Source organism: Schistocerca gregaria, chromosome X (assembly GCF_023897955.1).
Source record: "Schistocerca gregaria isolate iqSchGreg1 chromosome X, iqSchGreg1.2, whole genome shotgun sequence".
Lineage (NCBI taxonomy): Eukaryota > Metazoa > Arthropoda > Insecta > Orthoptera > Acrididae > Schistocerca > Schistocerca gregaria.
This window is the reverse complement of record NC_064931.1, coordinates 301533241-301605329: the sequence shown is the minus strand read 5'-3', so window position 1 is coordinate 301605329 and position 72089 is coordinate 301533241.

Here is a 72089-nt window from a genome sequence, read left to right as displayed (position 1 = left end):
CGCAGTTGACCTAGCTGACCTAGCGCTCCACGCTAGCACATCCAGTGTACACCTCTTCATCTCTGCATAACTGCTGCATCCTGCATCCATTCGGATCTGATTATTACTGTTAAGACTTGGTCGGTCTCTCCAATATTGCCTTCATTACCAAACTGACGATTACTTAATTCCTCCGAATATGTGCTGTTAACCAGTCCTTTCTTTTAGATACGTTTGCCATAATTTTTTTTTCTCAATCAGTTTGAGTCAGTATCTCTCCATTAATGATATGATGTACATACCTAACGTTCAGCATCGCTCTTAAACACCACATTTCTAAAGAATCAATTGTCGTCTTAACAGAACTATTCATCCGCTGCGTTTCACTTTCATGCAAGGCTACACTCCAAACAAATAAATTCACAAAATGCGTCCCAAAATTTACATTTATATTCGATGTCAACAAATTTAGTTCTTCAGAAACACTTTTCATGCTATGGTCAGTCTGCGTTTTATATCCTCTCTACTTATGCCTTGTCAGCTTCTGCCTTCCTTTCAAGTTCTTGAAATCTTACAACTGCAGTTTGCTTTTTGCGCAAGGTGTAGATAAAATTGTAACCCTGCGTTCAAAGAGTGTGTTTCAGTCAAGATTTCAAAAGCTTTCTCTAAATCTACAAATGCTATAAACATAAGCTTTCCTTTCTTCTATCTACTAAGGTAAGTGTTACGATCAGTATTTCTACAAGTGTTCAGTCATTTAACAGGAATCTAACATGTTGCTTATGTTAGGTTGTATAGCATCTCCCCCCCCCCCCCCCCCCAACACCCTACACATATTCCTTCGAACATCCAGTCGTCTCTTTTCTGCTTAGCTCTGGCGTCCCATCTGAGCTCTTGATATTCGTAAAGTTGGTACATATTGCCCCATTTGTTTTTTTAATTTAATTTCGGGAACTATATTTTACAAAATAGGCATGAAGCGCATGCCTACTACAATAGTACAAGTTTATATGCCAACTAGCTCTGCAGATGATGAAGAAATTGATTAAATGTATGATGAGATAAAAGAAATTATTCAGCTGACTGGAATTCGAGAGTAGAAAAACGGAGATAAGGAAACAAAGTAGGTGAATATGGATTGGGGGTGAGAAATGAAAGCGGAAGCCGTCTGTGTTGTATACATGGAAGAATCCTGGAGATACTAGAAGGTATCAGATAGATTATATAATGGCAAGACAGAGATTTAGGAGCCAGATTTTATATTGTAAGACATTTTCAGGGGCAGATGTGGACTCTGACCACAGTCTATTGGTTATGAACTGTAGATTAAAACTGAAGAAACTGCAATAAGGTGGGAATTTAGGAAGATGGGACCTGGATAAACTAACTAAACTAGAGGTTGTACAGAGTTTCAGGGAGAGCATAAGCGAACAATTGACAGTAATGGGGGAAAAATACAGTAGAAGAAGAATGGGCAGCTCTTAGGGATGAAGTAGTGAAGGCAACAGAAGATCAAGTAGGTAAAAAGATGAGTACTAGTAGAAATTGTTGTGTAACAGAAGAAATATTGAATTTAACTGATGAAAGGAGAAAATACAAGAAGGCAGTAAATGAAGCAGGCAAAAAGATAAACGTCTAAAAATGGGATCGACAGGAATTGCAAAACGGCTAAGCTGGAATGACTAGAGGACCAATGTACGGATGTAGAGGCTTATCTCATTAGGGGCAAGATAGATACTGCCTACAGGAAAATTAAAGAGACCTTTGGAGAAAAGAGAGCCACTTGTATGAATATCAAGAGCTCAGACGGAAACCCAGTTCTAAGCAACGAAGGGAAACCGGAAATGGAAGAGGATGTTGATGAAAATGAAGATGAAATGGGAGATACGATACTGCGTGAAGAGTTTGACAGAGCGCTGAAAGACCTGAGTAGAAACAAGGCACCGGGAGCAGACAGCATTCCATTAGAATTACTGACGGCCTTAGTAGAGCCAGTCCTGCCAAAACACTACCATCTGGTGAGCAAGAAGTATGAGACAGTCGAAATACCCTCAGACTTAAAGAAGAACATAATAACTCAAATTCCAAGGAAAGCAGGTGTTGACAGATATGAATATTACAGAACTATCAGTTTAATAAATCACCGACCTCGGGGAAGATCAGTTTGGATTCCGTAGAAATGTTGGAACACGTGAGGCAATACTGACATTACGACTTATCTTAGAAGAAAGGTTAAGGAAAGGCAAACCTACATTTCTAGCATTTGTAGACTTAGAGCAAGCTTTTAACAATGTTGACTGCAATACTCTCTTTCAAATTCTAAAGGTGGTAGGGGTAAAATACAGGGAGCGAAAGGCTATTTACAATTTGTACAAAAACCAGATGGCAGTTATAAGAACCGAGAGGCATGAAAGGGAAACAGTGGTTGGGAAGGGAGTGAGACAGGGTTGTAGCCTCTCCCCTATGTTATTCAATCTGTATATTGAGCAAGCAGTAAAGGAATCAAAAGAAGCAATAGGAGTTGGTATTAAAATCCATGGAGCAGAAATAAAAACTTTCAGGTTCGCGATGACATTGTAATTATGTCAGAGACGGCAAACAACTTGGAAGAGCAGTTGAACGGAATGGATAGTGTCTTGAAAGGAGGATTTAAGATGAACATCAACAAAAGCAAAACGAAGATAATGGAATGTAGTCGAATTAAGTCGGGTGATGCTGAGAGAACTAGATTATGAAATGAGACACTTAAAGTAGTAAAGGAGTTTTGCTATTTGGGGAGCAAAATACCTGATAATGGTCGAAGTAGAGAGGATATAAAATGTAGACTGGCAATGGTTAGGAAAGCGTTTCTGAAGAAGAGAAATTTGTTAACATCTAGTATAGATTTAAGTGTCAGGAAGTCGTTTCTGGAAGTATTTGTATGGAGTGTAGCCATGTATGGAAATGAAACATGGACGATAAGTAGTTTGGACAAGAAGAGAATAGAAGCTTTAGAAATATGGTGCTACAGAAGAATGCTGAAGATTAGATGGGTAGACCAGATAACTAATGAGGAGGTACTGAACAGAATTGGGGAGAAGAGGGGTTTGTGGCACAACTTGACAAGAAGAAGGAACCGGTTGGTGGGACATGTTCTGAGGCATCAGGGGATCACAAATTTATCATTGGAGGGCAGCGTGGAGGGTAAAAATCGTAGAGGGTGACCAAGAGACGAATACACTAAGCAGATTCAGAAGGAAGTTGGTTGCAGTAAGTACTGGAAGACGATGAAGCTTGCACACGATAGAGTAGCATGGAGAGTTGCAGAAAACCAGTCTCAGGAATGAAGACCACAACAACAACAACATCTTATAAGTGCAAAATAGCAAATTCAATTCTGGATTCTCAGTCAACATCATATTTTACACATCTCTATTACCAATGCCCTACTTACGTGCTGCATATTTATATTTTCTCTGTTGTCAGTTTTATTCAGTATCTCGTGTATTATGCAAGGATGCTACTGTAACTTTTCCCATTTACATCCTCTGCTACCTTCAGGACTACTCCTTTCAAAGATATCCATTGGTATTATAGAGAATTCCTTCATCTTCTTCAGTCAGTCATTACGTAGAGGTCCATTTAACATTATTGAAAACGTCTGGGTCTCAAATTATTCAAGTTCCGTCTACTTAATTTGTTACCTTTGCTATGTCTTTAGCTGTAAACTGCGGTTCATAGTGATTAAATTTTCATAATGCCACATCTGCACCCGGAAATGTCTTATAACTTAAAAGCTGATTCCAAAAAACTCTGTTCCAAATATGTATCCTTCTTTCATGATTCTTAAACAAGGTGTTGAAAATGATTAAATTATGGTCTACGCAAAATTCTATCAGGTGCCTTCATCTTTCAATCCAACGATTTGTCTACGATTTTTCTACGACCTTCTCTTTCTATTCTTGCTACCGAATACTAGTCTGTCATCGTATTTTACATTTTGGTCTCTCTTAATTACGTGAGTAATATCTTTTCTGTTCTCATAGATTCTTTCACTCTGGTCCTCATTTGTGGTATAGGTAGGCATGTAAACTTGCATCACTCTTGTGTGGGTGTTAACTTTATATCTATCTCTGTTATGATAATGTTAATGGCAGATGAGAGATGGAGCTGACTATTGTAATACTACTTAATTCATTTTTTCAATATATAACGCTCACAGAGTTGCCAAAATACGTGATACTACTCTACCAGGTGCTGAGGATTACATTTCAGACATTTTCAGTTAAAAATAACTTCCTATTTCATAAAGGGTAACATACTATCTTTATTGTAAACTGCGTTTAGGTACTGCAATTCTCAATGCTAAAGCCTGTTATGAGAGAGGCAACAAGTTTTTGTTCTGAGGTGACCGGTTTTCTAATTGTTGTCATCTACTTTGCGAGATAGGGAAAAATCATGAATGGTAATCTTCAAATCTGTCTATGATGAAATAATAAAGCACAAAAAACCAAATACGTGAAAGACTATATAGTAAAGAAAAAAAGTGCTATGTCTTCACCCAACATCGTCTTTGTATCTTATAGGTGCACGGTACAGTTAATCAAATGTACTACAGTTTTCAGAGGGTCCTGTCCCACATCTCAGCGGGTGTCCATCACTGGCTACCACTAGAATCTGCAGCTTCCAGGTGGGAGCGTTAATCTTCCAAGCCAGTGCGGCACCACGGAAAGCACTTACCGCTGCCGTTGTCGTGCACTGCTCTGTCACGCTATAGTGGTAACTGGCCTTATGACCTAGTTCCCATTTGGGCTACTGCTGGGAAAAACAGCACGGCAGCGCCGTGGTTCACATAGAAAGTCCTCAGCAGCTCAGCACTGCAACCTCTTCGTTTGAGTTTGCCCATGTCGAACAGCGGCTGCTGACGTGCACCTCGCTGCAGGTCCTTGTCCCCACTCTCAGAAAGCGCTGACCTTGACATCAGGTACAAAACTCCAAACCACACTAACTTCTGCTGAAGTGCTGGAGCAAGCGTGGGGGCAGCTGCGAAATACATGTCATCCTACTGCAAGGAAACTGTTTGGTGAAAAGATTTGGATCTTGGGTATCTTACATCTTGATGTCTTTGTTCGGTAAAACACTGAATTTCTTTACGTTATACTTCGTTGTTACTCCCTATATCACGATTAAGTAAACCACTATACAAAATTTTACTGAATGTGCAGAGGTAAAAGCACATTGCGCATACTTCAGGCACCCCGTAGTTAATTTTAGGTAAAGCATAATTGCTTATGGAATTTAGCCAATATACCAAAAGAAATTTTTTTGGTTGAGTGCAGAACGAAAGCTATCACCGTTCTCGATATGCTGAGTGACATCTCGGCGAACGGTCCACCCGATGGCCAAGCAAAGATTGCTTGCGATGCAACCGATACACCGACCCCCTCATTGTAGATCATGTGATAGTATCAGCCCCAAATTACGTAAATGGTTACGACAACACGACTAGCCACGTTGGCACACTAAAGCAGACTGATGTTGCAGTTGTTATACCAAATCTTATAACAATATGAAATGTCTCTGAGACGTTGTAAACCAAACGACAATAATCGCGTGTATTACAAACAATTTGTTGGAAGAATTCAAATAAATATCAGCCTGGGTCTAGAAGACTCATTCACAAAAAGTATGTCAAAGCTATTTAAGGGTACCATAAATTATTATATACTGTAGGATTACATAAGGTCCTGTCATACAACAAATATTATTCGCGGATTTATGTTAATTTTAGTAAAGGAACTGGGTAACTTAGACCCATCCGCAATAGGAAAGTTAGGTACCGAGACTTGGAATATTAAAAGCTGTTATGAGAATAATAATAAGTTTCTGTTATGGAGCAGTCGGTTTTCTAATTGAGATAGTGAACAGTGATGAACGATAACCATCAAATCTGTCAATGCTGTAAGTAGAAAACGTAAATAATGGAGTGTATCTTGAAAGAAAACAAAAACTTGGTATGTATTTTCCAACTTTGTCTTTCTTTCGTGTAGTTTCGCAGTACAGTTAATCAAAAGCACCCGTGCTTTCCAGTGGGTCCTGCCCTATACTGCATGGCAGTCCGTCGTTGGCTACTACCGTTTGCCCCCACCATATGGGAATACCATATCCGCGAGTTGTGTCACCATGGAAAATGCTCGATGCAAAGCGCCGCCCTGCAATGGGAATGAGGCTTAGTGCATAAAGGCTAAATTATAACGTCTCCAGGCAACAAGATCATTATAGTACTCTGCCCGCATGTCTAACGTCTGAATAACCAAATTTGAAGCCTCAAATACTGCGAGACGTGGAGGACGAAAGTCATTGAGACCCTGGAAGGTACATATAGGGATGCGACACCTTGCCGACTTCAGTGTAGTGATGAGCTGCGCTAGCTTTATCAGTTGAGGATCAATGATGCGAGCAGCCTGATCGAAGTGGTCCACCAGCTTCTCCGTGGGATTTAAATCTGGCGAGGCTGGTTACAGGGGAGTACGGTAAACACATCCTGCTGCTCTTCGAAGCATGCACGTATGCTACGGGCTGTGTGGCACGTTGCACTTTCTTGCTGCTAGATATTATCGTGCCAAGGAAAACTTAAATGATTGTAGGGGTGTACATGGTCCACAAGGACAGATAAATACTTGTACTGTCTCATAGTGCCTTCAAGAATGACAAGATCATCCAGGCCATGGCACGAAAGCATTCCTCATGGCGAAACATGCCCTTCTTCTTTGCTTGCAGATGTTTCACGCCGTACACACTTCCCGGCCATCTGTCCAATGAAGCATGAAACGTGACTCATCTGAAAAGGCCACCTGTCGTCACTCAGTGGACGTCCAGTTGCGGTATTGGCGTGGAAATTCCAGCCTTCGTCGTCACCGACGAAGAGCAGTCAGTGTGAGTGCATGAACACGACGCATACTGCGGAAGCCCATACGTAGGATTTTTCTCAGAACGGTCGTCGAGGAGACACCCCTTTGGTGCATCTGGACGGCGGCGACACGTTTTATAGGTTATATGCTCCACTTCTAGTGCTGCCACCTGCCGTCTGTGAGTGGTTATCGCACGTTGATGTCGAACGTAGGCGATGGTCATATTAATATGACAGGAAAGTGTAGGTTACAGAGAAAGTATTGTCTTCCCCCTCTCGTAGTTAACATCCATTTTGTACTGGAATACAGTTTAAGATCCAGTGACACAAATCGTCTAATGCTGTGAAGAGTGGTATAAATTGGGATGTTTGCTTGAAGTTGGTTTTGCTGTGATCGAACACTGTAACTGATAACATGTCTCTCAGTTCGACTATACGGAAAATGTCTTAATAGGCAGATTACGAAACTGTACGGAAATATCAACAGGAAACTCACATTGCGTCGAGGAAAACAATCTGAAGTTCCTTAACTTGTCCTGGGAAATGTATTTAAATCCGATTTTCAACGAATGGCGAAAGAGAGGCAGTTTTTCACGAAATGAGCGTAGACCAAAATGAAAAACAATCTATTTAGGAAATGAGAAGGAAAAGTTGAATACAACTTGGAAGTTGATGATGGAAATGAAGGATACCGAGAGTCAACTCACAGAATCTTTTTTTGTGTCTTTTTTGTTGAAACAACGTTCAAAACGCGTGGTTATCAATGCAAGCATATCGTTGAAGTTGCATTAGATAACATCTATGCATCATGATTCAGATATGATTACTTACGTATCAACACTGGAGAGAAGGCTATTCCAGCTGTGCCTATAATAACTCATCAGGTTTTTTTTAAGAATAAGAAGAAGAAGATGCTGTTCATCAAGCATGCACTTCAGCATCTCATTAGACCCGCTTCAGAAATTGAAACACCTATGCAGAAATGGGACAGACCAAGATGAAGAAGCTGAGAGCAATGTTTTTATGAAAGAAGCGGGTGGAGCAGATGAGGAAGATGAAGAGAATGATGACATTCACGACTGCAAGATGATCTTCAACAAACTACCAGCACGTTTCGACACGAAAAATTTTGTGCAGCGATCAGTTTCTTGTTGGCTTTGAATACGTTGGGCAATAATTCACGCAATACAAAAATACAATTTTTGTTGAGGGGAAGCTTAGAGAAACATCGTTTATAGCCTGAAGTTGTGGGCAAATAAAGTGAATATCGATATTAAAAATGTAGCATCGAATCGCAACAAATGAATCAAAACATCGACATTCATTTATATTGCATTTAGACAAGATAAAATCGAAGAGAGACAATCACTGCACCGAGATGATGTACCACGTGTCGTGTGTATCATGAAAAAAAAGATGTGATACTACGGTATTTGAGAAAATAATTTGCCCATGGTGTCATTCACGATGGGGATGCAGTAATCAGCAGTTAAGAGGCAGAGCGTAAACTAACTTTGTCATTCTTTATTCGGTTTCCGAGCGAGTTACTGTGTTAGCGCAGATGGCAATTAATTTTCTCATCCTGCAGAATAAACACAGTATCCAAGCAAGCTCCACTTCTTGAATCACTTAGTTGTTGAGTGAAATCAGACATTACCCATTATCTAGTTGTTCTAGATCGATTTTAAGAAAAATGTAGTGCTAATAGTCGATACATTCCTGCAGCCAGAGCTAAGCAATGCTAGAAGCGGTGTCAAGAGCGATGTCACTGGACATTGTAAGACTGGAAATAAATGATCTGGAATGGTGTAAGCTACCTGCCGCCAGCGAAGTACAGAGATGGGTTTGGTGCTACGATGCCGAGCTGTTTTTCATGACTAGGGCTTGGTCTCGTTAGTACACTTAAGGAGACGTTAAATGCAGAAGGACAAGACGACATTTTACGAATACTGGGAGTAACGTAGCCTAGAGTAACACTTCAGTAACAATGAATTTTCGTTAGCAACAGGATAATGCACCATGTCATTAAGCAGAATCTTTGAAACAATGGTCTGTGGAGAATAATATTCCTTAAATGAACTGATTTATCTCAAGTATCTACCTGAACCCAATAGAAAACCTCTGGGATGACTTAGAACGCCATCTTCGTTGCAGACGGAACATGTACTACAATTTCCCCACAGACATTCAGATGTTTCACTAAAACTCCTCCTAGCTGATATCAAGCCATCAGATATGTAAAGAGTGCTTTTATTTCGATGTAATTTTCATAATGTTAACTTCTATTTAGTAGGACAATTTACTGTAACATGAACCAATCAAAAGCGATAGACAATAATATCTACTGAAGAGAGAAACTTCAATTATTGCCAAAAAGTGTACGATGTCTGGTGAAAGTACTTGAGTTAAGACGTTCTAAAATCGGTTGGCCATAACTATTATTATTATTGTTATTAACGCAGAACGTCTCTGCTTCTCTAGAAGCTTGCTGTCAGGAGAGAATCTGAGTGCGATAAGATGTAGTAAATCTGTAAGGGAGAGTTTCAACCCGCATTTTCTTGTCTGTGAGAAGAAAAATAAGTCGTAGCTTGCTTAGGGTGATCTGTTTCCTCAGGCTTGGTCTTTGTGGGAATGTTACGTTTTTTACCGAAGGTTATTGCCCAGTATCTGATTCAGGACGTGAAATAGGAATTTCCTATTGATTCAAAAGGGAGGCGTCTACAAAAGGTGGAAAACTCGCTAGGAAGCTTTAAGTCAACGAATTACCGCTGGAAAATCAACACAAACTTTACAGACACTGTACATGTAAGTACAATATACAATGCTTCTATTATTCGTGTATAATATATTTTGCTATCAAGTTGATGTAACACATGAAAGCAGAGATCCCATGATACAGAATCTGCAGAGTCTGTGGAGCTCAGCGCGAACTTTAATACTGTGAATGTTGGAAAAAGGAGGAGGTGGAGGAGATTATTGTTTAACGTCCCGTCGACAACGAGGTCATTAGAGACGGAGCGCAAGCTCGGGTGAGGGAAGGATGGGGAAGGAAATCGGCCGTGTCCTTTCAAAGGAACCATCCCGGCATTTGCCTGAAGCGATTTAGGGAAATCACGGAAAACCTAAATCAGGATGGCCGGAGACGGGATTGAACAGTCGTCCTCCCGAATGCGAGTCCAATGTGCTAACCACTACGCCACCTCGCTCGGTGTTGGAAAAAGGGTGGCTGCATCTGATACTGAGCGCAAAACACGTCATCACTATATTTGGAGCAAAGTGCTAGTTCATCTGAAGGACTACAAGATACAGTCACTAGCCAAAACATTATGACCACCGACCTGCTATCGACATAGACCCGTCCAGGCGACAGCACCATCATTTGGTGAGGAGTTACTGCTAGTCAGACACACGCACGGTGCATGTAGTATCAGGGACTGTGCAGTCCGTGTGCAAAATGAGGAAACCGCTCGATCTATGTGAGTTCGACCGAAGGCAACTGCACAAGTCGCCGGGTGTTCGAGAAGTGCTGTGGTGAGTGTCTTCAAGTCTTCAACAGGTGGCGAAACCACGTCCAGATGTCGTGGGCTTAAGTGGTCACGCCTCATTATAGATGTTGGACGACGTAGGCTGGACAGACTGGTAGAACAGGACAGGCGGCGAACTGTGGTGGAACTATTTCTGAGCAAAGTATAAGGGTGTCTGAACACACAGTGAAGCGAACACTCCTAAAGATGGGCCTCTGTAGTCAAAGACCTGTGCATGTGCCAATGTTAACACCACGACATCGGCAACTACGACTGGAATGGGTACGTGACTGTCGTCACTGGACGTTGGCGCAGTGACAGAGCGTTGCATGGTCTGATGAATCATGATACCTTCTTCATCATGGCGATGGGAGGGCACGAATCCGTCGTCTTCCAGTGGAGCAGCTCCTCGACGCCTGTAATGCAAGACGGAGACAATCTGGCGGCGGTTCCATTACGTTCTGGAGAACACTAACGTTGGCATCCATGGGTGCAGTGGAGTTCGGGCAAGTCACCATGACCGCGAAGAGTTGCAGACCACGTACACCCTTTGTTGGCGATCAAGTTCCCCCGACAGCAGTGACATTATTCAACAAGATAATGCGCCATTTCACATGGCCAGGAGTGTGATGGATTGATTCAGGAAAGACAGTTGCGAGTTCCTATTCATGTGCTGTCCAGCTAACTAGCCAGATCTGAAGCCAATGGAGAACATCTGGAATGTGATCGAACGTAGTGTCAGAACTCACAGCATCACACCCCGAAATTTATGAGAATTAGGTGACTTGTGTGTGGAGATGTAGTGCCAACTACCTACCATGGCCTTATTGCTTCCATGCCACGAAGTGTTGTCACTGTTATCCGTGCCAAAAGTGGATATACCGGCTATTAGGTGTGTGGTCACAATGTTATGGCTGATCAGTATATCTACTCTCAACATATCGGCCATCAGCCTCACCGAACTGAAACTCCTCTACAGTGGTAATGTGTGTATAATATATTGTGGAAGAGAGAATAACACAGCCACAGACGATTTTGAATATACTAATACGTAATCGGTTTTGTATATAAAAATGTAAGTTTCCACTCCGAAAGTATGATGCACTGGAGGAATAAGTGTGACGTTATTATTAGTGGCTGGAAGCAAACTCTTGTGATTCCTTGTTTTAATTCCACACGTGATTAGATATCACATATAAATTCATTGGTGATATGAAAGCTTTTACGGAAATGAAGTCGCGGCGAATAATACTCACTATTTCGCTGATCAAGAGGAAGTGGTTATTTCTAACAATAGAAAATACAGTATTTATGTCCTCGTTGCGAATGTCAGCACTTAATGTGGTATACATCCTCACTTAGAATGGAAATACACCTGCATTCAACTCCTGAACCATCACTGTCGTGCAGTTCTACGTATGACTCGCAGGACTTAAGGTTAGTTAATCTTAAATACAATACGTACGAACCAGGACTTGTGTCTTTCACTGATTAGTTATTAACTAGTAAACAGCCTCTAGACCAACTCAGTGAGGTTAGATTTCATTATACTGGTAAAGAAGATCAAACTGTGTGCTTCCATTGTCGCTGATGCTTGGCTAGAACAGGACGATCCTTGGGGTGAACATGCCCCAAGTGTTTGAATGATTGTTGTGAAAAGTAAAGATTTTGTAGAGTCTACATGCCACATTAAAGACACGTTGATTACAAAATGATTCAAATGGCTCTGAGCACTATGGGACTTAACTTCTGAGGTCATCAGTCCACTAGAACTTAGAACTACTTAAACGTAACTAACCTAAGGACATCACACACATCCATACCCGAGCAGAATTCAAACCTGCAACCGTAGCGGTCGCGCGGTTCCACAGTGTAGCGTCTAGAACCGCTCGTCCCGTCAATTACAGTGAGGGTTGCAGCTAATATTGAACTTCCTGCAGTTCTTCAGAAAGGTTAACAATTGTTAACCGTACTTATAGGACGCAGTGAGTTGTACCTGTGTATTTTACTGTAAAGACTACTGTTTACTAACTTACTCTTAGGTTCCTGCGTGAGATTTAGTTCATTATCCTTGTGCCAGGTGGCTTTCTCTTGTAGTATAGACCAGAGGTAGAGTAGCATCAGATTAGATTGCACTCAGTGACTTTTCGTTTTAGTGTCACATTACTTGTGATATGTACAAAAAAATTGATTAAAAATCAATAGTGACTGCGCCTGTTGTGTGCGGATACATAGGGGATTGAACAGTTTCGTAAACAGCTAGAAGCTACGTTGGCCACCATTGACAAGCTTTATGCTGCTGTCCTGGGTTCAGGTGGCATTGGGGCACATGAAACGAATGCTTTGGCGCCTCTGGAGCCTACTAAACGACTGGAATCCCTGATGCCGCTGCTCTTTCTGATCGCACGACCTGCTGGACGAAAATGGCCTGACTCTGACTGGTGAACAGTGGTGGGTTCAAGAATCTCTGAGGTCACGAATGGAAGTAGGTGTCGGCCGCAGGGATTTCCCATTACGCCTCACAAACAGGTTTGTGGTATTGCCCACTGCTGAAAGTGCATGTACGGTGTGCATGGTCTCTTGGAATTGTAGCCGATCTTCCAGGTCAATCTGGACAGTAACAGAGAGTAGGATTGCTTCTTATCGGAAGCGCCAAGGTTAGGTGGCTGATGGAGACCCTAAGGGAAATAGTTGGTAAGTTGGGAAAAAAGGCCAGTGATCATTGTTTGCTTGCAGTGGATTCTCGTCCGAGATGTGGAGGAGGCACAGTCATCAGTGGTTGAACGTACCGGGTACATCTGATTGGTAATTAAGTTCATGGGGGCAGAAATGATGTTTGCCGCGTGTGTGCAGAGGCAATCCATCGGTCCTTCGGGTGGTTGGCTGATTCGGTGAAGACAGCTAATTTTGCCGGCAAGGGAAAGCAGATCTTCCAGTTTGCTGCATAGTTCCCAGATCCTGTCATTGCCCACTGGTTTGAAAGTGGAAAGTCTAACCCAGAGACTCAGACAATTTAGTGACCCCGCTATCGAGTGGAGAAATGTTTGCTCTTCACAATAGATCAGACGTACACTACACGCAGAAGGCGGATATCAGGATAGCGAAGTACTTGCGGCATGGACATGTCAATTTTATAGGAGAGAGAAACTGTTCCGCTGGCCTGGTAAGACAAGTTCTGAGCTTAGACGGAGTTGCTTCCGTCACAGCAGAGTGGAGATAAAAATATTGATACAGTATTACTTAACTGCAGGAGCATGTGTGGAAAGATGCGGAAATTATTCTCGCTTATAAATGGTAACAATGCTCGCATAGTTGTGGGGACGGAAAGCTGACTGAAAGCAGATGTCAATAGCAATAAAATTCTAAACTTTGACTAGAATGAATATCACAAAGACCAGCTGAACGCTGGTGGTGGAGGTGTGTTTGTAATAATAAAAGATACGATAAAATCTAGTACGATTACTACGGATTAAGAATACGAAATAATTTAACTGAAAGTAAGTGATAAAGGTGGATCTGACTTGGCTGTCGGCTACTTTTATAGACAGCTTGCCTCAGCAGCAGTAGTGGTGGAACATCTGACGAGAAACTTCAAGAACTTCTTGTAAATTCCCTGGTCATGCAACAGCTTTAGGTAAAGATCTCAAATTACCATATACAAACTGGGAAACTCAAGTGATTAGGGCGGATAGTAGGGAGCAAGACTCGTGTAAAATTATACCAAGTGCCTTATCCGAAAATCGCCTTCAGCAGTAGATCAGTGAATCGACTCGTAACAATAACTTCTTAGATCTGAGGTGACGAACAGATCCGAAATTTTCGACTCAGATAGCGTAAAACATAAAAACCGTGATCATAAGTCCGCTACTGTGTGACTGAGTACGGCTATGAATAGGAATAAAACGAAAATTGAAAGATCTATCAGATTACTTGACAGAGCAGTACGATAATTTCATGTCCACGACAGACAATGTTGAGTATAAATGGGAAAAGTTCAAGAGGATCGTGCAGACAAGTGTGTGCCGAGGCAAACTGTGAGAGATGGAAAAGAAAGACGGCGGTTCGTCAACCGTTACGGAAAGCTACAACAAAAGCAAAGGGAACTTCACTGCAAATTTAAACGTATCCAGAGCCTCAAAGACTAGGGCTAGGCGTTAAGCAGTCAACGAATGCGAAAGCAAATTCTGTCTATCTACTTGACAGAAAATCCTAAGAAATTTTGGTACCACGTTAAACCAGTAAACGAGTAGAAGGCATCTACCTAGACGTGCTGTAACCGTAATCACATCGAAGCACAGGATGACATAAAATGCTTAAATACTAAACATCTTTTCTCTAAAACTGAGGCAGATAGTCCTGTAGTTCTTCCTTTGAAATAATCGCTCGAATGACAAAATAACAGATATCCAGATAAGTGACTAAGGGACAGAAATGCAGCTGAATGTGCTCAAGAGGGCAGAGGTACTCAATCTGAAGGGATACCACTTCGTTTCTACATAAATTATGCGAAATATATTACACCTCTTCTAACACCAGTATACCGCAGGTCTCTAGAGCCAGTTTTCCCAAACTATGTTTCGCGGAACACTGCTGCTCAGCGCGAAGTGAATAAAGACCCCGCGAGAACCTAATAAGAACATGGTGGTTTTTCCAGTTTTCTAATGGTATTAATTATTTTTGAAAATGTAGTTATGACTTCTATGTTATTAGTTATTGTTTAAAAGTGAAGTAGTCACTGAAGATACAAAAAGGTTTCTCGTTTAAAGTACCAAGTTTATCTAAGTCTTCCATCAAAGGAAATGTTAGGAAATATCTGGTCTAGAGGAGTAAGGCTTTCATAGTGATTGGAAAAAGTCTATGTTATTTCTGTTTTCAAGGAGGATCGTCGAACAGACGCACAAAACTATAGGCATGTATCCTTGACGTCAGTGTGTTCTACAATTTTGGAACACAATAATGAAATTTCTAGAGACCGAGACATAAGGTCGCTCTATTCGTCCACGAGATCCACAATCCGGTAGTTACACAAGGCTGTTCTTTACAGTTTCGTATGGCCGACTAATGAACAAAATACGAGATAACAGAATATCAGAGCAACTATGTGACTGGATGGAAGAGTTCCTTAGAAGCAGAACACAACATCTCGTCTTGATCGGGGATAAATCTGCATACGTAGAAGTAACTTCTGGCATACCAAAATGAAGTGTTATAGAAACGTTACTTTTCTCAATATTTATAAAGGTTCGAGCAGAAAACAGTGGATTATCCGTAACGCTTTTCACGAATGATGGTCTTTCACGCAGAGATTTCACGACGCTGGAAAACTGTAATGAAATGCAGGAGTACCTGCACAGAGGATCAAGTCTTGGTGCAGAGAGTGGCAACTGACCGTCAACATAAAAAATTAAAAGTATTACGCATGCATAGAAAGACGCTTTACTATATGATTAATGACTGCTGAGCAAACAACGGAAGTAGTTACTTTCACAAAATGTCTAGGAGTATGCGTACGGAGCGACTTGAAGCGAATCGACCACTCACAATTATTCGCGGGTAAGGGAGATGCCACACAGACTCATTGGAAGAAACCACAGGAAATGCAGTTCACAAACAGAGAAACTAGCTTATAAAATACACGTTCGATCTATGCTTGAATACTGCTCGTCAATTTGGGACTCGTATCAGACAGGATTGATAGAGGAAATACAATAGTTCCAAAGAAAAGCAGCACGTTTCGTTACAAGTTAATTCAGTCACCGAGAAAGCATCACGGGGGTGATCCACCATCTCCAGTGCAGAAGGTACAAGAAAGGCGTTTTCTGTCGCGTTATGGTCTACTGTTAAAGTTCTGAGGGCGTACGTTCTTTGAAGAACAGTCAAATATTTTGGTTCCTTTAATGTATGTCTCGCGGAAACACCATGATAAGATCAAAGAGACTCGAGCCGACACGGAGGCTCAGCAGTAATCGTTCTTCCCGCGAACCCTTCGCTACTGGAACATAAGGGGACAGTGATACTGTTACAAAAAGTGCCCTCCACCACACACCGAAAGGTGGCTTGAGGTGTATAGATGTAGATGTAGACGTAGATGTAGATGCAGTATTCGTAACAATAACATGAAGTCAAATTCTAAATCTCAGAATTTCTGATTTATTACCAATTCACTGCAAGAATTTTTAGTTCATCTCAGCTCTTCTAAATCATCGAATTCCAATTCTGGTAGTATTTTATGCGAAGATATGCAGGCTATTTCTCCGTATGGTGTACTGTTCCTCATTTAATGGACTACTATCACTGAGTGCTGGATAGAAATGGAAAAAAAAGTTTTTCTTCAAAATTAACAGACAAATCGTACTGACCTAGAGAACTGAAAGTATTAAACCACGTCCATGGGCGATCAGCATGCACTACAACTACTGTAATTGAGTGTGTTTGTGAAACACGAGAATGCTAACGCGATAGAGTATGAAATGTGGAAACTGTGAACTACTGTGTGAAAGAATAAAAAATTCTAATATCTCTGTTTACTTGGCAAAAGTCCGCATGACCTCTTGAAAATCAGTGACCTACCAATACTGTCCCACAACGGAAGAATATGTATCGCTTCACTCGGCGAAGTGGAATAAAAGCTCCAGCCAGTTATTATCAAAACATGATTAGCACTAGAGAAATAAACACCTGTACAGCAGCTCGTAATTGTACTCGTGGGGAGAGCCGTAGCGTTGTTCTGCTCGTCTGTCCCTGCAGCAGCGTTTAGATCAATATCCATTGCGCAATGCTTCTCGCTAATGGGAAATTAATGGCGCTAAAAATTAGTTTATCGGGTCGTTTTACGGCTGCGCCTTTGTACAGCGGCCTCTCAGTGAGTATTTAAAAAAATGAAGCCTTTTATGCGTTATCGTTTTATTTAACAGCAATATTTTTTCATTGCATTTTGGTAGTCCTCCCATGTAAGGGACCATCTTAATTTTTTTTTGACAAAATGTTTTTGGGGAAACGAAATACTGGCATTTAACGCTTTAATCTTTTGTATAGTTGAAAGCGTGCTACGAATGAGACCATATAACATTTCATGGCGTGAAGATCGACGTGTAGTCTGTAAACTGAGAATAATACTGAAACTTAGCCTATAAATGAAAAATGGGTTGTACTATACATACGTATATACAAAGAAAATGATATCTACTGTAGTATTAAAAAGCTGTGAAGGAGTACAGATATTTAGTTGATTTTGATATTCACATCTTAAACTGTCTAGACACTAAACAATTTCTTTGTGTTCATAGATCAGTAATTCGAGTAGAAATTTACAGATGGCATTAAATTAACTATTTATTTATTTGGTACACCCATAGCAAAAAGCTACTTGAGGCCGTCGAAAAAGCCAGGAAACAAATGTACATAATTTACATTTACAAATGATCTAATAAGTTACTGTCACTCGTAAAGATTCATTCACTAATTCATTTACAATCTATGGAAAACCTGTAAATAGATACATTCTAAGGCGTGTGAGTGTGTCTGTGTTCCGTTTTCAGATTGTGATGAGCACACGGTGCAGACTAGCATTTGCTACGTGTCATCATTTGGATGCAGGTCAATAACGTTACAAATGGTTGAAAAGGCTTTGAGCACTACGTGACTTAAACATTTGAGTTCATCAGTCCCCTATAACTTAGAACTACTTAAACCTAACTAACCTAAGGTCATCACACACATTGGAGTCCCCCCTCCGGCATGTGTGTGTGTGTGTGTGTGTGTGTGTGTGTGTGTGTGTGTGTGTGTGTGTTGTCCTTAGCTTTAAGTTAGTTTAAGAAGTGTGTAAGCCAAGGGCATGAAGAATAAATAGTTATATTATTAATAACGTTTGCTTTTTAAAGAAGTCTTATGAATTAATAAAATGTTCAAATGTGTGTGAAATCTTATGGGACTTAACTGCTAATATCATCAGTCCCAAAGCTTACACACTACTTAACCTAACTTATCCTAAGGACAAACACACACACCCATGCCCGAGGGAAGACTCGAACCTCCGCCGGGAGCTGCCGCACAGCCCATGACTGCAGCGCCTAAGACCGCTCGGCTAATCCCGCGCGGCTAAGTTTTATGAGCATCCATATAAAAGTTCAGAGGTATTTTTCTTCATCATGACCTCTTATATTTGTAATGGCCGTTTCTTCATCAGTAAAACTTTACAAAGCGCTGTCTCTATGTAACGGGCATTCCACGTCCTCACTTCGAAATTATACCGTGCTGCCACCTGACGGGGAGAGCACCTTAGAAAAAATTATTTACTTATACGAAATTCTTTGTATTTGCAAAGCAATAACACATGTTTTTAACATACAGCAGGTGTAGCCTAAAAATGTTGCACATTTTTATGTATAGCAGAGTAAAATTAACTTGCACTGGATAGGAGACGAATTTGTGGCTATATTATGTGTACTTATTGTTGTTTAAATTGTTCAAAGTAAGTACATGTCTTGAAATATGTAAATAAACTGTCAAAACTTTACTGTCCTTCAGAATTGGTTTCATCAAGCACCATAACCAGCTGCAACAGAGCTAAGAAGGAAACCAACTAAAATTGCTCCCATCGGAGCACAAAGAGGTTAAATGTGTTCGTCTTTAAACTACTCTGCCGGCCGGGGTAGCCGAGCAGCTCTGGGCGCTACAGTCTGTAACCGCGCGACAGCTACGGTCGCAGGTTCGAATCCTGCCTCGAGCATGGATGTGTGTGATGTCCTTAGGTTATTAGGTTTAAGTAGTTCAAAGTTATAGAGGACTGATGACCTCATAAGTTAAGTCCCATAGTGCTTAGGGACAGTTGAACCATTTTTTTAAAGGACTCTGATAGAAAAGTGTGGAAACAGCTGCTATCCTGTTCCCGCCATCCCCAGTAAAGATTTTAGCATGCAAATATTTTTGCGCGTTTTTGAGCTGAGAAAGGGTTGCAGAGAGACAATGAAGCTGGAAGAGAGGAGACAGTGCCGTTGAAAGAGAAAGAGAGAGGTCACATTGATGGTGCGAGAGAGTAAGCGACAGTGAAAGAGAAAGAGCGATGAATGGAAATAGTAACAGTGGGATTTAAAGGGAGAGGACACAGCGGAAATGAAGACAGATGAGTGAAGACCATACATAGACTTAGAGGGTCTGGACTTGCCTCCAATCGGTCAACTTCACCACCAAAAAATTTGCCCACTGTCCCCCATCCCCTACACCTATATGCTGCAGTTTCACACGCTATGAGCCGAAACTCTGAGCAAACCACCTCGAAGGACATGAGAGGATAAGAGACAATGGTGGTCAAAGGTAGAGACAGCAGACTATAAGCGAGAGACAGTGGGAGAATAGGAGAGGAAAGGAATGGGGTAAAGACAATGTCAGTGAGACAGAGAGACAGTGAATGTAGCACAGAAGGAGAACAGCGAGAGAATGGGATGAAGACAGTGGTAGTGGGAGAGGCAGACACGAGAAAGGGCCTGTGTGAGAGTGATTCAGAGACGATGAGCACGAAGGCTTCATTACAAAGATAGACTAGGTAAAAGAACGTAGAATAATCTGTTTTAAAATAGCACAAACATGTTTGCATGCGAAAGATTTGGTAAGGAGGGAAGAATGAGGATTGTTATCCGTAAATGAAGCAGGCCAAAAAAAATACAAACGTCTCAAAAATGAGATCGACAGGAAGTGCAAAATGGCTAAGCAGGGATGTCTAGAGGATAAATGTAGAGGCTTATCTCACTAGGGGTAAGATAGATACTGTCCACAGGAAAATTAAAGAGACCTTTGGAGAAAAGTGAACCACTTGGATGAATATCAAGAGCTGAAATGGTAATATAATTCTAAGCAAAGAAGGGAAAGCAGAACGGTGGAACGAGTATATAGAGTGTCTATACAAGGGCGATATACTTGAGAACAATATTATGGAAATGGAAGAGGATGGAGATGAAGATGAAATGGGAGATATGATACTGCGTGAAGAGTTTGACAGAGCACTGGAAGACCTAAGTCGAAACAAGGCCCCGGGAGTAGACAACATCCCAATAGAACTACTGACTGCCTTGGAAGAGCCTATCATGGCAAAACTCTACCATCTGGTGAGCAAGATATATGAGACAGGCGAAATTCCCTCAGACTTCAAAAATAATATAATAATTCCAATTCCAAAGTAATCAAGTGTTGACAGATGTGAAAATTACCGAACTATCAGTTTAATAAGTCACGGCTGCAAAATACTAACGCGAATTCTTTACAGACGAATGGAAAAACTAGTAGAAGCGGACCTTGGGGAAGATCAGTTTGGATTCCGTAGAAATATTGGAACACGTGAGGCAATACTGACCCTACGGCTTATCTTAGAAGCTAGATTAAGGAAAGACGAACCTACGTTTCTAGCATTTGTAGACTTAGAGAAAGCTTTTGACAATGTTGACTGAAATACTCTCTTTCAAATTCTGAAGATGGCACGGTTAAAATATGGGGAGCGAAAGGATATTTACAATTTGTATAGAAACCAAATGACAGTTATAAGAGCTGAGTGGCATGAAAGTTAAGCATTGGTTGGGAAGGGAGTGAGACAGGGTCGTAGCCTCCCCCCGATGTTATTCAATCTGTATATTGAGCAAGCAGTGGCGGAAACAAAGGAAAAATTCGGAGTAGGTATTAAAATCCATGGAGAAGAAATAAAAACTTTGAGGTTCGCCGATGACATTGTAATTCTGTCAGAGACGGCAAAGGACTTGGAAGAGCAGTTAAACGGAATGGATAGTGTCTTGAAAGGAGGATATAAGATGAACATCAACAAAAGCAAAACGAGGATAATGGAATGTAGTCGGTTGATGTTGAGGGTATTAGATTAGGAAATGAGGCACTTAAAGTATTAAAGGAGTTTTGCTATTTGGGGAGCAAAATAACTGATGATGGTCGAAGTAGAGAGGATATAAAATGTAGACTGGCAATGGGAAGTAAAGTGTTTCTGAAAGAGAAATTTGTTAACATCGAGTATAGATTTAAGCGTAAGGAAGTCGTTTCTGAAAGTATTTGTATGAAGTGTAGCCGTGTATGGAAGTGAAACATGGACGATGAATAGTTTAGACAAGAAGAGAATAGAAGCTTTCGAAATGTGGTGCTACAGAAGAATGCTGAAGATTAGATGGGTAGATAACATAACTAATGAGGAGGTATTGAATAGGGTTGGGGAGAAGAGAAGCTTGTGTCACAACTTGACTAGAAGAAGGGATCGGTTGGTAGGACGTGTTCTGAGGCATCAAGGGATCACCAATTTGGTACTGGAGGGCAGCGTGGAGGGTAAAAATCGCAGAGGGCGACCAAGAGATGAATACCCTAAGCAGATTCAGAAGAATGTAGATTGCTGCAGGTATTGGGAGATGAAGAAGCTTGCACAGGATAGAATAGCATGGAGAGCTGCATCAAACCAGTCTCAGGACTGAAGAACACAACAACAACAACATCCATTTTTCTGTCACAGTCTCTTAGAGGGGGGCATATTCGCTTTTTTGTTCTCTAATAGGAGCAATTCTCAACTTGTTCCGTTACATCTTTAGCACAGATATCAATCTGTTTGTACTTATAATATACTAAATACAACCTAATCAATGAAATTTCATATGCTGAATATGTATTAGATCATATTATGGAGAATATGATTCCATAGAATGATTTAGATGATTTAAAGGAATTTTTAAAAACTACTGACATGTTCCACTTGAAGAATAATAACGTATGTGTCGATTTACTTAAATGAGACCTCTATTGTCGGTAAAATAGATGCCTCTTAAATTGTACATTGCATGTGTTACACTTGTTACTTTCGTATTATTAATTATGAGATGGTTCCAAAATTACAGGTTGAAAGTCACATACACAATGTATAAACCTAGTGAAACAGTTGTTCGAGTTGCTTTTGTTTCTGGGTAGTTCCCGCCGTTCATGATAACACATTTCTCTCTCTCTATTTCTCTCCCAGTCCAGGTCACAACAATCCAGTAATACATGCTGTGAAGGTTAATTGCCGTCACGAATAGCACGATACGTTGAATAAACGACAATTCCCTTTGGTGTTGCTGTAGGGTTACGAGAGCCTGCTATAAGGGGCGATAAAAAAAATTCCGTTCGAAGGCCATACTGACCACTCGCCTACATGTCGGTGCTTACAAATGCGCATAGAGGTCGTGCTGGATTGTATATACGCTGCATCTACCCCCTCAAAGGAAAATTTTTTAATCGTCCCTTACAATTTGTCAGTCCTTGGTGGATTGTAGGGAAAAATTCTTTTCTAATAATTCGTTTGGCAGTTGTTGCTATTGTTTTTTGGCAGTTTTCAGAACTTCGTTTACTAACACTCGTTTCAAGAAAGGGTGTTTGGGAATTGTATGGGCGAATGAGTCACGTGATAACTTGGCACACCATATGGCATCTCCAGCGATGGTAGCTTCATCGGCGACGGCAGCCTGGTGCCTCAGGAGGTTTGTGATAACTATACCATAAGCATTCTGTATCACAACACTAATATTTTATTTTCAATGTATAGCCATCAGGTTGCGTACCACTGTTAACCGACGAAAGTCTGTATCAAGCACATAAGTGATGTTTCCAAAAGAGAGTATAGGCAATAGTTCTTCTCAGTACAGGAATAAGACCCGAACACTTATCTGCCAGTTTTTCCTCGTACCATTAAAACACGGAAGACACAAAAAGATTATTCTAGTCTCAATGGTGGTACCGTAGCCTACCAAATCGTCACTGGATTTAATATTACATAAAATAGAAACAAAATGTGTCACACCTCATGCCCAAGGATGGTTTCAGCTACAGTGCACAGCACGCAGGTAGAATTGTCCAATATGTGTGATAAGTAAAGAGGTAAGTAAGTATTTGAAATACATACATGAATGTGACATAACATATATTTTCTTCGATGTACAATGTCAAATCAGTTTTATTGAAAACCCGAAATAACCTAGGATCGGACATGTTTAAATAACGGGGTTGAAAGTAGATAAAATGGAGGAAATTTATTACAAGGAAACATAGTACCGGTAAGGTCATACAATGAAAAAAGGGAAGTCCAGTCAAAATGATTATCTTCAGAAATGGAGCACAAGTGTAATGGGGTGACGGTGGTAAAAAAAACTCGGTAAGTTCAGCTTAGTGTGCTTCAATAGATCTATCTGGCATGTGCCTAAAATGAATTAGGAAACTCAAGCATAGCTTAAAGCAACAGGGACTGTCGCGGACGTGAAGCCCACTTCTCCCTAATGCCATTACACTGACTTTACAACACTGTCTTGTAAGGTTTTCCTTAATATAACGACAGATTAAAAAGAATCATTAGTTTAATATCTATTCTGTTCCTCTATATTTGTGTAAACGTACTGCCTTCATAAAATGTTCGATTACGTGCTAAATCAGAGAAATGAGAGCGCTTAATAGCCGAAGAATTATGAAGGAAAATTCGTGTTTATTCAAAAGCTTACTCTGTTTATACATCAAACCAGCTTCTAGAAGAACTCTTCAAGTCGTAATTACTGGAAGAGGAACGAAGGGATGATACTAGCTTGAATAGGAGACGGATTAGCGCAATTTCTGGAAGCTGTTTGTGTTACTGAAAGGCTTGCCCGTTGACGTCTTCCACAAGCTTAGTTTACATTGCAGATTGTAGCATGTGGGCCGCTGCCCTGAGTGCTCTGCAGTATATTTTCAGGCGTAATCTTTGGGTGTTTGTTCTGCCGAGTGTTTCGCGATGCTTTGAGGATTAAGTACAAAAATGTTTCGCCCTTCGGAAAACAGCCTCGTGCTTGTGCATGATTAAAATGGACAATTGAAACGCGGAATTAAGCATTTCCATACATAATGAAGCGCTTGTACAGCTGGTGCACGGTAGACGCACAAAGCTTCTTAGAAATCTACGATCGCTTTTATTCTTGCAAACAAAAAAATTATTTTCAACGGGAACTAGAATTCCTGCACATCCGAGTGTGACGGTTATATATCTGTCAATAAATAAAAGGAATTAATCCTTATTTCCGCCTCATCCATTCCAGAGATACCTTTACGGCTAAAACAGAAAACTCATAAAATAAGAGCCACATAAATTATTCAGTTATGCACAGCCCAATAACATTTTAAATTTCTGTAGTATTAGCAGTAACCTATTATAAGTTGCAAAATATTAAAGATGTAGAGCCACTAAATAATCTTCTCCACTTAACAAAGAACTCCGTGAGATGACGAATGTATTACAGTTGTCGGAAGTTTATTCTGACTCGGTACGTCGTACTTGCTGTAAATACATCCCTATTACATTATTCAATAAAAAAATTGCCGCTCTGGATCCAGAACCTAAATAACTTATTAGTTGCACAGTGTTTCATAACACCATCATCTACCCACTAGTACTGTCTAGTTCGGAAAGCTGTACGGTTATCAAGAAAGAAAGAGAAAAACTGAATGTTTGCGAAAGAAAATTGATGAGAAAAATCTGGGTACCTGTGTTAGAGAGTGACATATGGAGAATTCGAAGGAACACTGAAATATGTCACTTAATGAAGCAGCCCACAATCGTCCAGAAATTCATAAGTAGGAGACTGCAGTGGCCTGGGCATGTGGCAAGAATGGAAACCAACAGCATTGTTCATGTGGCTAGAGTGGAGAGCAACATAATTCGTAAGAATGCATTTGAGGGCACTCTCCAAGCAAGAATATCGTAGGACCGATCTCTCGCACGGAGTAATGATGACAGAGAAGGACGTCGCAGCATTAGGAATCCCTGCAGGTTGGGAAGAGAGAGTGAGAGATAGAAGAAGATGAAAACAGATCGTTGATGCAGTGCGTGGTCTACAGGACCTGAGATCGCTGAAAAAAAGTAGAAGAAGTCTTACAGAAAAACCCGTCTTTTCTCTCATGAAAAAGGTTTACCTTATACTTTAAAATATTCCGATACTGTTAGAAATATATTGTTTTATGGAGCTTGGTAACTCAGTACGTACTGCACGAGTTTGAGTTATGTCTTTTCTGTCGACATGGCCGAGCGGATGCACTAATATCATCCGACTACTATGGAAATCAACAATTTGCGAGTTTGGGGTTAATGGATGATGGAAGCTGCACTGCAGAATACAATAAGTTGATCGTTTGGGTCTGACGGATAGCGTGTCTCGATGGCCAACACGGTCAAGATAACAGTTCTAGAGTGGTGGACCATCCAGGTCCGAGTCCCAGCCTGGAACGAATTTTCAACTTTCACCACTGCATTACCACACTGTCCTGTACGGATGGAAATAACGGATCTCATTCTTTCCCTTTCTTTGGCTGGTCTCTATTTCATATAAATCAGCATGTATTACCAACTAACCCTTATACGTAAAAGGAAATTTCCTGACTCATTCTGTGCCTCATCATCGCCCATTCCCAAGCCGCTAAAAGAAACTGGAAATTTGGATAGGGTGTTGACCTCACACTGTAGACATGGGTTAAGAAGGTATTTTTCGCAATTACATCTCTAAAGGGGTGATATATAGGATGAAATAATTTTTTAAAATACGACGCTGTTAAGGCAACTTTGAAGCCAGAACCACAAAAATTTGTATTTCCTTCATTTTTCAGAAATAAAAACACACATATTTAGAATTTTAGGGAAATAGATGAAATATTTTTATCAAAATATTTCATTATGAAAGCATTTTTAAAGCAAAATCTATCAATATTTGTGTTTGTCTTCCGATTAGTGAGAAAGGCATACGTGTTTCAGTGCTTTTAGAAACTCAACCCGTAATATGATGAAAGAGGGGATGAAAACTTTTATAAACTATTTCATTGCGACAGCATTTTTGAAGCTAAATCTAATAAAACTTGTGTTTAGTTTCTCGGTTGAAGATTACAAGAAATACACGTTTCAATGTTTTTGGAAGTGCAACATCCAAGAGGGTAAAATATTGGATGACAATTTTTATAAATATATTTCGTTACAAAAAAGTATTTTAAAAACTAAAAATGTAAAATCGATATTTGACTTCTAAGGTGGAAATAAGAAAATATGTATCAAGCGACTAAATGCTGTATTGAAAAACCACCCCAAGAATTCAAAAAACAGGATTTAAAGAACTCTCAAATTCTAACAACCAGAATTGCTTTTTGGTCAGAAGTACACACGGAAAAGACAACTACTTTTATGTCTTCAATTAGCGTGAGAAGTTTAGAAAGTGTTGTAACTTCTGAACTAAATCCAAGAAAGTTGTAAAAGAAAGTTATTTAACAGCTACCACCACAAAGCGGCTTTGTCAGAATTCCATAGAAAAAAAATGCATTAATTTTTCAGTAGGCATAATAAACGTTTACAAATTAATAATTTTTTTCTTAATTACGATGCAAACGTGAGTGAAGCAGAGGGCGCTAAGTTTGTTTAGAATAAGGAAGCAATCGCTCATATTACAATTACAGACTAAACAGTACCTATGTATTTCACTTGTAAAAGTTCAATACCACTGTCCTTTCTAAGGGCTTCGTTTTCTTTTTTGTCGAAGTTATGGGTGTAAATCAACACGCAGCACGTCCATTACACTGTTTCTTGTAAAAATCTTAATTTGGTTATTGTGAATGGGAAAAGGTTCCTTTTTTTACTGTTGGCATATAAGGAAAGGAAATAACTGAAGAGCTATGCCATTCATGTATAATTTTCCGAGTATTTGCATTCACAGATGTAAAAACTAGTGTATTTCAATTCATAAATAATGGCATTGAAGAGTGTCTTCACGTGAAGTGAGTGGACTGTAATTCTCTATCCCACATCTTTCTTTATCTGCACCGAAACGATGTACTATACGTTTTTCACATGTTGACGGGCAATAAATTGAAATTAACATATTGTATGAGTCTAATTCACAGCATCAGTGAGAAAATTTTTACTAAATAATGAATGAGATTGAGAGGGTAAACGAAAAATGAAGGCCGGCCGGGATGGCGGAGCGGTTCTAGGCGCTACAGCCAGGAACCGCGTGACCGCTACGGTCGCAGGTTCGAATCCTGCCTTGGGAATGGATGTGTGTGATGTCCTTAGGTTAGTTAGGTTTAAGTAGTTCTAAGTTATAGGGGACTGATGACTTCAGACGTTAAGTCCAATAGTGCTCCGAGCGATTTTTTAACGAGAAATGAGGAAGGTGTGTATGGTGCGATATTTTCAGACAAAGCACCTGTAGTACTGATTGGGTATTTTATGTAGGCTCTAACTGTAAACACACTGAAAAACAAGCAAAATCACTACGGATATCAAACAAGACAACTGGGCACCAATGAGAGATTAGGCAGAAATGATAGCTGGGAATAGCTGATTTGAGCTCCTCATGGCAGAAAAAAATGAAAGTCATCACACTACTGGATCAAAACAGTATTAGACGGCTCACACCACTGCGTTGTTCTCCTCGGATCAGGCGAGTTACGAAAATAATTGCTCAAGAGAGGGTATTACATCGGAAACTGCCGAACAGCTATCAATCGCCCAGGCTCCCCTCCTCTAGCGCTCCCGCACGAAATTACTAAAGTTGGCTCGATACCTTAAGTACAACTTGGCAGGAAACCTTACAGATAATGGTGCAGCCATTTACGAAGGCGCTTCTTTATGAGAAAACTGGAACTCCGGTGCAGCCGGGGCCTCCAGCCAACTTTGTTATTTACTGTCATGAGCGGACGTCCTTGTTCGCATCTCCTTCGTTGTATGTACCGGTAACACCAAATAATGGCACAACTTTCAACAAACAGCTAGCAGCGCTTGTAACAATGCTTACGACGAAGAATTAAATGAATAATTCGCTCTACAGTCTCAAACAGCATTAACTATGTATCTAGGAGCCAGATTTCTCAGATGTTAAGTATTGGAAACTAACATCTGCGGCTGCTACATATAGAAGATTTTTCATGAAGAGCATAATGAAAAACAGAGTTTTCAAGTAGTGTACCATTTTTTGTGAGCTTGACTGTCTAATATTAAAGGAGACAGTAGTAAAAAGAAGAGGAGATTTGGGGAACAACGTGGACACAGGCACAATTGATAGACTGCAAGGCTTGAACTTCAAATTATGAATTACCGCATTAGTATTCAGCACGCTAATTTGCAGAATGCAATTAATAAAGTATTCCGGGCTATTATGCCGTTGTCGAACGGATTTCATTTTAAAACTCGACGTTCTTCCCCATCTGCGGAGGACATTTTCAAGGGGGATCGTAGCTTCGTAGAATGTCCTATTCACGCCCTGGTTCGCTACTGACCACAGCAAAATTCCGCTTCCGCGAGCTCCCGCGCAGTGGTCTGACGTCACATGTTTTGAATACTGGAGCGCAATTGGCCGCTGTCGACTGCTGTCGTCTGCTATTACTATCATCGCACGGCGGGAGACTGATACACATCTTTTCATTCACTTTCACGTCCTTGGCCTTGCTACTGAAAGTCGTGGAGTGTCTCACAATCACTATGGTGAGCTTGTGGCTGCCGGTACTTGAGTCCTATGAAAATGAATGTGGTGGTCTGATGACTGTAATGCATCTTCCGCAACAGCTGATCTGTCAGTCTCCTTTCTTCTGCAGTCGTCCTTATGCTCTTACAGTCGTTTTTTGACAGTTATGCTTGTAGCAACCACGTACACAATACTAAAACTACACGGAATCCTATAAATTCCAGCTCTCTAGAACGGTTGCCGAGCATTTTAGGTGATCTTTTATCTTCCGTGCGGGTGTGTAAATTACCACGGTGTCCCGCTTTTTGACGATTTTTCCTCTGCGGTCAGTCACGTCCTTAATGAATGGCAGGATATCATTCGATTTCACCAGCGTTTCAGCATCACTGTGATTTCTATGGGGTGGTCATAACGCTCTTTCCAACTCAGCGAACGAATAACCATTTTTGAGCAATGCATTCGTGAGATGTTTTAATTCTTCTTCAAGAATCTCTGGTTCACAGATTTTCCTTGCTCTTTCCGCCAACGTTTCTATGAGGCCTCGCTTTTGTTGTGACTGATCGTTAGAATCTCGGTGTATGTTACCTACTGTGTGTGTGGGCTTTCTGCAAGCCCTATAGCTTAAAATACTATCTTCTTTCTTGAAAACTAGTACATCAAGAAAATTTAATCTTTCGCGTGCCTCCTTCTCCTTGGTAAACTTAATCTTCGGATTGATCCCGTTCAGACGTTTGTGAAAACGATCCAGATCCAACCTGCGATGCCACCACAAAACAAACGTATAATCCACGTAACAGAACCAAATAATCGTTTTCTTGTTCTCAGCTTCCAATGCCTGCTCCTCGAATTTTTCCATAAAGCAGTTCGCTATAACTGGGCTTAAGGGGCTCCTCATAGCGACACCATCCGTCTCTTCACCGAACTCTTCGTTCCATTTTAAACACGTGGTTGCGAGGCAATATTTAGACAGTGCTTCAACATCTGGAGGAAAAGTCAGATTCACCTGTCTCCACACTTCATTAAGTGGAACCATACTGAACAGCGACGGTACATCAAAACTAACTAATGTGTCCTCCGGCAATACCACTATGCCGTTTAACTTACGAATAACATGTGCCAAATTCTTGATATACGAATCCAATCCGATCGGCCCACATAAGTTCGTACTAATGTTGCCAAGAACTTGGCAATCTAAGAGGTGGGCGAAACAATAGCATTCACCATAGACCTTAGAGGAACATGTTGTTTATGCACTTTCAGCAGTCCATAAATTCTTGGTGTTGGCGCAACTGAATTGAACACACTTTTCAGAATGCACTGTTCGATAGAAGGCTTCTTTATCAAGTTCTTAACAGTTCTAAGAACATTGTCAGTGGGATCTTTACTTAGTTTCCTGTATGTTGGCGGATCTAATAAGTTATTGAACTTACTGTAATAACCAGTCACATTCAAAACAAACGTTGCATCTACCTTGTCAGCGGGGAGAATGATTACACTATCGTTTTCATTCAGGTGCTTTAAGGCAGTGCTCTTACCCACAGTTAAATTACTTTTTGTAGCCTTTACACGAGACAATACTCTCACAGATTCTACACGGATTTCTTCAGCCGTAATCGTGTCCATGCTACGAATGCCTCCTTCTACAATGGCTATCATTTCTTTCGTGGGCACAGGTTGCGAGCTAATGGTAAAATTTCCACAGTGGTTCAGGGTTTTTGTTAGTGTGGGTTGCCTACGGTTACGGACAAATATACCTACAGGGCCCAACCTATTGTTCTCTTTTGACTGAAAGGTCCTTAACCTATTGCTCTGCTAAGAGGATTATGAACCGCTATGGATAATCTGTTCTTCTGAGAAACCCCCCCTCCCCCCTCACACGCCACTCCCCCTCTTCCTCCCAATCTCTCAAGAAGCCTCTAACCGTCCCCCCTCACCCTTGGTGATACAGGTACACTTTTGGGCCTGAGTTATTCGAATAGCCCTCGCTCACTCTCAGTTGGACTGACTGCTTAATTAAATTGATTAATTAAATAACCCCTGTCCCTCTGGTACACCCCCAAACCTTCCCTCCCCTCTCTCCTCACCTACCTGGAAATTGGCGGCTCTGTGCTGAGAGGTAGGATCTTCTGACAGGAAATTCAACTACATAGCAGATAGTATATTGCTTATTTATAAAAAAATATTCAGTTTTCAGGGGTTGGATCTCTTGCTCATCATTGTCTATTGTTTGGGAAGATACAGGTCTTGTAAAATTCACTGACAAGAAGTAATTAAATCGATCGCTTTTTTTCTCCCCATCTCACAAGTAATACCATCATGAAACAGTCATCACACGCAGTTACACAGTTAAAAATATTTAGATCATGAAGCTCGCACCGTCCAGAGTCCTACACCCAGTGCCAGCTCCTGCCACCCATGGAGGCTGCCCAGAATTGCAGAGCAATGTGTCCATCAGCGGCCACGGCAGTCGCTGGTATCCAAGAGGTGTCGGCATGTACCCCATGACTGATGGGCTGGTTGTCACACTAATGTCCGAACAATAGGATCACATAACGGCAACCCTTTGATTATTGATATCCAAAAGATTCCTGTCAAAACACATGCTCTCTCTCTCTCTCTCTCTCTCTCTCTCTCTCTCTCTCTCTCTCTCTCACACACACACACACACACACACACACTTTCTCCACTTGGAGCGTCTCACTGCTGCACCTACATGTGCCACCCATCACAGTCATAACAGACTGCAAACAAAGCAGCGTTTACCCTGTTAACACCTGTGGAATACCAATCAACGCGAGAGCTCCTTCCAAGGGAAATGCCCCTAAGCAGCCGTCTGTGCTGAAAAGGAAGGATCTCACAACAGGAAATTCAGTTATATAGCATAGGATATATTTACTGTTTATCTATGAAATTAAATTTTCAGAAACTGAATCCCACTTCCATTTTTGTGAGAAAACCTCACATCCAGCAACTACACAACCTAATTATGTAATCACTCTGCTGCAGATTGGAGGTGTCATCTTATTGGAAAATTTTCATGTGTGCGCTCGCCTTGACATGTAGGGGTCGATTCAGCTAGTGCACAGAGGACGTCCCACCCTCGTACCCCCCGCCCCCTCCATCACCGCTCATCGCAGAAAAAAATGGTAGGAAAAAGGTACATTCTGTGCTCGAGAAGAATGATCACATGACATATGGTTGAAATCAATATGAATAATGTATTGACACATATTCTTAATTTAATCAGTTGTAAGGTGTCAAACATATAACAGACCTTAGGTTTAATTCCTGAACCAGTTCTGGCTAACTAGTTACGTCACATGGCATAGTTACGTGAAAATGTGCGTATTTTATTGATGCGCAAAGCGAATAAACAAACCGACATTTCATGAATATAAACCACTAACACTCACTCTAGTAATTGCACGCAAGTAATTTCCCAGACCCGAGCTACGAGACGCAATTCTGAAAGAAGGAGAATTTTTACGATTGAATGCCCCTCCGGTGTTCGGCTGAAACTTTAACTGCGGCACACCTAGTAGACACAATGAGCTGCTACAGCCACTGTGTAGGTTGCCGGCGAAAGCAGCCCTTGTCCTTGTTTTTAACAATGACCCTTTGGAAAGCCTTTCTCAGGAATACAGCGGCAGCATCCAGGTAAACGTCTGGAGGAACCCAACTCAAAATATTAATAACTCATGGTAGCCACCTGTGTTAAGACTCACATGAAAGGAAAAGCTGTTTATCTCAGTTTCACATAGTAGAAGTTAAACTCTGCCCTACGAAAGAAACGACGCCTGTGATAGGCTACAAACTCTCCAGTGTGTGGAGTTATAACAAGTACGAACGCTCTGATTAGCCAGAAAGAAAATGCATGGCCACCAGCTTCGATATAAGCAAATTATAGACAGAGTAAGTCACTTATTCTGTTGGAGCGAACCATCTCAGCGTAGCTGAGATGATTGCGAGAGTAGTTACGTTCACAGGCTCGAATTAACTAGTGATGAGTTGAACACCACAGTCACCTTGTACAGAGAATCGCACCAAGCACTGACAGTTAACGCTTTTGAGGGATTTGACGCCAAAGATACGCACTATTCCAGCCAAACAGCACGTACCACGCCAATTAACTCAGCTACGGAATAGACAGGAATCTCAACTTCACCAAAGAAATAAGAAATGTATCCGATTGGTGTTTATCAGTCGAGGGAGATTTAGAATAGATTCTCAAGTTCACAGATCACTCTGACAGCAGTCACTGCCGCCGCTGTAAAAAAGTAAACACACGCACTTGAGTTGTGGAACCAAATGATATTCAATTGACTCTCAAAACTACGGTCGTCTCCATCATAGCATGACCTGTAGTTGAACATATTCACGACTGTCACGCTTAATTGAGGCTGAAACTTGAGACACCCTAATTAGTAAAAAGAATTAATCAACGACTGTAGAGTGCTTTATACTCGTCCGTTGTGGAATTGTTTTAGCTGAGTATTTCCTTTTGGTTTCTTTTTACCGATTCCAATTCAATTTTTGATATTTTCAGAGTGCATTTTAGCGTAATTGATGTCCCTGGCTCCAATTCTACTAAATCTGTTTGAATTTTTATCGACCTCTAGACATGGCCATCAACCTTCTTTTCGTTAAAGAACCTTATAATACTTAGGAATTTCGCTGCACAGCTGTGAACACCTAATATCAACAGTTTAACATCCTGTATTTTATTTAGCTAACATTGGTATGTCATGAAGTCATACTTAGAGTACAAAAAACCCTTAATAACAAAATTCTAAGATTTTTATTTTTGCTGACATATGCCTGAACGCATACACTAATTTCTGTGAACGATAACGTTTCCTTTACAGGGAGTGTAGCGGAACCAACATTGAGATCATTGTCCGATTACATCACTGCCCACACTGCTGCACTATTCTGAATTCTGCAGGAGTGAGATGGTATCTACCTACCTTGCAGGTCGTAGATTCTACACCAAATTCCGAAAAACACTCACATTGTGCAACTGTGGTAGGAATATAGATCAGAACAAGTCACATATGTTAGATAATGACGACCCTGACAAGATGGTAAAACATCATGGTAAGATGGTCAACCATATGTAATTACTACGAAAAAATTATGCTTTTCAAGTTTTTTCTTAATGATTTTTTGTGTGTTGTAATATGAAATGGTAAGTATAAGTGGCTACTTACAAGTGAATAGGGAGACAGAGACGTGCAATGTACTGAGAGCAGTACGCAGTAAGACCACAGTATCGTTGTAAGGCCATTGTTAGTTTCAAGAATTTCTTCCAAGTCCACAAGTGGCTGACCCTACGTTGATAAGTTGGTTCCGTCCCAACTTATTTGTGATGCTCGTACGTCTTGTGACGAAGGGATTAGGAACAGTAGAGAAATGGGGAAGGTAATAATTTCATGAAGCGCGTAAGGTCGTATGAAGGCACGATTACGCAAAGTAGGGCACGTCAGTTAAAGTTGCAAAGACGAGAATCAGAGAGACTGGCAATGGGAGGTCGAGACCTTCACCGAACTGAGATTGACACCCAGCAAGATAATGTAGGGGTACCTCAGGACAGAGCATTAGAGGACACAATTGTGTGAGACATCGACCATACGTAGAACCCATAGTACATGTAATACAACCTCCCTCACAACCAAGTACAGTCAGTACAAGTCGAAATGAGTCACCGCATGGTTCACTGTAGCCAGTTGCGGACAGACATGAGAATGTAAACGCAGAACGAAACGAGTTGGAAGAAGAGATACTAGAAGATATTAATTTGTCAAAAATTATCCAGCAATACACGCGCATCATAACGATACAAAACAGAGAAATAAAACAACAGATATATGAACAGAGTGAGCAGAGAGTGGGAACAGGAAAACAACTGCAACAAATGCGTGAACTTAATGTAGAAACTGCGTAACAAGTGCAACAACAGATACGTGAGCAGTGTGTGGGAACAATGAAACAACTGCATGAAATCAAACAAGTTAAGTCACAATCAGGAAGAGGTAAGTGAATACGGAGATCTGATCGAAAATTCAATAATATGTCACATGCAATTAAGTTCATATATTCACAAGGTCCAAGTATACGTGCAGACGTTGCTGGATGGCACCCAGATCAAAATAAAAACGTTGCGTGACGACACTCATAGCGAAATTAAAACATTATGTGATAACGTCAAAACATTACGTAATGACAACAAAGCATTACATGGCCATATCCACAATAATGTTGAAAATATAAGGGGATAGTTTGTGTTGTTGCCTCGGATGATTATTGCACGAGATATTTGTCAGGATTTGTAAGCCGTGGGTCCTTGAGGTACGGCAACAACCGAACACCGAGAAGTAAGTTTAAACAGTTTTATTAACAAAAGGCTGATTGTAAGACATACACGCTACGCGCACCCATCATCACTGAATCTGACATCCTAACAGCGGCAAATTGCGGTCGTATCGGAAGGTTCAGTGGTGATCTAAGAACAGAGACATATTCGCACCTGATGCAGCACTAGTTATCCGGCACGCTGCGGACGGCGGCCAGTCGCTTACTCCTTGCGTCGCACTGCGGCCGGATGCACGTGTACTGAACAAGCAAATTGTCAGCATTTCACATAGGTTGGCTGGCGACGCATGTTACGTATCGTACAGCTGCGTGTAACCTGTAGACCCTTACATCACTCTCCCCAGAGAAAAAGAGCAACCATAGGTGGCTCAAAATGACCTCCTGGGCGTTAAGAATCTATTTCACCATTTGTGTCATTAGAAGACATTGCAACAAGTATTTCATCTGCAGACACAGTAACGTTCGGTATAGAGAAGCGTGCCTTCAGGATGACAGTTTAAAACATTGCAAATGCTGTTGACAAAATAAATTAATAAAGCAATAAAAACACAATAATGACAATCAAGTATGCATTAACATTATTGGATGAATCAAAGGACTTAATTCCATTTGCTACTTCAATTAAGTTTAAAACATTATTGGAAGAAATTACGTTTTCATGGATATCCTTAATTAAATTATTGTCTTCAGAAAAACTTGATAAAGAATGAATCATTGTAATAAACAGATGACATACTCGTTAATGGCAAATATCCAGTTGCATGAAATGTAGTTGACAATACATTAGGCATGTTAAATACACTCCTGGAAATTGAAATAATAACACCGTGAATTCATTGTCCCAGGAAGGGGAAACTTTATTGACACATTCCTGTGGTCAGATACATCACATGATCACACTGACAGAACCACAGGCACATAGACACAGGCAACAGAGCATGCACAATGTCGGCACTAGTACAATGTATATCCACCTTTCGCAGCAATGCAGGCTGCTATTCTCCCATGGAGACGATCGTAGAGATGCTGGATGTAGTCCTGTGGAACGGCTTGCCATGCCATTTCCACCTGGCGCCTCAGTTGGACCAGCGTTCATGCTGGACGCGCAGACCGCGTGAGACGACGCTTCATCCAGTCCCAAACATGCTCAATGGGGGACAGATCCGGAGATCTTGCTGGCCAGGGTAGTTGACTTACACCTTCTAGAGCACGTTGGGTGGCACGGGATACATGCGGACGTGCATTGTCCTGTTGGAACAGCAAGTTCCCTTGGCGGTCTAGGAATGGTAGAACGATGGGTTCGATGACGGTTTGGATGTACCGTGCACTATTCAGTGTCCCCTCGACGATCACCAGAAGTGTACGGCCAGTGTAGGAGATCGCTCCCCACACCATGATGCCGGGTGTAGGCCCTGTGTGCCTCGGTCGTATGCAGTCCTGATTGTGGCGCTCACCTGCACGGCGTCAAACACGCATACGACCATCATTGGCACCAAGACAGAAGCGAGTCTCATCGTTGAAGATGACACGTCTCCATTCCTCCCTCCATTCACGCCTGTCGCGACACCACTGGAGGCGGGCTGCACGATGTTGGGGCGTGAGCGGAAGACGGCCTAACGGTGTGCGGGACCGTAGCCCAGCTTCATGGAGACGGTTGCGAATGGTCCTCGCGATACCCTAGGAGCAACAGTGTCCCTAATTTTCTGGGAAGTGGCGGTGCGGTCCCCTACGGCACTGCGTAGGGTTCTACGGTCTTGGCGTGCATTCGTGCGTCGCTACGGTCCGGTCCCAGGTCGACGGGCACGTGCACCTTCCGCCGACCACTGGCGACAACATCGATGTACTGTGGAGACCTCACGCCCCACGTGTTGAGCAATTCGGCGGTACGTCCACCCGGCCTCCCGCATGCCCACTATACGCCCTCGCTCAAAGTCCGTCAACTGCACATACGGTTCACGTCCACGCTGTCGCGGCATGCTACCAGTGTTAAAGACTGCGATGGAGCTCCGTATGGCACGGCAAACTGGCTGACACTGACGGCGGCGGTGCACAAATGCTGGGCAGCTAGCGCCATTCGACGGCCAACACCGCGGTTCCTGGTGTGTCCGCTGTGCCGTGTGTGTGATCATTGCTTGTACAGCCCTCTCGCAGTGTCCGGAGCAAGTATGGTGGGTCTGACACACCGGTGTCAATGTGTTCTTTTTTCCATTTCCAGGAGTGTAGTTCACATGATACATCATAATGTGTGGTATTCAAGATTAATCCACTATTACTAAATCTGAGTGTAAAGGGTAGCTCAGATGTATCATAATTTTTACATGTAAATGTGACATCAAGGGTGGAGTTAAATGAGGAAATTATACCTTCAGAACATCGTTTAAGAAATGAATGATAAAGATGCGTTAAAATTCTAGGGCAATCATCTCGTGGGGGATGATTCATACACAATTCATTCTCACAGCTGTACATTCCACTATCTAAGAACACTGCCGATTTTGGGCAAATTAACTTATGACTACCTTTACACATATGCAAATTATTTTCATTTAGGGACACAAAATATTTGCGATCTTTGTTCTTCAGTAGATAATCATTTAGTATGTACTTTTCATGAATACCTGCCTGTCTCCATTTTACAGGGTAAGTATAGACCTTATATATTTCAAAATTATGCTTTGATCTAGCAATGGGTATAGAAACAATAACAGTTAATTCATCTTCAATCATTAAAGGGTGTGTGGTGGTTAACTTATAGTAACCGTATAAACTGTAAGAGTTAACATGGACAATCATAGTATAGGTTACATCTAGCTTACACTCAATTGACAATAGGATTTATAAAAATTGTCGTGGACGTAGTAGTACGCTACTCAAACAATCATTTGAACTACTTTCTAAGGCTGTTCTTAAGTTAAAGGCATCAGTTCTAGCTTTTGATAAGCTATCAGTAATTCTTAACAGATTAATATTTAAATCTATGTGTGCACTCACAGCATTTAATGCTTATAATAGTTCTTGAATATCTGCGTTCGTTTCATTACGAGTTACGTGGAAATATGAGATAAATTGCTATACAGTCTGTTCAATCAAAACTGTGTGTGTTAGTAATGGTTTTTTTTGCATATTCTTTAATACGATAATTTCGTTAGAGAGGTTAGTTGAATTTGTACTAGAGTGTTGTTCAAGAGCTATTATTTTGGCTTTAACTTCAAGTAGATCTCGACTAGTTAAAGTACCAAATACGGTACGAAGGATACTCTCCCCAAAACAAACCAGGCTCATTTGTGCCTAATTAAAGTTTTGTGTGGCCAAAGCTTTAAAAAACAATAAATCTCTTGTTCATGATTAGCAAATGTAGATTCTACCTGCATTCTGGCTGTGATCCAATTATTATACCAAGATGTACCCATTCCCAACATTATATCATTACCCTTAAGAGAACGAATTCGATCAATTTGCTTCTTTACAGAATTAAACTGTTGCTGGATTTCACTCAGATTACTTGTTGAAACTACCATGTCTCATCACGTTTCAAATAAAACACCTGCACTTTGTGGTACTACTACTAAAACATTATTAGAATACGCTGTCACAGCAAACATTAGAATAAAAATGAACATGGTTAATTACTTCTAAATACTAGAGTTAGCGATGAACATGAAATAAATGAGTTTCTTGTGGTAACATTTGGAATAAAAGGTTTAGTTTCACTTGTGCCTTCGTGCAATAGCTTCAGTACTAAATTTTCACAACACATTCACATAAGCACATGGCAGAAATAAACACTCGCATTGCACTCTCATACACTACACGTGTTTACGCAGATTGTAGTGGTGTCTGGGAAAGGATCGCTCGGAAGGTGGCGATACTCAGCCTCGAAGTCTGGACTGTGACTTCGCGATTCTCGCCTTCTGGGTTTGAGAACAGCAGGTCTGCCTCTCAATCGGCCCTTGCTGTCTTGCGATACTACAGAAATCCACCCATAAATGGTTTTACGTGATTGACATGAAAGACAATTGAACAAAAGGGCAGTTGGAGCTTAAGAGTGACTGGCGACAAAAACTCCAATGGTCCTTTCCAAAACTTCTTAAACGTTTTGACTTGACTCTTCTTTAACACCACGTTGCTCAGATACACAAGATCTCCAACTCGATACTGTGGCACTGCTGCTTGGCGGTCGTGTTGTCTTGCTTGCTGAAGAAAGGGATTGGTGATTTTGCCGTTTCACTCAACTCCATGCTTCCTTTACTTTGCGTGATAGATCGCTTACGTGTTCATTGCTGATTGTGGCAGTCGATCGTGCAAAGTACAAGGGTGAATGCATTCTTTTTCTGTGGACGATCTCATATGAACTTAGGCCAGTTGAGCTGTGCATTTTGGAATTTAACAACTCTACATCTACACCCGTACTCCGCAATCCACCATACGGCGCGTGGCGGAGGGTACCACAACTAGCATCTTCTCTCCCTGTTCCACTCCCAAACAGAACGAGGGAAAAATCACTGCCTATATGCCTCTGTACGAGCCCTAATCTCTCTTACCTTATCTTTGAGGTCTTTCCGCGAAGTATAAGTTGGCGGCAGTAAAATTGTACTGCAGTCAGCCTCAAATGCTGGTTTTCTAAATTTCCTCAGTAGCAATTCACGAAAAGAACGCCTCCTTTACTCTAGAGACTCCCACCCGAGTTCCTGATGCATTTCCGTAACACTCGCGTGATTATCAAACCTACCAGTCACAAATCTAGCAGCCCGCCTCTGAATTGCTTCTTTGGCCTCCCAAAATCCGACCTTATAGGGATCCCAAACGCTCGAGCGCAACTCAAGAATATGTCGTATTAGTGTTTTCTAAGCGATCACCTTTACAGATGAACCACCTCTTCCAAAAATACTACCAATGAACCGAAGCCGACTATCCGCCTGGCCCACAACTGCCGTTACATGCTTGTCCCACTTCATATCGCTCTGCAATGTTACGCCCAAATATGTAATTGCCGTGAATGTGTCAAGCGCTACACTACTAATGGAGTATTCAAACATTACAGGATTCTTTCTCTTATTTATCTGCATTAATTTACATTTATCTATATTTAGAGTTAGCTGCCATTCTTTACACCAATCACAAATCCTGTCCAAGTCATCTTGTATCCTCCTGCAGTCACTCAACGACGATACCTTCCCATACACCACAGCATCATCAGCAAAAAGCCACACATTGTTATCCACCCTATCCAAAAGATCATTTATGTAGATAGAAAACAACAGCGAACCTACCACAATTCCCCGGGGCACTTCAGATGATACCCTCACCTCCAATGAACACTCACCACCGAGGACAACGTGCTGGGTTCTATTACTTAAGAAGTCTTCGAGCCACTCACATACTTGGGAACCAATCCCATATGCTCGTACCTTAGACTGCAGTGGAGCACCGAGTCAAACGCTTTCCGGAAGTCAAGGAATATGGCATCCGTCTGATACCCTTCATCCATGTTTCGCAAGATATCATGTGAAAAAAAAGGGTGAGTTGCGTTTCGCAGGAGCGATGCTTTCCAAAGCCGTGCTGATGCATGGACTGCAACTTCTCTGTCTCAAGAAAATTCACTATATTCGTACTGAGAATATGTTCGAGAATCCAGCAACAAACCGATGTTAAGGATATATATCTGTAATTTTGAGGATCCGTTCTTCTACCCTTCTTATATACAGGCGTCACCTGGGCTTTTTTCCACTTGCTCGGGACTTTACGTTGGGCACGAGATTCACGATAAATGCAAGTTAAGTCAGGAGCCAATGCAGTAGAGTACTCTCTGTAAAACCGAATTGGAATCCCATCAGGACCTGGCGATTTATTTATTTTCAACCCATTCAGCTGCTTCATAACCAGAGGGATGTCTATCACTATGTCCTCCATACGGGAATCTGTGAGAGACTCAAACGGCGGTGCCGGCCGGAGTGACCGTGCGGTTCTAGGCGCTGCAGTCTGGAGCCGAGCGACCGCTACGGTCGCAAGTTCGAATCCTGCCTCGGGCATGGATGTGTGTGATGTCCTTAGGTTAGTTAGGTTTAATTAGTTCTAAGTTCTAGGCGACTAATGACCTCAGAAGTTAAGTCGCATAGTGCTCAGAGCCATTTGAACCATTCAAACGGCGGTATGTTTGTACGATCCTCCTGCGTGGAAGATTCCTCAAACGCTAAATTCAAAATTTCAGCTTTCGTTTTGCTGTCTTCCGTGGCCAGGCGAGACTGATCAGCGAGTGACTGGATGGAAGCCTTCGACCCGTTTACCGATTTTACGTAAGACCAGAATATCTTTGGGTTTACAGCAAGATATTTTGCTAAGGTATGACGGTGGTAGTGGTTGAATGCTTCGCGCATCGCTCTTTTTACAGCAGCACGGACCTCTACTAACTTTTGCCCTTATCCTCCCGATCTTTCTTATACCTCGAGTGCAAACTGCCTTTGCTTCCTGAGCATTCTCCGAACTGCGCTGTTAAACCACAGTGGGTCTTTTCCGTCCGTAACCCACTTTTTCGGCACATAATTGTCCAATGCGTGGTTTAAAATGTGTTTAAAATTTGCCCATAATTGTTCCACGTCCATCGTAACGGAAGAAAATGAAGCCGATTCATTTACTCAGTGGGATGCTAACAACTCCTTATCTGCTCTTTCTAGTAAAACTACTCTCCTAGCATTCTTGAGCGACTTTTTAACTTTCGAAATCCATTGTCGTAAAGACAACATCATGATCACTAACCCCTTTCTCAACACGGACACTGTCGATGAGGTCTGGTCTGTTCGTGGCTACCAGAACTAAAATATTTCCATTAGGCGTTGGCTGTCGATTTAGATGCTCAAGACAGTTTTCGGATAATGTGTTCAAAAGTAATTCACACGACGGCTTGTCTGTACCACCTGTAATGAATCCATAGACATCCCAGTCTATATTAGGTAGGTTGAAGTCGCCTCCGACTAATATAGCGTGATCCGGGTACTTCTGCGACACAGAATGTAGACTCTCTTTGAATGATTCTAGAACTGTCACGGTGTAACCTGGTGGCCGGTAATAACACCCCACAATTAACTTTATTTCCCTAGCCCTGTTAAACGTGTCCAGATAACTTCACAATCACAGTCTACTTCGACCTCAGTAGACACAATATTTTTGTCAACTGCAATGAAGACACCACCTCCTACAGTGTCTAATCTGTCTTTCCCATACAAGTTCCAACCTTTACTAAATATTTCAGAACTTCCTATCTTAGGGTTCAGCCAGGTCTCAGTCCCGAGAATAATTTACGCGCCACACGCTTCCTGGAGGGCAGTAAATTCAGGAACTTTATTCCGAACACTCTGAAAATTTACTGCTAATATCTTGATAGCTGAAGTGTCTTTATACTGAGCGGGTCCAGATTTCCCTGCCTGCACTTCGACTGGTGAGTGTTCATCAAGACACGTCGCACTACTGCCTAGCCTAAAAAAAAACCATGTGTACGCCACAATTACTCTGCTACCCGAGTAGCCGCTTCCTTTGTGTAGTGCTCCCCTAACCTATCTATGGGCATCCTACAATTCCCCACCCAATAGCTCAAGTCTAGAAATCTGCAGCCAAGGCCGTCACAGAGTCGATAAAGCCTCTGGGTGAGACCCTCCACTCAGCTCCAAACCAAAGGACCCTGATCCACTCTGGGAACGATGCTGCAAGTAGAGAGCTCTGCTTGCACCCCGCGTGCGAGGCCAGCGGTCCTCACTAAATCCGCCAGCCGCCTGTACAAACGGAGGATCGCGTCAGAACCCAAGCGACAGGCATAATTGGTGGTGACGTGAGCAACTATTTGCAGACGACTGCACCCCTTATGCTCGATACCCGCAGGCAAGGCCGCCTCCTCATCTTGGATGAGGCCCCCCAGCAGACAAACCGAGTGCACATTGGATTTCTTTCCAGCCCTGTACGCTAGTTACCTAGGGGCCACCATCACCCACCTATCGTTGGAGATCCCAATGACCAGCAAGCCTTTGCCGCCGTGTGCCTGCTCGAGCCCTGCTGAAGGAGCGGCCACCTGCCCACTGACAGGATGAACGGGAGAGGCCAGCTGGCCAGCCTCCACATTGGCCCTCCACCTCCAGCGACGCGAACGCGCTACAGTCCGCCAATCACCGTGAGGTGAGGGCGGCGCCAACGCGCCGAAGGTGTCTAGGCGGCTGAGTCAGCGGGCGCTCGAAGCGGAGGGACATTGTGGAGGCTGGCCAGCTGGTGAATTTGACAGTCCCAAGAATGATTGTAGTTCTTTCAAATTCTGTAGTTCAGGAAAATTCTTTACATCTTTAATTAATTTTAGATCAGGTCGAGCACCTTCACTGGTTATAACATGAACAAGATAATTAATTTCACTTTGTGTAAAATGACATTTTCTATTGATAAAGACTGGTTTGCGCTTCTTGTACGCTCAAAAACAGCTTGTAGACTCTCAGTATGCTACTTCGTGTTTTCATCAAAAATTATTATATCATCAAGCTAAACAAGTGCTTGTGTTGGGGTGAGCCCTCTTAAAACTGAATCCATCAGGCGTTGAAATGCAACTGGAGCATTATGAAGTCCAAACGGCTTACGAAGACACTTGTATACTTCTGTTGCTGTTACTAATGAAGTTTTTTCGTGATCATCTGGATGCACTGTTAACTGGTGATAACCACTTGTTAAATCACACACTGGAAAAATTCCACATGTGCCCAAGTATTCCAAGGTTTCCACGAAATCTGATAAGAGGTAAATGTTGGGTGTGGTCGCAGCATTCAAAGATCGGTAATCAACACATAAACGGAACTGTGGTTCTCCAGAAATAGATTTCTTCTTTAGAATTACCACCGGCGAACACCACGCTGGGCCTGAAGGGTCTAAATTTGCCCATTCTCGGTATAAATCATACTCCAACAAAACAGGCGTTGAAATCTTCTGTTCATCAGCTGTCAAATGTTCTATTTTCTTCCAAATCTTGCGCTTCAGTTCATTATTAACTTTGTCTCCTCGTAGTAATTTTGCGGTACTGTTACAAAAATCTGTGTTTATAACTGCAGCGTTTGTTACCTCATCTGGAATCTGTATTACTTCACTTTTCCTTATGCTCGACACTTCAGCAACTTTCGTTCCTCGTGGCCAAACAACATCCTCATTGCTCATATTCGTTATTGTAACCGGGGCCTTTGTGGCATTCTGTCTGACCATTGTAGCGACACATACACTTATAGCAACATAACAATGCATTGTATCCAGAAACTCACTTTTCTCGGATCGCTCAATTAATAACAAAGTTCCTTCCTTGCATTGGGGTGACTTAACTTCAACGTAGATTGTCTTTCCTGCTCCCTTGGGAATTTGCTGAGGTTGATCAATCTGAACATCGACTCGGGCGATTTGAACTGATGCATCGTTTGGGCTGTCCATTTCCACGACATCAGTATTGCTGCTCCTTTGAGTACTAACTGAAGAACGAATTCCTAGGTTGTAGTTGCTACGGCCGAGTCTGATCTTTCTTTCCGCGACAAATATCTCTGCCTCGTTAGCGGGCAAGAAATCAAATCCAAGTACACCGTCGTAAAGCATTTCGTTATTTGAAACTACTTGCACCCTTGCTGCATATTTATCTTTATCTTTAGATTACCTTCATCTTGGCCTTGGCCAAGAATTAATTCTACGTCAACTTCTCCATTGTTACGTAACTTTCCTCTGTTTAACCCTCACACTTTTAATAGCGGTTGTTTCAATTTATCCCATTTATCTATGCCACACCACATTAATGAGGTTTGTGCTAATGTGACAATAAGTAGTTCGATGTTTCTCCCACGATATATAGCACCTATTACGATGTCATTTTCGGTAAGATTTTCAGTGGAATTAGCAGGAATCACTGTCTCTGGCAGGGGCGGACACAGTGGTGGCTCGTACGTCCCCATACTCATTTAAAGATCTGGCAGATTGTCTGTTGTTCGCGTTACCTTTCTTCTTGTTGCGACAATCTCTCGAAACATGGCCCTGCATGCCGCAATGATAGCAGATTCGCTTCTCTTTACAATCCATACGCTTGTGACCCAGCTTATCGCATCTGTAGTATTGTACTCTTGTGTTGAAAACTCTGTGTTCTCGTTCCTGCATCTCATTCGGTCGTCTTAGTGCATCAACGAAACTAACAGCTGATTCTACTGCTTCCTGAAACGTCTTACAACGTGCCAATCTAACAGTTTTTCTTGCTTCCTCTCCGTACAACCCATGAATAAATGTGGCCAAGACTCTCTGGTAGGCTTCGAACAACTGAATGCGATTTTCATTTTCATCTTCTACTAACTGTTACGCTTGAGCGTTAATGTTTCGAATTCTGTCGGCAAACTGCTTGATAGATTTGGCTCGTCGCATTCGCAAACTGTAAAGCTGCTCTCTGTAAAATCTAAACGATTAAACTTCTGAACAACAATCGTTCTAAACTCATTGTAATCTTTTATTTTCACACAAGTAGGCTCCACGCTAATGAATCCTTGTGCTGCTCCCTGAATTCTTAATTTGGCAACCACTAGCTTATCGGAATCTGTCCACGATCTTAACAGGGCGACACCGTCAAGTTTACGAAAAAACACCTTCACATCATCTTCGGGTTTCCCGCTAAACAGTGGCACTGATGGCAATAATGAAAAATTCTTTATTGTAGCTATACCTACACTGCATGAACTATCATTTGACAAGTCTTTTGGAATGTTACACTCGCTTCTTTCTGCTTTTATCTGCCTAATCTCTTCTTGCAGTTCATTAATAACAGTTTGTAGATCGACAACGTTACTCTGACTGGATAGCGACATATCGTCTAATTTAATGCCAATAAGACACTGCCTTTCGTATTCTAGACAAACTGGAGTAAACCAACCTGAATTCAAGTCCCCGCGTAGTCGGAAGATGTTCATGCTACTGCTGCTGCTGCTGCTCCTCGCAGTTCACGTTGTGCTGTACCTCTTTAGGACTGTAGATTTTCCATCATTATCCACATGCTGACACCAGTTCTATAAGAGGGTTGTTTGTGTTGTTGCCCCGAATAAAATTACACAAAATAATTGCCATGATTTGTAAGCGGTGGGTCCCTGAGGTACGGCAATAGGTGAAGCCCAAGAAGTAAGTTTAAACAGTTTTCGTAACAAAATACTGATTATAAAACACGCACGCTACGCACACCCATCACTGTGTCTGACGTCACAACAGCGGCTAATTATGGTCGTATCGAAATGCTCCGTGGTGAGCTGAGAAAAAGAGACATTTTCACGCCCGAGGCCGCACTAGTTATCCAGCACGCTGCAGACGGCGGCCAGTCGCTTATTCCTTGCGTTGCACTGCGGCCGGACGCACGTGTACTGACCAAGCAAATTGTCAGTATTCCAGATATGTCGGCTGGTGGCCGCGTGTTATGTACCGTACAGCTGCGTGCAACCTGTAGACTCTAACACAAAGTTATCCAAAGAGGTTAATGCAATTACACGCCAAGCAGCGGAAACAGCACAAGCAGTACAAGATAGTGTGTAGCTAAAATGCGAAAGTGGTTCTCAAGAGGTACGACAATCGCATCGTGAGAATAGAAGCGAAAAGGAAAAATTAGTTCGAAAACTCAAAAAAGAACTGTTGCAAATTATACCAGTGTGTCGTGCTCAATATCATACACGCTCTGAATCCGTAACAACTTCCGAGTCAATAACGCTATCAGACAGGAAAGAAATTTCTTAAGGAACATAAAAAGATTTCAAGCAAATACAACTCCAATCACAGGGGGAGAAGAAATTACGTGATAGCCGTCCACCTGCGACGCCACAGGCACGTTTCGAAACTTACAAAGAGTAGACAGCATCACAAAGACATCGGGTACCACAAGCATACTTTTCGGAACAAATGATGAGCCGGCAAGATTAGCCAGGCAAGATACTGAGCCAATAAGTGATAGGGAAATGCAAGGGCGCGAAGTTTATAGAATTACTGAGGGGCCTAGCGGATGACGCTTCTGTACTATATGTCAAGGATCTTCTGGCAGCGCACATGGCGCTAAGAAAACGTCATTATTTGGCGACCGAGAGAGGAGGCGCCGTGGTTAGCACACTGGACTCGCATTCGGAAGGACGACGGTTCAATCCCGCCTCCAGCCATGCTGATTTAGGTTTTCCCTGATTTCCCTAAATCGTTTCAGGCAAATGCCGGGATGGTACCTTTGAAAGGGCACGGCCGATTTCCTTCCCAATCCTTCCATAACCCGAGCTTGCGCTCCGTCTCTAATGACCTCGTTGTCGACGGGACGTTAAACACTAACCACCACCACCATTATTCGGCGAATCGTTTATTGTGACCACAACAAAAGGTGGGGTACTGTTTGCTATAGTTGCCTCCTGCCCTGGTCACGGACAGACTCTCGGTGTCGGACGCTGCGTCAGTCCTTGCGCCTGTGTCCTAGCGAGACGTCATTCATGTTGCGTCGATACGGATCCTTAGCCCAGCCTGGTACAACATGGATAGTGTAATCGATCCCACTCAGTGCCTCTTCTCTGGACCACACCATCTGCGGTGTGATGTAGGTGGCAGGTGTTGAACCCAGTACTGGCTGGCCTGGTAGGGTCCACACCCAGACGCACTTAGGCATATCGGAAGGTGGTCCGCCAGGAACCCTGTTCGTCGTTCTGTCACACAAGAGGGCACAGCACCTGGCACTGCACTACTGCTGGTAGTTCAAAAATGGTTCAAATGGCTCTAAGCACTATGGGACTTAACATCTGAGGTCATCAGTCCCCTAGACTTAGAAACTGCTTAAACCTAACTAACCTACAGTCAACACACAAATCCATGCCCAAGGCAGAATTTGAACCTGCGACCGTAGCAGCAGCACGGTTGCGGACTGAAGCGCCTAGAACCGCTCGGCGACAACGGCCGGTTGCTGTTAGTTCATCAGCTCTCTCATCAGTAGTGGTTGGCCTGACACAGCATGAAGTTCGTCAATGGAGTTCAGCTCTGGGCACTCCATGGCTGGCTGGTACTGCGCTAGTTGATCTGAGACATGACTTACTAAAAGAACGTGGTCATGGAACGGAATGTCGTGGGCACGGACTCCATCATTCCCATTGACTTGAACCGATCTTACCACTAGTAGCAGGGTCTCCGGTATTTGAAGACCACTCCGTAGTTGGTTGGTTGGTTGCTTGGGGAAGGAGACCAGACAGCGTGGTCATCCGTCTCATCGGATTACGGAAGGATGGTGAAGGAAGTCGGCCGTGCCCTTTCAGAGGAACCATCCAGGCAATTGCCTGGTGTGATTTAGGGAAATCACGGGAAACCTAAATCAGGATGGCCGGACGCGGGATTGAACCGTCGTCCTCCCAAATGCGAGTGCAGTGTCTAACCACTGCGCCACATCGCTCGGTCCGTAGTTCTGTTACGTGCATTTCACTAGCGATGACTGCATGTGGCCTCATTATTCTGCTACACTTGCTTTAATTCTCTCTGAGGAGCTAGTTAAATTGTTCTATGAGTGTTTTCCCTATGCGTGTCTATTGCTTTTTGTGGCATCCCGGCGCGCGAACGAGCGTGCGGGTTAATCTGCTCAGTCGCTGTCCTTTTCCCGCTCTGTGGGCTCTCTCTTACTCAGCTACTGCAGAGTTGCAGACTGTGCTGCTCGTCTGTCTTGCATCACCGTGCTTCCTGGTCCGTGCTAATAGGGCATAACCAGCCTACCTTACGTCAAGTATGTTGAACTCAGTTCAAAATTTTGTAAGTAGGAACCCATGTTACTCTGTGCCGTGACAGCGCAAAGCATACCGACACTCGCTCAGAGAAAATGGGTGAATGTCATTGCGCTCCATTACAACGATATCATGCTAGACTAAGCGAAAGTTATAGCTGGCAACATCAAATGGATTTACCACAACCTGAATGACTGACACGTGAAATGATCGGGAACAGATGTGGTGATGACTGTCGAATTTCGTAAGGTGCCATGCCAAGGTAGAAGAAAGATCATTTCCTCACTGTAAGGAAGTTTCATCATTTCCGTGAAGGAAACTCACTGCATCCACGAACCTTCACTGATAAATTCAGAGTAGGACTACGAGAACATTGGTCATTGGCACACAAACTAGACTTTGTATGTGCCCATATGTCTGGAACAGTAGCAGAAGCGATGCAAAACGTAACAGCTACATGTTGATCAAATGAAGATTTCAGACATAAGTTTCTCTGACGCTGTTGGTCGAGTGAAGCGCAAAACAGGATGAAGTATGAACTACTACAAAATCCATACATCCGTAGAGAAGAACACTGTCAAGCTTTTCGAAGTAATGGCAAAGAAATGTCAATGTTTGGCTGTGGCATCCAGCGATGGAGAATTTATTACATTGTGTACCATGAAGCTGTTACTAAATTATCAACAGTCATTGGTAGGGCGTGGAGGCAATGATGTGTAAGCCTTCAAAGGAATTTTGAAAGGACTAGAATTCATAATTTCGGAAGATGAGGTAAGAAAGAAGAGAAACCCGCCTAAAAAGTTTATGAAAGATAGCGAAATGTGCCGGAGACCGCACGATAGAATGTTAGCTATTACGAACCGCGTGATAACTTCGCGCACAGAAGTGACAATAGATTCCAACATAGAAACGGTTATGGGTACACAAAAAAATGGAAATGGTTATCCTCCCAGGAGTGGCAATAACTATTACAAGGGGAATATCGGCAATCGCAATGGGTGTAGGAAGACAAACAGGCCGACGAATTGCGAGCAACGAAACCCGCGTCAGGAAGTCGAAGAAAGACAGGAAGGACCGAGAAAGATGGGAAGATAAGGCCTCCAATCCCGATAAACGTTCGAAATGACGAGAGAGCGCCCAAGTCAAGCAGAACAGCGCACTAACCCAAGTAGGCAACAGCAACGTAACAAGAAAAATATACACCTTATCACGAGGGGTGAAAGACCAAGGAGCAGAACCACAGAGACCAGAAGAAGTCGAGATACCACAAACATCAGGTTGGACAGGAATTAGTGGGAAGATTTCGTAAAAAACGGACTACCAGAGCAAAATAATGCAGGCATAACGGAAGATCAGTTAGCATTAAAACTAGGGAGAGCAGATTCGAAGAGGATAACGTACCGTCGAGAGAAATAAACATTTTTTCACGATAGGTGAAAAATGAGAAAATAGGATTGCAGGAATCAAACGAAGGCAGTAAAACAACAACGGGTTGTTGGGATGGAATAAATTGGGAGGATACTGGCGAAGAGAAAGAACTAACAGAGGCAGGCACAACACAAGAGAATAGGGACGAAGTAATTAGAATTGCAGAGTTATCTGAGGCTGAGGCCAGGGAAAACGTACTCAAGGAGGATAATGCACAGTCGACGGAAGTTGAAAATAAATTACAATTGGGCACAAGTCGCAATGTGCACAATGATAGAAGTTACAGAGATATAATAAGGGCATATAGAAGTTTCCACGAAGAAAGAAGAGCCAGATGTAGTTGAGCTGAGGGAAGACGAAGTTAAATGCAAAGAAGAAGTTGTAGAAGAGACAGAGATAGTGGTCGAAGCATATCCGACAAAAGGTTCGAATTCACAGGTAAAAATCCTAAAAAGGTTCACATGTGATTCGACAGAGGATGCTTTAATGCATGGAAATGAGGAAGAACAGAGGAAACCGGTAGAGATTCAACCAGTTGTGTAGGCCATCGTAGCAAAAATCCCAATTAATGCAGTCATAGGCAGCGGAAGCGAGCTAACACCGATTTCGGAGTACTTATTTAATTATGTTGTTGTTGTTGTCTTCAGTCCTGAGACTGGTTTGATGCAGCTCTCCATGCTACTCTATCCTGTGCAAGCTGCTTCATCTCCCAGTACCTACTGCAACCTACATCCTTCTGAATCTGCTTAGTGTACTCATCTCTCGGTCTCCCTCTACGATTTTTACCCTCCACGCTGCCCTCCAATGCTAAATTTGTGATCCCTTGATGCCTCAAAACATGTCCTACCAACCGATCCCTTCTTCTAGTCAAGTTGTGCCACAAACTTCTCTTCTCCCCAATCCTATTCAATACCTCCTCATTAGTTACGTGATCTATCCACCTTATCTTCAGTATTCTTCTGTAGCACCACATTTCGAAAGCTTCTATTCTCTTCTTGTCCAAACTATTTATCGTCCATGTTTCACTTCCATACATGGCTACACTCCAAACAAATACTTTCAGAAACGACTTCCTGATACATAAATCTATATTCGATGTTAACAAATTTCTCTTCTTCAGAAACGCTTTCCTTGCCATTGCCAGTCTACATTTTATATCCTCTCTACTTCGACCATCATCAGTTATTTTACTTCCTAAATAGCAAAACTCCTTTACTACTTTAAGTGTCTCATTTCCTAATCTAATTCCCTCAGCATCACCCGATTTAATTTGACTACATTCCATTATCCTCGTTTTGCTTTTGTTAATGTTCATCTTATATCCTCCTTTCAAGACACTGTCCATTCCGTTCAACTGCTCTTCCAAGTCCTTTGCCGTCTCTGACAGAATTACAATGTCATCGGCCAACCTCAAAGTTTTTACTTCGTCTCCATGAATTTTAATTCCTACTCCAAATTTTTCTTTTGTTTCCTTTACTGCTTGCTCAATATACAGATTGAATAACATCGGGGAGAGGCTACAACCCTGTCTCACTCCTTTCCCAACCACTGCTTCCCTTTCATGCCCCTCGACTCTTATGACTGCCATCTGGTTTCTGTACAAATTATAAATAGCCTTTCGCTCCCTGTATTTTACCCCTGCCCCCTTTAGAATTTGAAAAAGAGTATTCCAGTCAACATTGTCAAAAGCTTTCTCTAAGTCTACAAATGCTGGAAACGTAGGTTTGCCTTTTCTTAATCTTTCTTCTAAGATAAGTCGTAAGGTCAGTATTGCCTCACGTGTTCCAACATTTCGACGGAATCCAAACTGATCCTCCCCGAGGTCTGCATCTACCAGTTTTTCCATTCGTCTGTAAAGAATTCGCGTTAGTATTTTGCAGCCGTGGCTTATTAAACTGATAGTTCGGTAATTTTCACATCTGTCAGCACCTGCTTTCTTTGGGATTGGAATTATTATATTCTTCTTGAAGTCTGAGGGTATTTCGCCTGTCTCATACATCTTGCTCACCAGATGGTAGAGTTTTGTCAGGACTGGCTCTCCCAAGAGCGTCAGTAGTTCCAATGGAATGTTGTCTACTCCCGGGGCCTTGTTTCGACTCAGGTCTTTCAGTGCTCTGTCAAACTCTTCACGCAGTATCGTATCTCCCATTTCGTCTTCATCTACATCCTCTTCCATTTCCATAATATTGTCCTCAAGTACATCACACTTGTATAAACCTTCTATATACTCCTTCCACCTTTCTGCCTTCCCTTCTTTGCTTAGAACTGGGCTGCCATCTGAGCTCTTGATATTCATACACTTGGTTCTCTTCTCTCCAAAGGTCTCTTTAATTTTCCTGTAGGCAGTATCTATCTTACCCCTAGTGAGATAAGCTTCTACATCCTTACATTTGTCCTCTAGCCATCCCTGTTTAGCCATTTTGCACTTCCTGTCGATCTCATTTTTGAGACGTTTGTATTCCTTTTTGCCTGCTTCATTTACTGCATTTTTATATTTTCTCCTTTCATCAATTAAATTCAATATTTCTTCTGTTACCCAAGGATTTCTAGCAGCCCTCGTCTTTGTACCTACTTTATCCTCTGCTGCCTTCACTACTAATTCCCTCAGAGCTACCCATTCTTCTTCTACTGTATTTCTTTCCCCTATTCCTGTCAATTGTTCCCTTAAGCTCTCCCTGAAACTCTGTACAACCTCTGGTTCTTTCAGTTTATCCAGGTCCCATCTCCTTAATTTCCCATATTTTTGCAGTTTCTTCAGTTTTAATCTACAGGTCATAACCAATAGATTGTGGTCAGAGTCCACATCTGCCCCTGGAAATGTCTTACAACTTAAAACCTGGTTCCTAAATCTCTGTCTTACCATTTTATAATCTATCTGATACCTTTTAGTATCTCCAGGGTTCTTCCACGTATACAACCTTCTTTCAAGATTCTTTATATTTAATTAATGCAGTGCTAATGAAGAATTAGCGGTCTTGGAAACGAAGAAGATTAAAGTGAAGGCTCCCATCAAATATCATGCTACGGATGTTAATAAACAAAACTTTTTCGTGCCAAGTTCAAAATATCGAAGCCAGTTTCGTTACTATACCGAAATTGACGGTAGACATGATAATAGGTGCGCATTTTCTGAATAGAAGACAAACTGTGATAAATATAGGAAAAGGTAGCGTCACTTTTGAGAGCACTACACTTCTCAAAAATAAGTGGAAGAGCAAGAGCCTTGCAGACCTAAGGAACGATGTTCCACCACTCAAACAAAATTGTATAGACAGAACGAACAGAGCACTGTATGAGACAGATAAGAGTTTAGGACTTCGTCGTGTAAGTCATATTAAAAGGTATGATGAATAATCACTGATAAGCATCAGTCGATAATATCAAAGAAGCCATCAAGCATGTTTCAGACAGGACGTCATCAGGAGTCTGAGGAAAAGAAGAGACAGAGAAATGAGAAGTATCTTAAATTTTTATATGTAGCAGGTAACATGACATTTGGAGTTTTCAAAGGTGACGATCTAATAACATGACATACTAACATGCCACACCACGACCCCACACATAACGAACATAAGGAGTCTCATTAGCCTAGGGTATCAGGAACAAATAGGAACCTGATACAGAAACTAGAATTGTAGTGCAGAGAGAGGTCGCCGAACCATCTAAAGAATTTCTTAAGAGGCGTAAATTAGGCATTAGGCATAAAGTAGATTATAAGAAAAGATTTTTGTACTCAAACCTCCTGCAAGAAACAATCGTCAACTGCTCAATACGACTTTCTACAATGCGGAGTCTGCGGCCAGAGCACAAGAAGGATGGTGATTTGTAACCAAGGTAACCCTTGTACCTAACTGTGGTAGTAACCTTGCTGTGATAAAGATAGTACAAGGAGAGTGGACAAACAGCAGAAGATCGACGTACTGAAGTCGGAAGGAGTGCATGGAAAACAAAGACCCGTCGCTAAAACCCCGGCTTGGCTGAGACACAATTTGGCAAAAAAGTACGTGTCGAATCGCACTGTCACCACCAGACTGTTATATCATATTGAACCACAGAGCTGGAGGAAAACCAGTCAATCAACGCTGAGCTACACGTCCTAATCAACGATAGGAACACCAACGAATGTAAAACTTCAAAGCAACTAGTAATCAATAATTTCCTGTTCCTACACAGAGGAGAGGCAAGATTCAAGTCTGAAGAAAGTAGGTACTTAGAAGAACAGAAGATGAAGAGTCCCAAGACTGATGTTGAAGAGAGAATATGGCCAAAAAATATTTCAACATAAAACTTCACAAATACCCATCGTATTGTAAACTAGTTTTTTGTGAGGTGCTACAGAAATATAAATACCTTCAGCAATGCTTTGAGAGGAAAAATTCACGTTTTTAAAGCCAGTACTCCACAAGGTTCCGCACTAAAAGGTCCACATTATTATCAGGGCCACACCAGACTATGGTAACATCCTGTTACAAAATTCGACAAAGAACGAAACTGCCCACCCACAGGCTTGCCGACAAGCATCTTGCACAAGTCCTTCAGCTTCGTGCAAAGTCATTCGTCGCCAACCTCAAGCAAGAACATTCGTAGACATCGTGTGAAAGTAGAGGTCGACATTTGGTAAAGATCAGTGTCAGATAGTGAAAAAGGAGCAAAAAGCACAAGAATTAACATAGTACATCCATGTATTGATGCAATTTATATCCGTATGCAATATTTGTAAGTGTCTGAATACGAACTATATAACAGTCTTTTCAAAATCTTTGTTTCACGAGTAAGGCAAGAGAGAGCTTTTCGTAAACAAATGTTTCATGTACCTATAATATATTATTAAAATAATATGTTAAAAATAAAACCTGCTCATGTATTTTGTGTCTTAAAGATAACATTTTTGTAAAGTTAATTTATTGCCTAGGAATCGAATATTTAAAAACTTTACTCATGCGTAGTTATTAATGCAACAGTTCTTAAAAACTACATAGAATAACATTTTTTTAGAATAATATGTATGTATAAACACTGTTTGCGATTATAATATGTTTGAATTATGCTTAAATCATTAATATAAACTTTTAAAATGTTGACATGATTATGACTTGCTAAAGAATTATTTTGATGCTTACATTAGCTGTTAGATTCATGATTTTTGTGAAACAAGCAACGGAATGTAAACACCGTATTTTTGTATTATGTATAAAGTCATATAACTTTTTGAGCTGATTTAAATAGTAAGTGGTAGAGAAAATAGCATTAAAAGATCGATGGGAGAGGCTACTCATCTTCAATATAAATCCCTAAATACATTCAACACATTTAAATAAATAAGAAAAAGAAACTTATGTCAATATTAACAAAAAATTATAGCCTTAACTTCAGGGAGACAATTAAATAATTAACAATGTTACCCATGTTAAAAATTAAAGTATACAAACCTATAGAATTCAATAAAATAATGACCAGACTAAATGACTGACCAGTATTCGATGCTCGAGAAGTATAATTTTTGACTGACTTAGAAAACATCTCAACCATTGTCTAACTTCAGTACAAAAATTATCGCGGAAAGGTGGTAATATGTAAGGTGTCAAACAAATAACACAACTGACATTAAATTCCTCAAACAATTCTGGTTAACTCAGTCTGTCACATGATATAGATATATGAACATCTATGAATTCTACTGAGAGGCCACTAGTAACTGCACACATGTAATTTCCCAAACCCGAGACACGAGACGAAGTTCTGAAGTGAAGGAGAATTTTTATAACGTGTTCGGCTGTAACTTCCACAGTGGGACACCTAGTGGCACAGTGAGATGCCAGAGCCACTCGGTAGGCTGCCGGCAAAAGCCGCCCTTGTCCTTGCTTTTAACAACGACCCTTTGGAAAGCCTTTCTGCAGGATCACGGCAGGACATGCCAGATTAACGTTTGGAGAAATCCAACTCAAACGATTGGTGACTCACTGTAGCCATGTGTGTTAAAACTCACTTGAAAGAAAAAGCTGTTTATTTCAGTATTACACAGTAGAAGCTAAATTCTGCCCTACGAAAGAAAAGACGCCTGTGACAGGCTACAGAAACTCTACTGGGTGGAGTTAGTACACGTATATATGCTGTGACTGACCCGAAATTAAAACGTGTGGCCACCAGCTCTGATATAGGCAAACTGTAGACAGGGTAATTCGCTTCTTCTCTTGCAGCAAACAGTCAAGCATTTGAGCAAGGCGACTTGCGCCACGTTCAGACGATTGCGAGAATCATTAAGTGAACACTTGTTCACAGGCTCATCTTAACTCATAAGGAGTTAAACTGAAAAGTCTCGGCCGGCCACTGTGGGTAAAATGGCATGCTCCCGAAACCTGCTTCCTATAGTGAAGCCTTGGTAATCCTCTACAATGCCCCCCTTCTCATACAAGACACACACATTTTTCTCCGTTACAAAACTTAAGATTCCTTGATGCCTTAGGATATGTCTTATTAACCGACACGTCCTTTTAGTGAAAACGTAATATATATTTCTAAACTCCAAAGTTTTATTCAGTATTTCCTCATTAGTTATCTGATCTAAGTTCTAATCTTCGGCATTCTTTTGTAGCACCACATTCAAACCCTTCAGTTATATTTTAATTTCATTTGTTTATCGTCTATATTTCAATTCTTTTGTATCTGCTAGGCATGACAACTCCACACAAAATTGGTACACATTGCGAAAATTGATGCTGGAAAAATTCTGGCCCTCTCACAACTTGGCAACCCAACTCAATGTGGATACATTGCGCACTGACTGCTTAAAACCACTGCAAAGGCACGCAGCTCAATTTGGTTTCTGAATTAGCACCCAAAGGATAGCTCAATTGCTACACGAAATATGAGAAATGATTTCAAAGTCCTATCAACGCTGTAACTCAGTGCTAACCTTGCAGCGCATGGCGAATGAAATGGTAGTTGGGCGACGGAATTTAGTTGTTGCCAACGGCTTAAGGGAGACATGCACTTCGAAATTTTGTGCCCCACCTAAGGTTTTCTCAAACAGCTGGCAGTAGGACTATACCATAGAGGTCACATTTTGGAAGCGGATCGACTGGGACGAATTATGTCTGCACTTATAATATTCCATTTTATATTTGGTGTCCATTATGAATCACAATTCATTGTTTGTAAAATAATTCTGAATAAAAATAATTTTTGCTATGACAGTTCTCGTGTTAAAAAACGAAAAACCATCGATCCTGAAACCTTCCCGAGGGTTACATGTACATTGCAGGTAGTCAAAATAACTATTTTACTTTATATAAGATTCAGATTTCCATATAAGTGAATCAGGTACAACTCGTACCTAAATGATGCACTCTGCAGACATGCCTCTGCCTCTATCATACCGTTATATTACACAATATTGCAAATCACAACGAAGTTTCTATCTGAAGCAAAATAGACGATTAAACCACAAAAGGTTTTCTTTAACAAGCTTCAAACAAGGAGAGGGAAAACGCTATATTCTAAATATTTCAGTCAAACCTTCATGAGACTGCAAGACATTTTTATAACTTCTATCACTGAATCGACTAATATTTTTCCACAACTTCTTTGAACCAAAATTGTCAACACAACCGTTTCAGCAAAAATAGAGGAAGCATGTGATAAAAACTGGATGTCTCTTTTACAATATGCTTTCTTTCACTCAAAAAAAGTGCTTCTTGTTGTTGCTGTGGTTGCAGATCTAGAATGTAATGAACAAACGGTAGAAAAAGAGAAGAAGAAAAAGATTACACAGTTTTAGAGGAATCGAAAGAACTGACAAGCGAGTGTGCAATATAACTACTGGGAATGTATCGTGACGACAAATGTTACGATGCAGCAGCTACCAACAAGCGGAGGACATGGGTTTATGTGAATAGATGTTGCGTAGGTTATAGTCTTATACCAACTATTAATGGAAAGTATGAACTCTATACCTTTCCCTCAAAGTGTATTTTAATTAACTATGTAATTTTTGAGGAAGAAAGGGTGTTCTCTTTTCTTTGTCCTAAGGCAATAAGATTTCTTTCACAAGATATTGAAACAGATCTTCTTTCGCAGAGACGTTCGTAAAAGTTCTTGAAGTCACAGGCAACCAATCGGATATCATTCTCCAGAATCTGATAATACCTCTACTTAGCTTAAAAATTCTAAATTATATGCTACAACAAAACATGACTTACGAACAGAAGGGGTGGAATTCTACATAAGCTTTAGAGTGTTCTAAACATAATAGTATCACTAATCGCAGTTTGAAAAATATTTCTACTGGTGCTCTTAAGATGACGTTTTTTAACGATTTACTTTTACTTTTCTCTAAAAGTAGAAGATATATTTACCTTCATTCAGTAAAATAAGACATAATGTATGATTTTCAGGGCATTAAAGAATTTACGAATATTGTTTAGTGTGAAGTGAAGCCCGAGGATAATAATTTTCCACAAGTGATTCATGAGTCGCACAATTCACATTCTGTTTACATTTCTTGAGTTCATAAGATGGGGCGAACTCAGAAATGTGATAATGACGAACACATAAGCTAACAAACCATTTCGGAGGAATTAAAACAGTCAAGAAAAACTTATCACGCGTCCTTTTCTTTAAAGGGAATTATTTGCTCAAACTGTTAACTTGAACGGACTTCATTTATCTCGAGGAGGGGATCTTTCTTGCAAGGCACCAAGATTTGTCCGTCTCACTCACACACTAATCGATCGCCAACAGCTTAATTACAGCATTACAGGCCCAGTGGTCTCTTATAAAGAGAGATTTATTCCTTTAATTCTGCTCTGTATTCTTTAAGATTGCACCAGATGTTCTTGTTCATTAGCGAAATGGAACTAATTACAGCGAAGCGATTTATTTCAGACGCTATCAAGAAGTTTTGCGGCGTACGGTTTAGTACTAATTATGAGATATCGTATTTCATGCAAAAGCGGTCAACTTTCATGTGGACATTTTAGAGAACCATTGCGCTTACAGGCTATTCCAGTGATGATTTGAAAGGTGTCAACAGCCATTTCCAGTGTATAATATACTGTTTCAACATTTACAACATCATAACATGAACTTCAAGACATGTAATTATCATTTGTTAATTACATTGCTTGTAGATAGGAAATAAATTTGTATCACGTACTGAACACTTCTCACCTCGGTATCAATGAAAAGAAGCATTGTCGCTTTCGATTCCGTAGTGTAAAATTAATTGCAGACTGGTAGGGGAAAGTGTGTATTTTAAATAGAGACGTTCAGTTACTACAACGACATGTACATGAACTCTAGAGATAGCGACAAATACACGTAGGCTCTGATGGTTCCTAGAAATATACATGAGTATCCTGCAGAGCTTGATGTGATTCTAATCTGCAGTTACTTCAAAGTCTCGATTTTGGAATATATAGTTTTATAGTAAACTACCAGATATTAGGAAGCTGGAAATCACTTAAACAGGTATATTGTTAATCTACTAGTCACCTTGTGAATACTTTGTGCTGTCATTCCATTTCATACAAGTACGCTTTGCTGTTTAATTGAAATATTACACCAGTTCCTTTAACAATTACATTTGGCATTAATTTTCAGTTCCCTTAGACTTGCAATTTTGGCAAAAACAGTTTTACTTTGAAATACCACATAATAATACATTTTGTGAACTGCTTTCCTTGTCATCTAAGAAAAGGGGATCACATTTTATAAGGAATCATCCCCTAGAGGTCTCGAACCATACACCTGCGTGTAATGCTGATTTCCTTTAACCGTTTGAGAGAAAATATTAAATGCAGGTTTTCAAATACGTACGGACCAATGAAATATAACGTACGCATAAACGAAAAAGCTTGAAGTCTAGAATCTTCTCTACTTATTATTTTCCGTTCCCTTGAGTATATACAGCATTATAACGAGACGTAGTTGCAGAGTAATACTCATACACGTATTGAATTTTTATAAGACTCTCCATTATTTTACAGGGATAATTTTATGTGTAGTTTTTTTCTGGATTAAAACGACCTATCAACCCATTTTATTTTCGTTACGGGTTTGTTTACTATGCACGAGAACATTCTTGAGATACGATTCAGAATAATACCCACTACCAGTCACAACAGAAGGTGATTTTTTTAGCACACGACAGGTCTTGGGCTTGACTAAATAAATACAAATGCAACATTTGAAAGAGGCTAAGCAACATGTATTGCAAAATATTACAGTACTTACGTAAATTTGGTGTATCCATATCGTTTTCACATTACATTCATCACATTTTTGTAGAAAGATATATATTTCTTTCCACGTTAACCATATATTAGCCACCAAGCTAATTATATGTGATACCATATTATGTCTTTGGTAAAGTAGTGGCACTTCAGATGGTGCAAAGTTCAGAAACGCATGCTATCACAATGTGTTTACATTTGAAAAATAGATGTTATGGCCGAAGAGCCTAAATCGAAGAACTGTAGAGATATTACACACACAGATACTACAAATTATGAAAATGAATGTGTTACATGATCTTTGAATGACAATGTCATTTATAATATGCGGGATGGTGAATTATAAAAAATTAAAGAGACATCGTACTATTTTACAAGAAAATTGCTAGTTGTGAAGAGGCCATGAGATACAGTTCTTGATGTTTAAATACCGTATGTCATTCAAGATGTATAGAAACGACTTGTTGGGAAGGTCTACTTGTTCACTGTAATTTGTGTGGTGATTTGGAGATATGGATGTAAATTAAGAGTTCTTTAAGAAGACACATTTTCTTTCCCTTGCTGACATTATTTAATACCTGTATGCTGTCTTTCATGGCTATGGTTGAATTGCCATATTATTTTATATGTGATGAGAAAGTGGATTCATCAAAATTATTTAGCAAGAGGGCATCCATATGGTCCTGGTATCTTGTACTGAAACGCCTTCCTGTCTGGCCTATGTAGAATTGTGGACAGTTCTACATCTACATCTGCATCTATATTTATACTCCGCAAGCCACCTAACGGTGTGTGGCGGAGGGCACTTTACGTGCCACTGTCATTACCTCCCTTTTCTGTTCCAGTCGCGTATGGTTCGCGGAAAGAACGACTGCCGGCAAGCCTTCGTGAACGCTCGAATATCTCTCATTTTACATTCGTGATCTCCTCTGGAGGTACAAGTAGGGAGAAGCAATATATTCAATACCTCATCCAGAAACGCACCCTCTCGAAACCTGGCGAGCAAGCTACACCGCGATGCAGATCGCCTCTCTTGCAGAGTCTGCCACTTGAGTTTGCTAAACATCTCCGTAACGCTATCACGGTTACCAAATAACCCTGTGACGAAACGCCCCGCTCTTCTTGGGATCTTCTCTATCTCCTCCGTCAACCCGGACTTGTACGGATCCCACACTGATGAGCAATACTCAAGTATAGGTCGAACGAGTGTTTTGTAAGCCACCTTCTTTGTTGATGGACTACATTTTCTAAGGACTCTCCCAATGAATCTCAACCTGGTACCCGCCTTACCAACAATTAATTGTATATAATCATTCCACTTCAAATCGTTCTGCACGAATACTCCCAGATATTTTACAGAAGTAACTGCTACCAGTGTTTGTTCCGCTATCATATAATCATACAGTAAAGGATCCTTCTTTCTATGTATTCGCAATACGTTACATTTGTCTATGTTAAGGGTCAGTTGCCACTCCCTGCACCAAGTGCCTATCCGCTGCAGATCTTCCTGCATTTCGCTACAATTTTCTAATGCTACAACTTCTCTGTATACTACAGCATCATCCACAAAAAGCCGCATGGAACTTCCGATACTATCTACTAGGTCATTTATATATATTGTGAAAAGCAATGGTCCCATAACACTCCCCTGTGGCACGCCAGAGGTTACTTTAACGTCTGTAGACGTCTCTCCATTGATAAAAACATGCTGTGTTCTGTTTCCTAAAAACTCTTCAATCCAGCCACACAGCTGGTCTGATATTCCGTAGGCTCTTACTTTGTTTATCAGGCGACAGCGCAGAACTGTATCGAACTCCTTCCGGAAGTCAAGGAAAATAGCATCTACCTGGGAGCCTGTAACTAATATTTTCTGGGGCTCATGAACAAATAAAGCGAGTTGGGTCTCACACGATCGCTATTTCCGGAATCCATGTTGATTCCTACAGAGTAGATTCTGGATTTCCAAAAACGACATGATACTCGAGCAAAAAACATGTTCTAAAATTCTACAACAAATCGACGTCAGATATATAGGTCTATAGTTTTGCGCATCTCCTCGACGACCCTTCTGGAAGACTGGGACTACCTGTGCTCTTTTCCAATCATTTGGAACCTTCCGTTCCTCTAGAGACTTGCGGTACACGGCTGTTAGAAGGGGGGCAAGTTATTTCGCGTACTCTGTGTAGAAACGAATTGGTATCCCGTCATGTCCAGTGGACTTTCCTCTGTTGAGTGATTCCAGTTGCTTTTCTATTCCTTGGACACTTATTTCGATGTCAGCTATTTTTTCGTTTCTGGGAGGATTTTGAGAAGGAACTGCAGTGCGGTCTTCTTCTGTAAAACAGCTTTGGAGAAAGGTGTTTAGTATTGCAGCTTTACGCGTGTCATCCTCTGTTTCAATGGCATCATCATCCCGGAGTGTGTGGATATGTTGTTTCGAGCCACTTACTGATTTAACGTAAGATCAGAACTTCCTAGGATTTTCTGTCAAGTCGGTACATAGAATTTTACTTTCGAATTCACTGAACGCTTCAAGCATAGCCCTCCTTACGCTAACTTTGACATCGTTTAGCTTCTGTTTGTATGAGAGGTTTTGGCTGCGTTTACACTTGGAGTGAAGCTCTCTTTGCTTTTGCAGTAGTTTCCTAATTTTGTTGTTGAACCACGGTGGGTTTTTCCCGTCCCTCACAGTTTTACTCGGCACGTACCTGTCTAAAACGCATTTTACAATTGCCTTGAACTTTTTCGATAAACACTCAACATTCTCAGTGTCGGAACAGAAATTTTCGTTTTGATCTGTTAGGTAGTCTGAAATCCGCCTCCTATTACTCTGCTAAACAGATAAACCTTCCTCCATTTTTTATATTCCTGTTAACTTCCATATTAACGGATGCTGCAACGGCCTTGTGATCACTGATTCCCTGTTCTGCGCTTACAGAGTCGAAAAGTTCGGGTCTGTTTGTTATCAGTAGGTCCAAGATGTTATCGCCACGAGTCGGTTCTCTGTTTAATTGCTCGAGGTAATTTTCGGATAGTGCACTCAATATAATGTCACTCGATGCTCTATCCCTACCACCCGTCCTAAACATATGAGTGTCCCAGTCTGTATCTGGTAAATTGAAATCTCCACATAAGACTATAATATGCTGAGAAAATTGATGTGAAATGTATTCCAAATTTTCTCTCAGTTGTTCTGCCACTAATGCTGCTGAGTCGGGAGGTCGGTAAAAGCAGCCAATTATTAACTTAGCTCTGTTGTTGAGTGTAACCTCCACCCATAATATTTCACAGGAACTATCTACTTCTACTTCACTACAGGATAAACTACTACTAACAGCGACAAACTCGCCACCACCGGTTGCATTCAATCTATCCTTTCTAAACACCGTCTGTGCCTTTGTAAAAATTTCGGCAGAATTTATCTCTGGCTTCAGCCAGCTTTCTGTGCCGATAATGGTTTCAGCTTCGGTACTTTCTATCAGCGCCTGAAGTTCCGGTACTTTACCAATGCAGCTGCGACAGTTTACAATTACAATACCGATTGCTGCTTGGTCCCTTCATGTCCTGACTTTGCCCCGCACCCTTGGAGGCTGTTGCCCTTTCTGTACTTGTCCGAGGCCATCTAACCTAAAAAGCCGCCCAGTCCACGCCACACAACCCCTGCTACTCGTGTAGCCGCTTGCTGCGTGTAGTGGACTCCTGACCTATCCAGCGGAACCCGAAACCCCACCACCCTATGGCGCAAGTCGACGAATCTGCTGCCCACACGGTCGCAGAACCGTGCCAGCCTCTGATTCAGACCCTCCACTCGACTCTGTACCAAAGGTCCGCAGTCAGTCCTGTCGACGATGCTGCAGATGGTGAGCTCTGCTTTCATCCCACTAGCGAGGCTGGCAGTCTTCACCAAATCAGGTAGCCGCCGGCATCCAGAGAGGATTTACTCCGATCCGTAGCGACACACATCATTGGTGCCGACATGAGCGACCACCTGCATATGTGTGCACACTGTACCATTCATTGCATCCGGAAGGACCCTTTCCACATCTGGAATGACTCCCCCCGGTATGCACACGGAGTGCACATTGGTTTTCTTCCCCTCTCTTGCTGCCATATCCCTAAGGGGCCCCATTACGCGCCTGAAGTTGGAGCTCCCAACTGCCAGTAAGCCCACCCTCTGCGACTGCCCGGATCTTGCAGACTGAGTGGCAATCTCTGGAACAGGACAAGCAGCCACCTTCGGCCGAAGGTCAGCATCAGCTGGAGAAAGAGCCTGAAACCGGTTCGTCAGACAAACTGGAGAGGCCTTCCGTTCAGCCCTCCAGAATGTCTTTCGCCCCCTGCCACACCTCGAGACGACCTCCCAGTCTACCACAGGTGAGGGATCAGCCTCAATGTGGGCAGTATCTCGGGTAACCACAGTCATAGTCCGATCGGGGGATGCGTGGGACGAGCTGGCCGTCCCCGACAAACCCCCATCCGGACCCCCACAGTGATGCCCATTGGCCACAGCCTCAAGCTGTGTGACCGAAGCCAACACTGCCTGAAGCTGGGAGCGAAGGGATGCCAACTCTGCCTGCATCCGAACACAGCAGTTGCAGTCCCTATCCATGCTAAAAACTGTTGTGCGAAGAACGTTTGAATTAATCTACAGAAAGCACAAACAAATCGACACAAAATTTAAACGGTTAATAAAATACAAGATTGCCTAGTATATGCAGTAATGCTGCTTCTTGCGAACTGCTGACACACTGCTTGGCGGCGAAAGGAGACTACGCGATTTTACACTATTCAGGTACTAAAGCACGATGCTACAACTCTCAAATACTATAATACGCCCGAAATATATGAATTAAACAATGCAAGTACCAAAAACAAGCAAAGATATTAAGAATTGAATTATTTAACAAATGAGTGAGATAGGAGTATACGACTTTTTGCTGGCAGCTGCTTATCCAACGGCGGTAGGGAGCACAAAAGTTTGTAAATACTTGGTAGGCTGTGACACTGGCTGCTTGTCTTGTTGCAGTGAATAACTTGCTAGTGTAGCGCATTGTTGGTGCTGAAGGATATTTGAATACTGCTGTTACCAAAAAGGTTAGGTACTTGGTATGAATTTTTTCTGTAAATGGGATGCAAGCAAACGTGTGTTCGTTCTTGTAAATCTGATTTGGGGTAGAGGGGGCGGGGGGTGCATTGTCTCGTTTTCATTTTGTTGTGAAGTTTTATCAATTATACGTGGGTTATATTCACTCCTGTGTATGTGGTTAATTGTACATCTGAATAATGTCTTTTGTGTTGTATTCAGTGACAGAAGGAGTTGTTTGTGACAACATCATTGATGGCGTGTTTTCGAAATGCATCAGAGACTATAAGATCAAGAAAACTGATTGTTCTGTCTACTAGATGCTCTACTGTGAAATTGATGAGGTTGTTCTTACTACTTAGAGCATTTGCAAGGTTTTCAATCTCTTCAGTTTTAATACTGCACATGACAATGTCATCATCAACATAGCTTTCGTAATAGTTTTTTATCTTTAAATAGACATCCTTACCTGAAGAATACGTTTTGGATGTGATTAATGCAAAGATCTGCAAAGATTCTTGCTAAGCTGTTGCTCATTGCAAGACTATCGTCCTCCTTGTTAATTTTGTTGATAAAAGAGACATAATCGCGTGACAGGATTAGCTCCACCAGATCAATGAGATCATATAACAGGTGGCTGCAGTTAAGCTTTCCCTATTTAACACGCTGTATGACGAAAGTTAATTACCGCACCAGGACCAAAATTGGTAGCATTAATGTCAAGGACATGGGGAAGAGAAGTAATGCAGAATCAATTAAACTGAAACACTCTTAATGTGCTGCTACGGCAAATCATACCCTTACTTATCGGTACCATTAGTGCTACAAAGGGCTCTATACGGAACCCATTAGTGTGCAGAAGAGGATGAAAACGCAAGACTGCATTCTGCTCAGTGGAATGAAACATGTCCGAAAGTGTCCTGGCTACATCTCTTGATATGCCGCGCTTCAGATCATCACATGTGTGAATGTTCCCATGGTTAGCCCTGTCAGGTAGCCCCACAACCAGAATTCGCAGGGAGTGAGATCGGGTGATCGTGCCGGACAAGCATTTGGAAACGATTGGCTGATAATTCGATCGTTTCTAAATGTATTTCGGAGAAGCAGGTGAACTTCAGGAGCATTGTGCGATGGTCGACTTGCGTGAAAACTGTTGGGTTTAGCGCGTCTCTCCCCTTTAGGACGGGTATGACATGCTGGAGAAGCATATCGTAGTAACGCTGGATAGTCACACTGAATGTCCAAAGACGTGAGCGGCAACCTGTCCAAAAAAGGATGGGCCAATAATGAGCGTAGTCGTGAAGCCACCCTATACGGTGACACATCACCATGCAGAGGAACTTCACGCTCAGTAACTGGAGGTGAAGATCCTCACACCCTGCCATTCTGCGAGTTCACCTCACCCGTCAGAAAAAAATTATCTTCATCTGTACATAGGATGGTCCAGGGCCAGCCCTCGTCAACTTTAATCCTTGCGAGACACTGGAGAGCGAAGTCAACGCGTCGTTGTGTGTCCTGTGGTGCATGCTGCTGTACGATATGGGCCTTGTATGGATACGATTTGAGAGTGGTCCGAAGCATCTTCTGTACAGTGGACCACGGGATGTTCAACTATCGTGGCACAGCACGCACACTGCCCGACGATCGGGAAAGGCGCGCAGCGATTTCATCGTAGCGATTGGTCCAACCCATCGCCGGCCTCTTCCCGGAGCCCAGTTCTCTAGTTGATTCGAAATTTTTCACCATGCTCCACACAGCAGGTGGAGAAAGAGGACCCTTCCGTAAGCCTTTCAGTCGGCGATATTCTCGAAGTGCAGCTGCAGCATTACTGTTGTTTCTATAAGGGAGCTTCACCAATATTGTCCCGCTCCTGTTGTTCAAACTGATGTTGACACGTCAACAAATGCAATGCGACTGATATGTAGGTCAGACCATGAGTCACGATGACTGATCACGGCACATCGTGGCCATAGTTGGAACTGAACGGTTACGCTGTGACACATGGAAATAATGCCGCCCATCCTCTGGAAATTAATGATACAATTTTTCGTAATCGTACAGTAATTTGTTTCCATGTTATAACGTGTTGAATAGGGAAATTTTAATTATGAGCATCCTTTGTCTCAGACTTGGAGTACCTTTAGGGTTTTAATAGGTCGTTTTTAACTATCCGGATTGTGTCATGAACAGGGACGTTAGTGTAAAGGTTTATGTACAATGTCTACTGACGCAAGTTTGACAACTTCTAGTATTGGTACATCGGCTGTATCTTCCATAAGATCATAGCTGTTTTTAATTGACAAATTGTTTCCACAAGCATAAAAATTTCTGAGAATATATTTTGACATCCTGCTGATAAAATTTGTTGGACAGTTTCTTGAGTTGATTATAGGACGTATAGGCGAACCAGGTTTATAAATCTTTGATTGTGAATGTACCTTTGGTGATGATGGGGTCGTGATAAGGCATTTTACGACAGGCGTTATCAGGGAATCAGACGATTTCAGTAATTTCCATAGCTCGCTGTGAAATTTGGGAGGGGGGGGGGGGGGGGCAGAGCGGTCTGGAGTCATCCTGTATTTCATGAATGTTGTTTTTATGAAACAATTCCGAGGCTTTGTTGATGTATTCAGATTAGTACATAAGAACAGCTGAGTGCCCTGTGTCAGATTTCTCTACCAGGGCACATTCATGAACACAGTATTTGCAAAACTGTGTGTCTTACGATTTTATAGGTTTTTTGTATGATATTCTGAAGTTGAAGTCCGATACTAACTTGTTCATTACTGTTCGTTTTATCTAAGTAACACGCAATTTTATAGTAGACAGTTGAATCTTTGATACTGTTTTTTGCTGAGAAACAATAGAGTTGTGGGACGGACGAGATATGACAATTGCCCACAAGTCTACATAGGCCAGCCACGCAGGAGTTTCACTGTTAGATGCTGGTAACACGTGTATGCCCTCTTGCTAAATAACTTTTATGAATCCACTTTTGCAACACATCTAAAAGAACATTACCATTCAGTTATTAAAGACAACGTACATATACTACACATTGTCAGCAAAGGAGAGAAAATGAGTCTTCTTAAAGAGCTCGAAATTTACATTCCTAGCTCCAAATCACCACAGAGGTTCTCAGTGAATAAGTAGACCTTGACAACAAGTCGTTTCTACACATCTTAAAAGACATAATGAAATATCAAAAATTGTATCTTATTGTTCCTTCACTACTAGCAATTTTTGTAGAGTAGTCCAATGTCTATTTAACCTTTTATAAATCATCATCCACCATTCTGCATATTATATCTGAGAGTGTGGTTCCACAATCGTGTAATAATCTCTGTTTTTCAAATATAAACACGTTGTTAGTGCATGCGTGTCTGAAATCATCTAAAGTGCCACTACTTTGCCAAAGACATAATATACAAGCATCAATAAGTAGCACAGAGACTAATATACGGTTAAATTGCCAAAAAAGAAATATTTTTCTACAAAAATGTGATAAATGTAATGTGAAAACGATATGGATACACCAGCTTCATGTAAGTACTGTAAAATTGGTAGCACATGTAGCTTAGGCACTTTCAAATGATGCATTTGCGTGTATTTAGTCATGACCAGATTATATGTTTTTGATTTAAAAAGTGACCCCTGGTTATGGAAACATGTACCTGATTGTATGCCATCTGACGAAACCAGTCGTGTGTTAAATAAATTCATCTTCAATTGCGGCTTGTAGCACTTATTATTCTACACTCTGTAAGGTAACAGTCACAGAGTTCAACTCATCCATTATCGATGAAATTCATTCTTGAGATGTTCATTCACCTCCCAGTATATTCACCACAAGACTAGCATTTCGTCACAGGAATGGGTTTACTGTTAGCGTATACGTTCCATTACAAAATATCAAAGTCCATGGGGGTTTCATTACAGCCCACATACATCAATATGTCGGGATAATCTGAGTAATTGCACATTATAATACGATTCACAGACGTCTTCTCTACATGGGAGCCTTAGAAACTGCAAGAAAGAGGAATGGAACCGCAAAAGGGGAAAGGTAGTGGTAGACAACGCATCCTCCTCCGAATATCTTAAAGTGGCTCATGGAGTGTCGACGTAGTGGTAGACGTATATTTTAACCATAGACTAAACGTTTGTAAAGCCTATGATTCCAATTATTACTAAATGACTCCATTTCGTCTTCATGAAGAGTTTCTCATGAATTTCATATAGGCCGTCATAATATTTTGATGGGTAACCTACACAGTCTTCTTTTTTTTTAGTGTTAAAGTTTCCCCAAAGGAGAAATACGTTTGAAATTATTTATCACGTTTCTTTCTTTTCCCCCAGTAATTTTCCTGTTTATATTTATTTCATTTAGTTTCTAAATTTACTTCAAGTTTGAAAAGCGTATCGTTATGAATGTCACACAAGGGTCTTAGATACGACTCTTCTCTCCAAAATCGACCTACGCAAGAACATAGACTGATAATTGAAATAAAACTAGGAACCTGTAACGTCAGAAGCCTGCACCAGCCCGGGGCAGCAAAATTCGATGTAAAGGAAGCGGATAAACACGGAATAGTATGCTGGCCCTGAATGAGTCAAGGTGGACAGAAGCTATGTCTATAGAAATGGAAAACAATGTGGCATTCCATGGAGCCTCAGACGCAAACCGATCACTAGGTACTGGTCTTGTGGTGAAAAAATCACTGTGCGTGAATGCTGTAGAATTTAAATCTATCAACCCCAGAATCTCAGTCGTAAAAATAGACACCAAGCCACGCTATGTCACATGTATAAATTGTCATGTCCCAACAGAAGGGGTACAGTTTTCAAGAACGTTATATTCCACGAGGAACTGCAGACAGTCTTGTAGCAAGCATTACAAAATCATTTTGGGAGATCTTAATTCAAAAGCAAAGAAACGTACTACCTTCAACGGAACCGTCAAAACATGAGGCTTACACGATGTGAGTAAAAACCGGCGTTAGGTTGGCTTTTTCGCAACGGCAAAAGGGGTATTCACTAGCAGTACTGACTTCGGTATGAAGATAATACAAAAGTGCGTAGAACTCGCTATATGGCAAGAGGTGATGAAGATGGGCGCGACCACTTCTTTGTCAGAGTAGTGATGAAGGCGATTTGGGGACACACAAAGTGCAAGAATATCACTCGATATGAAAGGGAAAGCTAGACAAAAGATAATATAATACTCACTTTTAAGATCTAATTGACCAATCCTTTTGATGTAACGAAGGATGAACAGGACGGATACATCAAGACGGATCGGAATTGGAAGGTAGCTTCCAACGTAGCTGAAGTAACAGCCTAAGGAGTAATTCCAAATGGAATTTAAGAAAACCGAGGATTATTTCATGAAGTGTGTGAGGAAGCTATCAGAGAGAGACAGAGTGTCAAGTTACTGCGGAATCGAAATAATACGCTGAAAGAAGGAAAATGAAAGGTCGAAGACGTACGGCGGCGATCAAAGACCACACTAAGGAAAACGAAGAGGAGATAGATAAGAAACATCATGGAAGAAGCTCAGCAAGGACTTCCTGGAACTGAAAATGGTACAGGAATATGGGATACAGGAATATAGGAATGAGGGTAAATGAAAAGGGTAATGGGAAGATCAAGTCACCAACACAGAATTATATAAGATGCCAATGGAAGCGGCGCAACGGAAGATTAAAGGACTGGGAGAAGATGGACGGAATACTTCAGGTGCCTATACTAAACGGCGAAGAGCAAGTGAATTACTCATTTTCATGACCTCGTAGCCGTGGATCCAGAATATCCCTCAGCTGCCATCGAGGAGGTAAGTAATCAGATTAAAAAGCTTAAGAACGGGAAGCGTCCAAGAGAGGATGGAATTCCCACCGAACATCTCAAGGTTTTAGACGAAGCTCTCTGCTTCGAAACTCACAAGCTACTTGAGTTAATCTGGAAAGAACAAGTAGAATCAAAGGATTGGAAGGTAGCTGTGGTTTGCCTCATACATAAAAATTAAGACAAATTAGTCCATTGCACATATATAGGCATAGAGCTGCCTCACATCTGCTACAAAATCCTCTTCAACTGCCTAGTAGAACGAATCAAACCTCTAGCAACAGAAATAAATGGAGAGTACCAAGGAGGTTTCTAAACAGGGCTATCGATCATGGAGCAGATTTTTGTCTTAAAACAGATCTGTGAGAAAATTTACGAATAAGGACAAGAAATTCATTTCCTCTTCGTAGACTTCAAGAACGTTTACGATGATATCCACAGATCGAGTATTATGAAAACCATGACAGAGTTGGGCGTCTCACACAAAATGGTTTGACTTGTAAATATATGCTTAAGTGACAGGAAA